This window comes from Eucyclogobius newberryi, unplaced genomic scaffold (assembly GCF_026437365.1).
Source record: "Eucyclogobius newberryi isolate DKJ021-1_F unplaced genomic scaffold, fEucNew1.0.hap1 SCAF_20, whole genome shotgun sequence".
NCBI lineage: Eukaryota > Metazoa > Chordata > Actinopteri > Gobiiformes > Gobiidae > Eucyclogobius > Eucyclogobius newberryi.
In genome coordinates this window covers 5,611,877-5,683,965 of record NW_027315835.1, presented here as the reverse complement: position 1 = coordinate 5,683,965, position 72,089 = coordinate 5,611,877, and the positions used below count along the sequence as shown (strand labels likewise).

Sequence of the window (72,089 nt, the reverse complement as noted above, 5' to 3'; positions counted from 1 at the left end):
CTGGTTCAGTCCTTAGTTTAGTCCTGGTTCAGTCCTAGGTTCAGTCCTAGTTCAGTCCTGGTTCAGTCCTGGTTCAGCCCTTAGTTCAGTCCTGAGTTCAGTCCTGGTTCAGTCCTGGTTCAGTCCTTAGTTCAGTCCTGAGTTCAGTCCTGGTTCAGTCCTGGTTCAGTCCTTAGTTCAGTCCTGAGTTTAGTCCTGATTCAGTCCTTGTTCGGTCCTTGTTCGGTCCTAGTTCAGTCCTGGTTCAGTCCTTAGTTTAGTCCTTGTTCAGTCCTGGTTCAGCCCTGGTTCAGTCCCGGTTCAGCTGTAACGTTCTCTTAGTTTTACAGAGACCGTCTCGTTATTTGCGTTTGTGTTTCAAGAATTCATTACGAGAAAAGCTTCATAGAACTTGCCCAGAGTGTTGTCGAGATGAAAGAAAAGGTGCACGTACGTTTGTAAAGTGTTGAGACAAAATACATTCATATTTGTCGATTTAAATGTAGAGTGTGAGACTTCTTTGTTATTGTCCTGGAAGTGTTGGACCTGGAGCCACAGACACAAGAACATAAACTCCACATAAACCTGTGACCATCATGTTTGCCACTCGCGATTCTTCTTCCGAGTAATCAATTTAAGAGAAGTTTCAGTGATGTCACAGATTTGTCATCAGAAACGCTAAATGTAACGTATTTTCCAGAGTATAAGTCGCACTGGAGTATAAGTCGCACTGGAGTATAAGTCGCACTGGAGTATAAGTCGCATCAGCAAAAAATGCATAATAGAGAAGAAAAAAGTCTCACTGGAGTATTAAATGCTGTTGCAAGTGTGAAAATAACAAATAATATCACATATAAGTCACTCCAGAGTATAAGTATATAAGTATAAACATAAGTATAAGTCGCACCCCGGCCAAAACTATGAAAAAAGGTGCGACTTATAGTTCGGAAAATATGGTATGTGTTTCATTTCAATCTTGCTTTGTTTGAGCTTCAAAGGGTCTTTCCGCAGCACATGTCATGTTTAAAAGAGAAAACAAATATTCTGTTAGTTTCATCTTTAAATTATACATATTTTACAAAGTCTTTACCCTTTTAACGTTGTTCCCTGATCCAAAAAATACCAAGAATCATGTTGCACTTAATTATCTTTTTTTTGATCCTGTTTAGTAAATCTTCTCGCCTTTTTGAGCCTCAGAAAACACTCGGTTTCACTCGGCAGAGATTCTGTGCTGTTTCTAAAGCAGAACCGAGTAACTCTGTGGATAGAGGGCCCCCTGCAGCTCCTTTGTGGAACTGCATTGTCAGGAAAAAGACGAAAAAGCATTGTTGTTCTCATAATAAATCAGTTTAATCACATACAAAACCATTTCGCGCTGCCAAACAAAAAGAGCCAGGGTTTCTCAGGAGAGTTTGTCTTCGGAAAATACACATTTAACCACCCCAGGGACTTAAAAAGACGTTCAGTCCGGTGAAAATGTTCCTTAATTCTGCTTTAAGTCCACAAATCATCCCCAGCCTCACGATCCTTACAACCGCGGGCTCATACAGCTTCTCAGCATGTTTTAAAAAGCCAATAAAAACACAAATAATGCATAGTTTTAAAAGCTCAAGAATGTCTCGTACGTGATCGTCTCTTTAAATCGAGTGCTAATTACGACGCCGCGCTAGCCGGGCCGAGTGCGCCAGCGTCGAGCAGGAGCTGCACCTGTCTGCGGCGCTTTAACGGCCGTTTACCGATTACAAAACGGCCCTAAATCACATCTGCGTCGTCTCGTAAACGGACTATACGGCGGCGACCTTCAGCATTCGCGAAAACGCCGAAGCGAAAACAAACACGTTTACTGGACTGGGCTAATTGTGACTTGGAAATGAACTGTACGCGGCGGCGGCGGTAAAAAGACGCCGTAAAATGGGACGTGCGGACGAGTAAAAAAGGGTTTCATTTAGGTTTTTATTTGTTTGGTTTTATCGCGCAAAACATAATTAATTGTCCACATATTTCCATGCAGCGCTGGGGCTCGGCGTTCCATCCATTGTTTGTTTTACCCGTGTTTTATTGCTCAAAAATAGCTCGAAAACACACGCCGCCTTTGTGCCCGTTGTTTAATGCCAAACTGTGTGACATTACGCCGAGAAATCCCCATGGAGACGAGAAGCTGGTGGCGGACGTGGGAAAGTTACGAAGTGCTCCTTTAAAGTAGAGGTATTAATGTTTGGTCCGGCATTTTTGTGTCAGTATCGTAATCCGACATTGGTCTTGGTGCTGTGGCCGCTCGCCGATATTCACCGATACCGATATTCACGGATTCCGATACCGCTATTTTTGCTTTTAAAATCCACAGCAAGGTCTACGATTTCAATTTTTACTCACTAGTTTGTTCAAAAACATAATGCCAAATATCGGAAGTTTTGTTCATCGTGAAAAGGGCCCATGATAAAAGGGCCCATGGTGAAAAGGGCCCATGGTGAAAAAGGGCCCATGGGGAAAAGGGCCCATGGCGAAAAGGGCCCATGGTGAAAAAGGGCCCATGGTGAAAAGGGCCCATGACAAAAAGGGCCCATGGTGAAAAGGGCTCATCGTGAAAAGGGCCCATGGTGAAAAGGGCCCATGGTAAAAAAGGTCCCATGGCAAAAAGGGCCCATGGCGAAAAGGGCCCATGGTGAAAAAGGGCCCATGTCGAAAAGGGCCCATGGTGAAAAGGACTCACGGTGAAAAAGGGCCCATGGCGAAAAAGGCCCATGGCAAAAAGGGCCCATGGTGAAAAAGGGCCCATGTCGAAAAAGGCCCCTTGGTGAAAAAGGACTCATGGTGAAAAAGGGCCCATGGCGAAAAGGGCCCATGGTAAAAAAGGTCCCATGGCAAAAAGGGCCCATGGTAAAAAAGGTCCCATGGCAAAAAGGTCCCATGGCAAAAAGGGCCCATGGTAAAAAGGGCCCATGGTGAAAAAGAACTCATGGTGAAAAAGGGCCCATGGCGAAAAAGGCCCATGGCAAAAAGGGCCCATAGTAAAAAAGGTGCCATGGTAAAAAGGTCCCATGGCAAAAAGGGCCCATGGTGAAAAAGAACTCATGGTGAAAAAGGGCCCATGGCGAAAAAGGCCCATGGCAAAAAGGGCCCATAGTAAAAAAGGTGCCATGGTAAAAAGGTCCCATGGCAAAAAGGGCCCATGGTGAAAAAGGACTCATGGTGAAAAAGGGCCCATGGCGAAAAAGGCCCATGGCGAAAAAGGCCCATGGCAAAAAGGGCCCATGGTGAAAAAGGGCCCATGTCGAAAAGGACTCATGGTGAAAAAGGCCCATGGCAAAAAGGGCCCATGGTGAAAAGGGCCCACGGTGAAAAAGGCCCACGGTGAAAAGGGCCCACGGTGAAAAGGGCCCATGTCGAAAAGGGCCCATGGTGAAAAAGGACTCATGTTGAAAAAGGCCCATGGCAAAAAGGGCCCATGGTGAAAAGGGCCCATGGTGAAAAGGGCCCACAGAACGAGGTGAAGCTGCATTTTAACCCGGGACGCCACCACCTGGAGGAACTTGAAAGGGAGTGATTTGTGAGGCTCAGAGTGTGTTTAAAGAGTGAACTGTTCTAACCTGCTTCAAAGCGTGAAACAAAGTACTTTTTGTGTCAAATCCGTCCGTTAAAACAAAAGTATTCTTACTTCGCACTTTCCGCTCGCGCACCGTCCCGATCACGCCGCTTCCTCCGCTTTACTCCGTCGTTACTCGAGTTAATCTCCTCATTGCTCCACTTGGTCCCGGCAAATCTCTCGTGACAGGTGAATTCTGACGACGGCGTTGGGCCTAATATCACGTTTCTATGGCGATCGCTCATCGTTCCGCCGCCAAATCGACTGTTTCTTCATAAGAGATGAGCCGTTCAGAGCTCATTTACATCCTTATTTTTTTCAATTTGCTGCCGCACTCGTCTAATTTATTCCATATCGTTTCTGAATCGGAGGAGGACATTCATCATTGCCCGTTCCCTTCAGTTCCGCCGGGATTTTTATTTCTTTTTTTTTTTTTAATCAATAAAATGGAGCTTGTTCCTAAACCGAATCTGCTAAAACATTTGGCGCAGAGCGGTGCCAAGAAGTCCTGCTCCTGCCTCTTCTTTCTGATTAATTTAGAGATTGAGGGTTCGTTTAGGGACATCCAAGATTATTGTTCAGGTCAAAGTACGTTTTTAAATCTCCAGGGAAACTAAAAAGTGACAATAGACAAACAATACAATCTTGGGGCCAAATCCTCTGCGCTGGTGAAAATCGTCATTTAGAGGACAAATATGATGCAGTATCTGTATTGTTATCAGTCTGTAAACATGTTTTAATACCTTAAGTTTGGCATTTCATGTTTTAGATGCTTTTTTTAATATCACTATTTTGGCGCCATCTACTGGCTGCAGGGGGAATTACAACATACTCTTCAACAGCAACCGGAAAGTTCTGTCGGGGATTTGGCGGGAGAAATGCTCGAGAACGAGTCTGGAGGTGTTTTGTGGAGTTAAAAACAGCAGAAGTATCTCAGAGTCACAGGTAGAATATGACATCACAGATCGAGGAGATTCAGAACGGAGTGTTTCTGAGGCTCGGAGGGGAGAGGACTTTATCACCAGGATTCATCAAACTGTGAATGAAGCTGAACGTGACTCCAGCTGAGTTTGTGACGACGAACAGGGTGAGAACAAGGTTAAAAACTAAAAGAAAAGAGTTCATTTCGCATAATATATGTCCTTTAATATATAACAATACAGCGTTTTCTCTGTGTTAAAGGTCCCATAACATGCAAAATCGACTTTTCAGAGCTTTTAACCTTCTTACATTGCTATTTGTGCTTCATATATGTACCCAGAGTGTTTTTTTGATTTATTCCTGCAGTTTTTAGCTATACTACAGACTATCTCCTTTCCTCGAATCTCCAAACTGATGGGGGGTGGATGCAAGACCGCGTCATAACCACAGGCACGCGTCATCATCCCCCCTCCCCCTCCCCCCTCTCCACCCCCCTCCCCTTGGAGGGGGGTGGAATGTTCCACAATATTGCATTAAACATGTCTATTAAAATACAGATGTAGCTCAATTAAAAATGGATAAATACACGTGTTCTTGGCATCGCTTGCTTTTCTCAATGGAAATGGATACGTTTAATGCCAAACTGTGGAACATTCTCATATCAATACCTCACAGAAAGGTTACACAGTGCCCCTTTAACCTCGCTGTCATGGCAACAGTTGACAAGAGACAGAGTTATTAAAACCAGTGATTCGACTTTCCGCTCTTTCACCGGATCCAGATTTTGTTTCTTTCAAAGCGTTTCAAAAGAAAGACTCGTCTTTACGTTTATTTATTCATTTCATTCCGTACTGTAATTCCCTCTGCTGCCAGGAGAGGGAGTTCTGACGCTCATCCGGATGGGTCAATGTGATTACTCGCTAATTTTCAGAGATAAATCACTAAAGGCTAAAGAATTGATTTAGAAGTGACACAGAGGAAGAAGAATTTAATGGATTTAGTGATTTGGGGTAAAACTGATGCTTTGCTAAACTTGTTAGCATGTTCTTTATGCTATAGTTATCTGAATAACTATTCATATGTTACGCTAACATACCAGACACTTACCACAGTTCTGTCTGTGCCTCATGTAGCTGAAGGTGTTAGCGTTAGCATACGTCATGTAGCTGAAGGTGTTAGCGTTAGCATACGTCATGTAGCTGAAGGTGTTAGCGTTAGCATACGTCATGTAGCTGAAGGTGTTAGCGTTAGCATACGTCATGTAGCTGAAGGAGTTAGCGTTAGCATTCTTGCACCTATTCACCATGTTCTCTCATCTGTTATTATTTTAAACTCCATTTCAAGATGAAAATTGTATCAAAAATTCCCCTAAAATGTGACTGATATGTGTTTTTTTCTTCTCTATTGTGCATTTTTTGGCTGATGCGACTTATACTCCGGAAAATACGGTATTAGTCTACATCTTTGTACGCGTGACCTTGAGAGTATGTAAAATGCTACAGTTATTCCTGCTTCTGTGCGGTTTCTTGTGTCGGTGCGTCTTAGAAAAAAAAAAACGCATCACAAATCTGAAAAAAAGATCCGCTTCATCACTGGACGTTGGCGGCGAAGGCGTCGGCAATGTCCCCTTTGTGAGCGTCCTGACGGTCCTGACGGTCCTGGCGGTCCTGACGGTCCTGGCGGTCCTGCCGGTGCTGGAGCTTGTTGAATGGTTTCATAATCCTGGTCGTGTGGCCTTCCTCACATCGTCTCCATAAGAGCTCATTTTTCCCTTTGGTTTTAATCGAAGCGGCGAGCGGCGATCTGTGACGGCGAGGGGGGCGGGGCATTATACAAGTTTAACTGTCCTGCACCAATGGATTCACAGCTCAGCGAGACACAAGGTCCAGAACATCACAGGAGGACATCACAGGTCCAGGACATCGCAGGAGGACACTGGGTTTAGCCCCAGTCCAACCAAAGCTTTAGAACCACTGTGTCCACGTCCTCACCGTGTCCCTCTAGAGTGTCCACATCCTCACCGTGTCCCTCCAGAGTGTCCACGTCCTCACCGTGTCCCTCTAGAGTGTCCACCTCCTCACCGTGTCACTCCAGAGTGTCCACGTCCTCACCGTGTCCCTCCAGAGTGTCCACGTCCTCACCGTGTCCCTCTAGAGTGTCCACGTCCTCACCGTGTCACTCCAGAGTGTCCACGTCCTCACCGTGTCCCTTCAGAGTGTCCACGTCCTCACCGTGTCCCTCTAGAGTGTCCACGTCCTCACCGTGTCCCTCTAGAGTGTCCACGTCCTCACCTTGTCACTCAGAGTGTCACTCAGAGTGTCCAGGTCCTCGCCATGTCACTCAGAGTGTCCACGTCCTCACCGTGTCACTCAGAGTGTCACTCAGAGTGTCCACGTCCTCACCGTGTCACTCAGAGTGTCACTCAGAGTGTCCAGGTCCTCGCCATGTCACTCAGAGTGTCCACGTCCTCACCGTGTCACTCAGAGTGTCACTCAGAGTGTCCACGTCCTCGCCATGTCACTCAGAGTGTCCACGTCCTCACCGTGTCACTCAGAGTGTCACTCAGAGTGTCCACGTCCTCGCCATGTCACTCAGAGTGTCCACGTCCTCACCGTGTCACTCCGGTGGCCTCTTTAATGTCCCGAACACGAGCGAATGAGTGATGAACGTCTCTGAACTTTAAAAGTGGAAAGTGAAGCTCTCATTGTCCCTCAAAGCCGAAGCGCTCGTTACGACGGGGCGTTAATCCACATCAAATCATTACGAAAACGCTCTTCCAAAAACAGTTTGTCAGCGTTTTAGCAGCGCGGCTAACGACGCCATTCTTCTGCTGTCATTAGAGATATTAAAAATGCATTAGGCGCAAACTACGGCAGTGGGACGGGACCGAACCGAGGAGGTGGAGGAGGTGGAGGAGGCGGAGACGGGGGCGCTGCTGCTGGTCAACGAGGACTTTTACGTCGTTCAAAAGATCCGGCGCCAACTTAAACCACGAACCAACTTTCAAATGTGTGTTTCTGAAGTTTTGAACTCTGTCTGCTCCAAGCTCGTCGTCTCATGAATGAGTTTGTGGGTTTCAGTGAGCGATTCGTGTAAACCAGGGCCGCAACAACTGTGAGGTGCAGAGAACATTTACAGAGACGTTAGTTAGAGCGGTATATTCTCTAGAGAAACCGTCACATGAATCTAGAGTCACGCAGGTCAAAACGCTGAAATCAAACAGAGAAAAGACCATTTTGACCCTCTGACTGGCCATTAAATAGGGCAATAATGTCAAAATGATATAAATGTACGAACAATTTGAACAACCAATCCACAAATTACGTTAAAAATAAGTGGGGAAGAGAGTGTGATTTTGTTTGGACGGATGAAGAATAGGAAAATATATGAACATCACAACGAAGAACCTCAAAATCACATGTTTGAAGGAGGTTCTGTTGGAAATATGTGTCAAAGTGCACAATATTCACAAGGAAACGCAAAACTGTTGCAGAAACTGTGGTTATAAGGAAGCAAAACTGTCATGGTGCATTCTGGGACTGTTATGTGGCTGGGAAATATTGGACCGAGACTGTTGGTCCATCATCATCCTCATCATCCTCATCATCACTATCATCAGCATCATCCTCATCATCATCCTCCTCATCCTCATCATCATCCTCATCATCATCATCACTATCATCATCATCATCATCATCCTCATCCTCCTCATCCTCATCATCCTCATCATCATCATCCTCATCATCCTCATCCTCATCATCCTCATCCTCCTCCTCATCATCCTCATCATCATCACTATCCTCCTCATCCTCATCATCCTCATCATCATCATCATCCTCCTCCTCATCATCCTCATCATCATCATCCTCATCATCATCATCCTCATCATCCTCATCCTCATCATCCTCCTCCTCATCATCCTCATCATCATCCTCATCATCATCACATCCTCATCATCCTCATCATCTTCATCCTCATCCTCATCGCACTGGACTTAAAAACAATGTATTTGGGCCTCAGAACTCCTGCCATGGACACAACAAATGGATACCTTTGAAATGTACTTCTGGAAGCAGGAAACAAAGAAATGGATCAAAGACTGGACCGATCGATCACATTTGGACTTGAAATTGGACACATTTGGATGTTTATTTTGGAGTTTGTGTGCCATAGTTTCATCTGTTTTTGTTTTATTGTGATTTTCTTTTGTCTGCCGTGTTCGCTCGGGTCTTGTTCTTGTCGTTAAGTGTTGCTGAGATCTAGTGCTGAGCGACAGCAGAAGCCTTGAATACAAGTGGTTGAAAAAGATGCAGATGGTTAAATAAAGGTAAATACTTTTAATAATCGCCTCAGACTTTAAACCCTCACACACACGATAAGGCTTCTTTTGTTTTAGTGTCTTTCCCAACCCAGAAGTGTTCTACATATTCATGCTCCAGTACGCTCCATGTCGTTGCTGCCTCTTCAAATAGACTTTGCAAGTTTCAACGGTCTTCCATTTTGCCGAGACGCATTCCGAACTCCACGCGTCGCCGCACGTTAAAAACACGCCGAGGGTCCCGCGGCACCGGCGATGGACGCGAGCAGCGCCGAGGCCTGACCGAGGCGGCGTTAAGTACAGAGATACAAACACATTACGGGCAGGTAAATAGCAGCGGGGGCGACGGGGGCGGCACCGCAATATGACACAACAGGGATTTATCGTTTTTCATAGAGGCCGAGAAACAGTGATGACATTAAGGGCGGGAGGAGGAGGAGGAGGGCTCAGCGACGCGCCTCCTGTAGCTCTCAGAATGGATGGCGGCGTTAAACTTTAGCCCTGTTCGCGACGGGATGAGTTTTATCATCTTCGGGCGAGTTGTCATAGTTACACGTGTTTCTAGTCCAGTGCGAAACGTCCACGTCCGTGAAAACGTCCCAGAATTCGCGCTGCGCACACCGTTTTGAAGCGGCACGACGACCGCAGAGTATGGCGATGGAAGTACTCAATTTTGTGGAGTAAAAGTACAGCTAATGACTCAGGTAAAAGTAAAAGGATCACTTTCAAACTTCTAGAGCAATACTTTTTCTCCTGCTGGACATTCGGACACGATTTAGTGCCTTGAGAAGGGAATTGTGTCGACAGTCGGACGCAGAAAGTGTTTATCCAGGAATGACGGACTTTTAAACTCACTGAAAAACCAAGAGAACCTGATTCCATTGCTTTATTTTTATTGTTAAAAGTCCTTATTCAACTAGTTTTGCCTCAAGACTCAAAAATTGTGACTAAACTGGGACAAACGGGGACAAAACAAGTCTACTTCAGGTCGGGCTGGTCAATACGGTGACAAAAACCCGAATCGTGATCTCGTTCTTGTGACATTCTGACCATGATTCAGTCATTTTCTCTTGAATGTGCAACAAATGTGTCAGTAAATGTCTTGGTTGAGGTTCAAGTGACGCGAGTCGACCATAAAATGAACCACAAAAGTGAAAAAATATCACTTAATAGTTTGATTTGGGAGATTATGCGACGTCTTTGTCTCTTTTTGAGCTCATTTTTAATTGTTTGAGTTTCAGGCAAACACTCGATCTTCTACTTTTGCACATTTATAAAACTGCTGATGATACATTTTTCAATTAAAAATCCCAAACTCATGTGTCGTGATCAAATCAAAATCGTGATCTGGCCCCCCAAAAATCTTGACTTTTTAAAAGTTTTTTTGACATATCAGGACTAAATTTGACACAAACTTGGCCCAAAGTGCGAAGGCTTCAAACCTCCAATCTCTGGGCCGCGCGGACGCCATTTTGTGCCTAAACTGCCGCCCCCATTATCCCCCTCGCCCCTCGATTACAGACTAATGCCTCGCCGCTGGACTTTTGTGGACAGAGGCCGGCTTAATGAGATCTTAGCGGGCCTGTCTGAATTAAAGAGCGCCCCCTGTGGTGACGACACTTAGGACAATCTCTCCCAGACACGCAATGAAAGCGCCACGTTCCCCGCCACTCGGGCTAATAAGGAAAACATTGGTCGGGGGTCGTTTTTACAACCAAAACATCTATCTATGCTTTTTGCTTAATGTTTATCTCGGGAGAATTGCACTCGAGCTGTTTAATTCTGTTGTGTTTTTGTCATTTCGGGAGGAAAAACGGGGGGGGAAGAGGAGGAGGAGGAGAGAGGGAGGTGGTCTTGTTTTCCCTAATGTTCCGAGGCCATTATTTTCAGATTGGAATTCTAATAAACAAATGATCCGTCCTAAAGTGAGGTTATGGAGCACATCGGGGGGGCCGAGAGATGGAAATGCGTTTGAACAAATGTTGCCGCGAGCGATGCCGGAACGTGTGGTTTGAGCCTTGTTTAAAAGGAGAAAATCGTTTGTAGGTTTTAGGAAATTCGCGCCGACACAAATGTAATCTGCTGTTTTCAGCCGCGGTGGGAAAAGTACTGCATTTGGTTAGTTTTATGTATCTATTTGGGACAGACGCGATCACAGCACTTTCTCTACGGATAATTCTAGAGCGTTTTATTCTCGAGAAGCGGGAGGTGCGCCGTTAGCATGCTAATGTTTGTTAGCTTTAACCGGCAAAACTTGAGACTTGTGAAAAGTCCTTATAAACTCGTTTCGGTGAATGTTTAGGACGCTCAGAATACATTTTGAGCTGTAAAGAGTTTAGAATTAGCTTGTTCTCATTTTTATTTTTCAAATACCGTATTTTCCGGACTATAAGTCGCACCTTCTTTCATAGTATTGGCCGGGGTGCAACTTATACTTATATTTATACTTTTATACTTATACTGCAGAGTGACTTATATGTGACATTAATTGTTATTTTCACACTTACAACTGCATTTCATACTCCAGTGTGACCTATATATGTTTTTTTCTTCCGTATTATGCATTTTTTGGGTGGTGCAACTTATACTCCTGAAAAAACGGTATGTAAAAAGCAAGAGTAATTAAGTACATTTTTTATGCTCTTGAGAGCATTTGAAATGCTCTCAAATGGCCAATGCTCTTCACACACATTTGAGAGCATTTTTTGTGTTCTGGTTGCTCTAAAGCCAGATTTTTCTCTGTTTTGTTTAAAAAAAACAAAACTATATATTCCCCTCTGGGGCATTTCTTGTGTAAAACTGGGACAAATCAATGGTTTTGTATTCTGCTGGGACAAGGGGACGCCTGGTCACCCTAGTTCTTCACATTGTAAAAGTACAGATACAGGACAAACATTATACTCAAGTGAAGGTGCTAAAAAGCCTTTCACACGGATTAAAAATTTCACTAATTATGTGTTAAATGTGATGATTTCGATAAATAATTGTGCAGCTTTTTGGTCAGTACATTTCTTATATCTTGCATTACATTTGTATATTTTTCAGAGCTGGGGCTTGAACTCGACACCATAAAAGTACTAAAAATAACAGCTCAAACCAAACGAAAAGCACTTTCTACTTTTCCGTCCGGTTAAAAAATGTAGCGCAGTAGAAAGTACAAATAACTGCTCACAAATGTAGTGAAGTGAAAGTAAAAACTATCCATTGTAAACCAAAACATTTACCGGTAACTTAAGTCATGTTTTTCTTTTGTACTTTGTTACTTTCACTGGTTATCAATTTAAAAAAAATGTATGCTTTCATCTTTATAAATACCAGAATTTGTGCTGTATTTAATATTTGTCAGATTACGTTCTCAAATGTCAAATCAACAGACTTTTACTCTTCAAAGCATAAAGGTCATTTACTCATTTAGAAAACAAAAAGTTAATTTTTTTCACATATTTAAGGCGACATTTTTGTGGCGTTACCTTTTCTTTACCTTAATAAATGAAGATGCTACACTTTATTTTTTGTCTTTTACAGCAAATGGCAGTGGAACAAATGTCTGTTATAAACTCTTAGGTCTCTTCTTCAGTTACCTCATTTGACATAGTATATTTTGAATAATTTATCAAATTTTTGGATACAATAACATTGATATTTTCCAAATTCGCTGTGGAAATGTTCACTTTTCTGGTTGGTGCCCCTAAACTCTATTGTTTTTCTTCATGTTCTTTTACGGCGCTTCCTTTTCTTCTCGTTGTGTGGCAGCTCGCAGCGGCGTCTCGGTTCCTTCTGGTCGGTCAAAGCCGCTCTCTGGACCCCCCCGAGCGCCCCCGCCCCGCCCCTATGAGAACAGGAAGACGTTATTATGCCCCGCCCTTTCCCCCTCTGATGTGGGCTGAGAGGGGAGGATACGGGTGAGCGGGTAAAGCCGGGAGACGAGGGTGAAACGCATTAGCGTTTTTTTTTGTTTCTTTTTGGGGCTTTTGGAGTTTTTACACGGCTTGTAAGTGTCTGAAACGTCCCCGTGTGACGTAATGGAGCTACGCTAAATATTAATGACGTCTTTGTGTGATTTTGAGCTTTGGTGAAGCTCTTTGCCAGTTCAAAGTCTTGTTCAAAAGCCTCGATATCTGCTCTGACACGTTCCAGGCGACGTTTTCTGAACCATTTTTCCGTTTACGAAAAGGAAAAGAAGAATGAGTTTACTGGAAAAATTGACAATGTTAAGCCAGCTCTGGTGTTAGAAAATGATTAAAGTCATATTTATCCCGGTTTGAGCTTATTGTTACTGTCTTAAAATGTCTTTTTCTAATAAAATAAGTAGGTTTTATATTATTTCAAGAGCAGGGGTATGTTTTTTTAATCATTTCAAATTAGAAAATTCTTGTTTTTTTCTTGTTTTTAGTAAAATAATACATTTTATCCTTGTTGCATTGGCACATTTTACTCAAAGACAGTCACAATAATACTCCAATCAAGAGGAATACTACGTAATTCAAGCACTTATTCACTTATTATGTTACTTTTCTTGTAACATTGGCATGAACCGATGAGTCAATTACCGAATTTGCGACAATCTTGCTAGTTTGTTAGTTTGTTAGATTGTTAGATTGTTTATTTTGTTAGTTAATTATTCTTGCACCGCAGAAACTGTTGATGTTGTTTTATATCATCAGTCGGCCTCAGTTTGCCGTTCGTGTAAAGTACATAAGTTAATTCAATATTGTCACCAAACACAGTAAATATGACACTAATTCATTCATGTTTGTGTTTACGTTTTGCTCATTTTTAACATAAACTATAACGCGTCTTATGTCAGATTCGTTTCCGACACAAACTGGGAAACAACAGTTATTGTAATAGTCATTTTTGAGCTCGCGGCGTCTCCTCGTGGACCAGGAGGGAAAAGAAGGGGCGGAGTCCGGGCGGTTTTCAGCCGGAGCGACAGCAGCGGCGGCGGCGGTCACAGATTAGAGCGAGAACTGGACCAAGAGGAGACTCTACGGGCGACTGAGCGGTCGGATAAGAAGGGCGGAGCCAGAGCAGAGACGTCGGGACCGGAAAACCAGGAAATCGATCGTCCCGTCCTTTGATTCTCGACATTTGTCCCATTTTCAGCACTTCTGGGTCGTTTAAAAGATCATACGTGCTCAGCTGGAATCTCGAAACAGCTGAATTCAAAGGTATCGCGACAGTAGCAGTTCTGGGATATTGAACCTGAGACCTTCTCGCTACAGGGCAGTAGGTAGTTTGTCGTTTTATCGGCCTTCGAACCTGCTTTTACTTTGGCGTCTTTAAATAATGTATTGAAAACCACGCATGGTCCGACATTGGCGCTCCATCTACTGGCAGCAGGGGGAATTACCGTGGGGGAAGTAAACAAAAGCTAGCTTGTCCCGACGTGCTACCATAACCGCGCAGTTGTAATGAACGCGATTTGACGTCAGAAACGCTCAGTCTGGACATGATTTACGGAGAACAAAGCCAAATGCAACTCAAGGTATGATTTAGTTAGAAAATAGTTAAAAGCTAAAAAAAAGCGCTTTAATTAGTCAATTCGATGAGACGTTTCGTTGTCCCGCTGCTCGGTCAAACACGTCTAGACTCCAGTTGGATTCAGACTTAATTCTCCGTAGATGAGCCGTAATAGTCTGGAGAAAAGTGTATTCTTAAGCCGGGCTCTGATCATTCACTGCTGTGCGCTCACTGTGGACTGAATAAAGAAGATTTCAATTACAGTCGGTGTCGTCCGCCGCCGCCGCCGTCGTGGATCTCCCAGGACCATAACGCAAGGACGAATCAAAGTGACCCGAGCCCTGTCTGACTGTCCACTCCACTGCACCTGGATTCTGAAGTGAGCCACGCGGGGGTTTAGCGGGGGAGAATTAGCCGGCGCGCGGAGCTCCAACGGCGCTGAAATAACCGCGGCGTTAACCTTTTTGTCCGACGCAAACGGCTGGAAAACGAACGTCGGCTGAAAATGTCATAATTGTCTTTTCCAGAGCAGTTCAAGAATGTAGACGGCGTTTAGAGTATTATTTTTTTTGCATTAATTCATTTCTAATGGGCGTGGCGCTTGCTGATTGCACAATTCTGTCTGAGTTTGGCTCCAGGCACGAGAAAAATGACCAAAATGTCAATCAACACTTGCACAATATTACTATTTATGGCTTTTTATCGTACTTTAAAGACATTCCGATGCCGTCGAACCTTAAACATGTATCGCACGTTTACGACGGTATGAAATAGGAAATCGTTTGAGCCTTGAACGCATTTTAACCATCGTCAGCCGATTATCGAAGGTGGTTATCGCCGCCGGCCCCACATAGCGGCTCTCAGCGTATTAAACGGAACGAACGGCCGGGAGCAAAGTGCACCGGCTACATATGTGCGCCATCTTTGAGCGGCCGAGTCAAAGCGCTTAACAAAAGGATTACATATTTGACACTCCACTCAAACATGGCCCCCGGGCTCCAGACCAAAAGGCCTCTGGGACCAGTTGTTTTCTCATAATACAATTCTAGGATTCCCCCACGGGACGTCCCCCCCCTCGCTCGCTCTCTCTCTCACCCCCCTGCAACCCCCCTCTCTCTCTCACCCCCCCTCATGACCCCCCCCCTCTCTCTCACCCCCCCGCGGCCCCCCCATCTGAGGAACACACGGTCCCAAGCTGCTCCTCTCAAAAGCCTTTCATGTCTGATCCCAGGGGCACTAAACTAAATGACTCTGTGACAAGTGATGGGGAGAGGCGGGGCTTCTGCGGACCACAGGGGGCGCTGTGCGTGTGCGGGACAGGCAGGTCGGTGTGCGTGTGCGGGACAGGCAGGTCGGTGGGCCGGCAGTGGGAGCGTTTGCCAACTCGAAGTGCCAGAGGGGCCGGAAGTACATTTTACAGTCATTTTTACCATAGATTTTTGGAATCTGTTGCTAAGAAAAAGAAGAAGAAAAGGTGAAAATAAAAATGTGTTTTTATTGAAAAACAATTCTGGGCGAGTTTGTGATTGTGCACGGACCCCCGACAAATGAAGGATCACACGGACCCCCGACAAATGAAGGATCACACGGACCCCCGACAAATGAAGGATCACACGGACCCCCGACAAATGAAGGATCACACGGACCCCCGACAAATGAAGCACTGTCACTCACACTGACCCTTTGATATTCCACTCTATGCCATAACATCTCTCTGGAGGATGTAAAGTCTGGGTTTAGCACTCTGTTTACATGGACTCAAGTAGGTCATGTACCACCTCCAGGGTTTTCAAAAGCTAAAAGTACATTTAAACTGGGAGAGGGCTCGCCGCTCCACAGATCTGACCTGTCACGTGGCATGGTGATGTCAACTGTTTGTCTCATAACCTGAAAAGTTCCATAGTGCACCTTTAAACCAAGTTTAAAAAGTACGTTTTAGTGTTTATTTTGGTAAAAAACACTCCTCCCTCTTTCTACCCTCTCCTCTCTCTCCCCCCTCTCCCCCCTCTCGTCTCTCTCTCCTCCCTCTCTCCTCCCTCTCTCCCCCCTCTCGTCTCTCTCTTCCCTCTCCTCTCTCTCTCCTCCCTCTCTCCTCTCTCTCCCCCCTCTCGTCTCTCTCTTCCCTCTCTCCTCTCTCTCTCCTCCCTCTCTCCTCTCTCTCCCCCCTCTCGTCTCTCTCTTCCCTCTCTTCTCTCTCTCTCCTCCCTCTCTCCTCCCTCTCTCCCCCCTCTCGTCGCTCTCTTTCGGTCAATAAAGTCCCGATAACTGCCCGGGCAGAACCACACTCTTATAATTGATGAGCTCCTTCAGTCTGAGCTCGAAGCAAATCATTTTCAATCTGCAGCTTAGCGTCTGAGCGCGGCGCTCCGGCCTGCTCCATCACGTCTCGCTCCTTAGGGTCAAACAAAACGCTTTCCCGCCGACGCAGCGGAGGAGAAAATGTGTCGTGTCCAGAACAAAATGCTTCATATATCCAGAGTTTATTTGTCATCGAGTTCTTTCACTGTAACAGAGGACTTCATGTATATGCAGCCAGTGCTTTATGGCCTTATGACTCCCACTCGAAGCAATAAGTGTTATGAAGATGTTATAGGGAATACAAATGTAGCTTCAAACGTTGTGTTGTATATATTGAATTATAGTCTAGGTCTGATGATATTAATGTACTTATTCAAATAACTTTTAATCTATTTACCCAGATCTAACGAAGCCTGTGACTGTGACTGAGGCCCAAACGTGTACAACTGCAACCTGAAAGAGCTTTGTCTAATTACTCTCATTTAAGACCTGATTTGGTCTCATTTTAGAGCTGGTGTAGTCTCATTTTAGACCTGGTTTTGTTTCATTTTAGACCCAGTTTAGTCTCATTTTAGGCCTGGTTTAGCCTCATTTAAGACCTGGTTTAGTCTAATTTTAGACCTGGTTTAGTCTAATTTTAGAGCTGGTTTAGTCTAATTTTAGACCTGGGTTAGTCTAATTTAAGACCTGGTTTAGTCTAATTTTAGACCTGGTTTAGTCTAATTTTAATCCTGGTTTAGCCTCATTTAAGACCTGGTTTAGTCTAATTTTAATCCTGGCTTATCTTAATTTTAGACCTGGTTTATCCTCATTTTAATCCTGGTTTAGTCTCATTTTAGACCTGGCATAGTCTCATTTTAGGCCCGGTTTTGTCTTATTTTAGACCTGATTTAGTCTTATTTTAGACCTGGTTTAGTCTCATTTTAGGCCCGGTTTTGTCTTATTTTAGACCTGTATTAGTCTCATTTTAGACCTGGATTAGCCTTATTTTAGACCCGGTTTAGTCTAATTTTTGACCTTATTTTAGTCTAATTTTAGTCCTGGTTTAGTCCCATTCAAGACCTGATTTAGTCTGATTTTAATCCTGGTTCAGCCTCAGTTTAAACCTGGTTTAGTTTCATTATTATTCAATGATGTCACCATTAGAACGATTAAAGAAAGTGCTGTTATTTTGTGTTGGCCTTTTATCCTTGCCGCGCATTTATTAGATTTATGTTTGTCATATTATTTATTTATTTATTTATTGTCCTGCTTTCTGGTTTCTTGTTTTTATTTGTACATATTTCAAAAACTGAAAAAAAGACCACCCAAAAAAAGAGACAAAAAAGAGACAAAAATTAACCTATTGACAATATATATATATTTTTTAAAGAATATTGTTGTCATTGTGTCATCAAAGTCTTTCCTAAGTATCTAAATGGAGTTCTAAACGGCGTCCTGGCGCTGACACTGCTCCCTGTTGTGCCTTCAGTGTAAACACTCTCGCTGCCTTCAGGGGCCCCTCCGTTTGGGACGTCCCGCTCCGTGTGTGGGACCCGGGCCTTCTGCTCCGCTCTCCAACAGCAAAACTCCCTGACCGGCCCAGAACGCAGGCCCCGTGTTCCCCTCATGTCCCCCATTACCACCACAATAGTCCCATATGGAGAGCAGACGGCTCCCAGAAGCCCCGACACAAACGCACGGTCACGAGGAGGTTAGCGCGTTTAGCATGACAAACACATGAAAAAGTGCAAGTGGCTTTAGCCCCGTTTAGCTCCATTATTGGCGCGACGTTAGGGGTAAGATTTATGACCGTCGGACAATGGGCCCCCGGCGAAAAGAGAGTCTGAAAATGGCCCCACGCGGTGTTCATCAAATCAGCATCATGTCGCGTCCAGCTGAAGTCGTTTGCGGAGTGTGTGTGCGGTTGTGTGAACGTTAGCATTGTTAGCGTGATTAGCTTTGTTATCGTTGTCCGCAGCTCGTAATTGCAGTGTACACACCGAGATGATGTGGTTAAAGGCAGCTCAGTGCAGAATAATGGGGTTGTACAGACTCTAAAACGCAATTACAGCGACATTTTCAAATACCCGTGTCCAAAAAGGATTAACTATTTCACATTTTCTGCGCTAACGCGCTTTAATCGCAAATATTCTCTAACTAGAAGCCTTCGGTAACCACAGCCTTTAGTTTACATGGTTGATAATGTCTTTAAAAACTCTCAATGTAACTAACGACTAAAAATGATGGTTAGCATTGTTAGTGTAATTAGCTTTGTTAGCTTTGTCCTCGCCTCGTAACTGTAATGTACACACAGAGATAATGATGTTAAAGGCAGAATAATGTGTTATACAGACTCTAAAACGCAATTGCAGCGGCATTTTCAACTCAACATGTCCAAAAAAGTATAAACTATTTCACATCGAAAATATTCTCTAACTAGAAGCCTTCAGTAAACAACATTTCAGCCTTTAGTTTACATGCTTGATAATGTGTTTAAAAACTCTCAATGTACACTAAAAGTCATAGTTTGTCAGCACTGTTAGCGTAATTAGCTTTGTTAGCTTTGTCCACGCCTCCTAACTGTAATGTACACACGGAGATAAACATGTTAAAGGCAGAATAATGTGTTATACAGACTCTAAAACACGTGCGAAAAGAGCTTTTATAACAATTACAGTGGCATTTTCAAATCAACATGTCCAAAAAAGTGTAATTTATTTCCAATTTTCCGCAAAAAAACACTTTAATTGTAAAAAATTTCGTAACTAGAAGCATTCCATCTCCACATTTCAACCTTTAGCCCACTTAGTTGATAATGTATTTTAATAATCGTGTCCAGCTGAAGTCAATGGCGCGGGGGCGTGGATGTAGCGGCTAGCATTGTTAGCGCGATTAGCGGCGTTAGCTTCGTCCGGCGCCTCGTAATTGCAGCGCACACACAGAGATAATGTCGTTAAAGGCAGCTCAGCGCAGAATAATGGGGTTAGCGCAAACGTCGCCGCACTACACTGACAGCACTAAAAAGATAGTTTGTCTTAATTTGAAATGTGAAAGGAAATGTTATTAGCGGCAATTTATAAACTGCTGACTCTGCGGATCTAAAAAAACAGGCTTTGTCAGCATTATTTCAGTCAAGATGAACGCGCAAAGGTCGGTACGTCTGTGAAGTAGCGTTGTCACAGTGCTAAAATGTCAAACTCTATCGGCTCTACTCTAGATGCCGTTTTCTATAGCAAATAATCAATATATTGTAATTATCAATGCTAAATAGTACTTTCGTTATGCTACTGTGTGGTGTTCTGCTAAAGCTAATGATCAAAACTGTTCAGGAAGATACATATTTTGTCCTTTTTATGTGATTTTTTAAAATAGTGTTTTTTTAAAGGCCTATTTCTAGTTGTTCAAATGAATATCTAGTTTGAATACTTGTTTTAGTATTGATTAGTATTTGATTTTTGATACTTTTGACCACCCTGAAGGCATTATCCAGTACTCGGATATTCAAAAATATACTTTGAAGTACAATTAAATAAGTTCACGGCCGACTCTTTTTAAGTTATATGCAAATGGGGACCTTGAAGAGAATATATTATTGGACATATAATTACTGTATTTTCCGGACTGTACTATACTCCAGAGAATTATATGTGATATTATTTGTTATTTTCACACTGACAACCACAAGAGGGCGCTCTAGGCTCTAAGCGACGCAGAAGAAGAATCTGCACTTCCTCTTCTTCTGGAGTTTGTGGAGTTGTTTAGAAGTGACACAGAGGAAGAAGAATTTAATGGATTTAGTGATCTGGGGTAAAACTGATGCTTTGTTAAACTTGTTAGCATGTTCTTTATGCTATAGTTATCTGAAGAACTGTTCATATGTTACGCTAACATACCAGACACTTACCACAGTTCTGTCTGTGCCTCATGTAGCTGAAGGTGTTAGCGTTAGCATACGTCATGTAGCTGAAGGTGTTAGCGTTAGCATACGTCATGTAGCTGAAGGTGTTAGCGTTAGCATACGTCATGTAGCTGAAGGTGTTAGCGTCAGCACACGTACATCTATTCACCATGTTCTCTCATCTGTTATTATATTAAATTGCATTTCAAAATAAAACTGTCTGTTCTTGGTCTTGGATTTTGTCAAATAAATGTTGCCTAAAAATGCGACTCATTCTCCAGTGCGACTTATATATGATTTTTCTTCTTTAATATGCATTTTTTGGCTTATAGTCTGGAAAATACGGTATAATAAATGCGGCACGAGTTGTCAAAATAAAATACACGTACTTTGGGCGGTTTAAAAAGCTTTTCAGACTGTGTTTTCTGTCTTCTGGATGACAACCAACCAAAAACATGAAGATAAATATAACCTTAATAAAGATATATATATAAATTTGTGCGGTAAAGGTGTACTGTGTAACTTTCCTGAGCAGGGTGACATCTCCAGGACGTCTCTGGCTGTAAAATCCTTCACAAAACCAATATAAATACAACAATAGTTTGCATATCCTTGTTATATTCCTCCAAACCGGCTTAACCCCGTTTCCCTGACGCGCGTCATTATCACCCGACCACTTCATGCGCTTCCGACAGATTATGACAGAATTGCGCTAATCTCCGCCCAAAATGGCTTTATTTTATCTCGACACTATATAAATGTTAATCCGTGCGGCGACAGGCGTTTTTCCCCGACACGCGGTGGGCGACCCATTTACGGGGAAACAGATAAAAATAATGGAAGACACAGGTATTTGAAGAGGCCATTTATCTTGTTGACAAATTCAGAAGTGAAAAATGCAAAGGAAATTGTGGCGAGGAAATGACATTATAAAGGAAATAGTATGAGGATGAAGCCATCGGGCCAAACAATCTCTAAACGCATGAAACATCGAGGTATTCGTCAGGATGGGGGTCTTAAAGGACATGTTCTGCATTACTGTCCTTTAAACTCGCTCTTGTACCTTTCATTTAGCATTTTACGTTATGAAACTTACTAATACTGTATTGAAAACTACATATACTTCCTGTCAGTCAGGCGTTCCCACATCAGGATTAGGTGTACGCGCTCCATCTGCTGGCAGCAGAGGGGATTACCATGAGGAAATAAACAAAAGTCATATTTCCAATAACAATGTATTGATTTAAAAACAGCACTGTACAAATATGGGACATTTGAAACCAAGTGATTTGTGAGGCTCAAAAGGAACAAAAAGAGTGAAGTCTCAAGAATAAAGTCAATGAATAAAGGTATTGTAACACTTGGATACCAGCCGCCATAAAACACAGAAGAAGAAATAAGAAGGAGAAAGGAAGAAGGAGGAAGGAGGAAGAAGGAAGAAGAAGGAGGAAGGAATAAGGAGGAAGGATGAAGGAAGATGGAAGAAGGAGGAAAGAGGAAGAAGGAGGAAGGAAGGAGGAGGAAGGAGGAGGGAGGAAGAAGGAGGAAGAAAGAAGGAGTAAGGAGGAGGAAAGAAGAAGGAGGAAGAAGGAAGAAGAAGGAGGAAGGAATAAGGAGGAAGGATGAAGGAAGATGGAAGAAGGAGGAAAGAGGAAGAAGGAGGAAGGAAGGAGGAGGAAGGAGGAGGGAGGAAGAAGGAGGAAGAAAGAAGGAGTAAGGAGGAGGAAAGAAGAAGGAGGAAGAAGGAAGAAGAAGGAGGAAGGAATAAGGAGGAAGGATGAAGGAAGATGGAAGAAGGAGGAAAGAGGAAGAAGGAGGAAGGAAGGAGGAGGAAGGAGGAGGGAGGAAGAAGGAGGAAGAAAGAAGGAGTAAGGAGGAGGAAAGAAGAAGGAGGGAGGAGGGAAGAAGGAGGAAGAAGAAGAAGGAAGGAAGGAAGGAGGAGGAAGGAAGAAAGAATATCCCCGAAACTAGATCTGTTTCATAAAGATAATATAACTCCTGCGATATTAGACTTTTGAGGAAAATAAAATATATAAAGTTTTACCACAGACTTCCGCAGACGTAGACCAGGACTAAACCAGGACTAAACCAGAGCTGATCCAGAATCAAACCAGGACTAAACAAAGACTAAAGATAAACGATCCACATAAATGACACAATATTTATGATTCGACAAATAAGTATTACACGATAACAACTTTATTTTGTTAAATGAGTGTTTAAACTGTCTGAACATTGTGTCAAGTTAAGTGTAAATTGTTTTGCATGTTTGGTGTTTGGCTGTCGCTCATTGATGACATCACAGAGGGATTCCGTTTCATAACTCGGCTCTACTTCCCGTCATTTTAAACTTTCCTCTTTCATTTTTCTTGACAAATTGCAACTTGACTAAGATAAATACTAAATACCAACGAAAATAATAATTCACAAAAACACAAAAAAAAACTTTAAACTGAAAAGGCCTTGTGTAGCGCCACCTGCTGGTCTCCTTAGATTACTGTTATTGATGATCTATCAAGCAGGTGACACACCCGGCCAAATCCCAGCTCAGATCTGTGGAACGGCGAGTCCCTTTGCAGTAAGAATGCATGTTTTTCAATGTATCATCTTTTTATTTTTTTTTGTGCAATAAAACACCTTAAATTCACTACAAACTCGATCGATCTGTTTAATACCACGACTAAACCCGTTCTAAACCTGCCTAAAATAACCCCCATCAATCCAAACTTGTACGACGCTCCCGTTTGGAAAATAAACTAATATATTAAGCTCACGTCGTCCGTGGCGACGCACAGGTATTTCCACGATCAATTTATCTTGTTGACAAATTCATTGGAGGGAGGTGCACGCCCGCTGCCAGGAAACGAGATTATAAACGTGCGAACAGTTGCGCGGGGACTGGAGCGGCGCGCGGCTTCCCGATGCTACGCTAGGCTAGCCGCTAATACCGACCCAACATGGCCGCCGTCACACACAGGCGCTAAAGCGGGGAGAGTCGTCTGGGAAACACACGGCCGGGAGACGGTTCTGTACCGGCAAATGTGTTTAAGTATGTGTGCGGTTCCTCCGGAGAATATCTGAATGAATTAACGGCGATATATTTGCATTTATTAAAAGGACGAGCGGGAATTTTGATGAGGGAGGAAAGCGAGCAGAGCAGGGCAGGGGTTGGGAGCGGTGAAAAAGACATGATTCCCAAGAGGAAGTTACTTTTCATGACCAAAATTGTATGAACTTCGACCGAAACACATTAAAATCGTCACGGCAAAGACTCTGAAGCCTTAAAGTTCACTCTGGATCTGGAACATGCTTTTCGACTACAAAACAAGACCAAAAGCTTCTCCGACAAACAATAAATCGCTCTGATTGGGTTGTTCTCCTTATTTCATATTTAACAAATTAAATAAAGTCATGAAACAATCAGCAAATGTATTCTAAAGCACTGTTTTTGTGGTTTTGTTGTGGTTGTATTCATTTATATTTCGCTTTATGTGCACTTTTACCCACTTTTACTAAAAATGTCGCATAATACATACATGAGCAACAAGATGACATGTTTTATAGGAAATACGAGGCGTCCAAAACATTAGATTAGAAGAGGAAATTGGAAACAAGAGACAGGAAGAACTGGTTACAATATAAGTAAAGGTGCGTTTGTAGCACGCTAACATTTTAGCCGTTTGTCCGATTCGTAGGACAAACGTCTGTGGACGTGCACACGCCCTCAAAGCTTTGAGTCTGATCCTGAAATGTAACACCCGGACAGTTGGAAATGAGGCTCCTTAAAACTGTCTGCGAGTAGGCTGACGTTTATTAGCATAGCCGCTAGCATTAGCCAGCCGCTAACGACCAGAAGCGAACAGCTCAGTCTGAAGTGACCTCTGTAAGTCCACCTCCTGACCACAGTCACACATTTCAGGACAAACAGGGTCTTTGGGGGCGTGACAGAAGAGAAAGAACCCTTTGTTTTCAGACTTTTCCTCGGCACTGCCCACAGTGAAAATGCAGCGTTCCTCCACTAGATGGCAGTGTGTGGTGTCACGTTGGACACATGATTTGCTGACGACACATTTTAGCAATTAAAACAGAGGAAATTCCTGATTTCAAGAGTGCAAAAAAGTATTTAGAGTTTAATCAGTTTGGCTTGTAGGATAATTTAGAAAAATATCACAATATATTTAAGCGTTTTAACCATAAACACGCTAAACAAATGTGCAAATTCTACCTCAGAGTTCTGACCTGTTTTAAACTACACGGTGGACCAGACAAAAAGTCAACCGGCCATGACTTGTGGATGCTGGTTCAATTCTTTCCTCCGTCAGAAACCATTTGCTGTCGTGTCCTTTGGCAAGACACCTCCACGTCTTTTTCCGCCATTGAATAAACGGGTGAACGGTTCCTTTGACGCTAATATCGTTGAGTGAGGAAACGCCTCCGAACGTGACTTCTTTAATAGCCTAAACAGCCCCTTCAGCGTTCGCCCGACGACTGGCGTGTCGCTGTCTGTACTCCCTCTGTCAGGGCCTCATTATAAGGGCCCGTCATTTGCATAATGCTGATCAGATTTGCATAATTCTCTGATGACTGCTGTTATTAAACCGAGTGACATTGATTTACAAAACGGCCTGATAAAAGGTTAATTTGAGCTGTCACCTTCCTCCGCCGCGGCCCCCGGATCCATTATCGCGGGACCGTGCGCCGCTTGGGACCGTCCTGGCGATTGTGTCTTTGACGTCAACAAAGTGTAAACAAGGTAAACAAGAGGAAAAGTCTAGTGTTTTGCCGTGTTGTCGATTTAGAGCCGCGTGTCATTTCCCTTTGACCTTTAGCGCTGGGATAACGAACTCGCGCTTCTCCAGAACTTTACGAAGAGTCTGGACGCTTTTTTCGTCGTCCCGAGTTCAGGTGGGGCGTGATTGACAGGTGGGTTAGCCAATCAGGGCCGTCCATATTAAAACAGCTTTAACTAAAAGGGAGAAAACATACCATGAGCGAAATGATAAAAGGCTTTTAATCTGAGGTGAGAGAGGTTCAAGGTTCAAGAAGGTCGAAGGTCGATGTGGTGTTTGCATGTTCTCCCCATGTCTGCCCCCGCCCACTAAAAACATGTGCGACAGGCTACTCCCCTCCTGAAAAAGAGGCGCTACATCTTTGCTAAGTCTTTTCTCTCTGCAGCGACCAAAATGTACCACATGGCAGTACTTTTATACAACAGTAACGCAGCTAAACTGTACTTTTATAAACAAACTAGTTAAAAAGTACATGGGCTCACATCAGTGGACAGAGCAGACTGGATTATTAGAGGTTTTGGTCAAACGGGGGGAATTAAATTTGGATTTCCGCGAGGCGACAGTGAAGCTGAGCTAACGGCAGCGCATCGTCGACACAGATGAAAGAGACTGATGCAGAGCTGTCACTAATCAGTGTAAAACGAGTGAGAAGATGTTTTTTGAATGAAATATAGACACGGATTCTACAAACAAGTCCTCAAAAAAAACAAAAAAAAACAGTCAAATGGCTCATTCTTAAACATGTGTGAGTGTAACTGCATCCAAACTAGTTGTACAGGCCTAAACCAGGACTAAACCAATCCTAAACCTGGGCTAAACCAAGCTTAAACCAGGTCTAAACCAGGACTAAACCGGGGCTCAATCAGGACTAAACCAGGACTAAACCAGGACTAAACCAGGACTAAACCAGGGCTAAACCTGTACTTAACCAATCCTAAACCAATCCTAAACGGGGCTAAACCAGGACTAAACCAGGGCTAAAGCTCAACAATTCACTGTCTTCATTTATATTTTACTTTCCATCTCCATCAATTCCTCCTCAACTAATGCCCAGTGTTTTATGACCTCGTCAGATCCTTTAAGAACGGCCCATTACGGTGAGATGTGGCCATTCACTTGTAAAACATTATCAGTAAAATGACATTACAATATTTAAATTCTTCTTCTGGGACCGTCCCCGGCTCGCCCTCCCCCCCTCTGCACTCATTATATAAGTCATTTAAAGGGGCAGAGGCGTAACGCTGGCGGTCCGGCCCCCGCCTCACCCGCCTCACCCGCCTCACCCTTCCTTAAGCACATCCGCGTCGGCCATCGCAGACAGATGGCTCCGAGTCATCCGTCAAACGAGGGGGAATTGACAGCAGACGAAGACGCTCAGAAGTGACGGCCAATCGCGGGTCATTTTACAGTCGAAAAGGAGGAGAAACGAGTCAGGACACTGCCCGTCCGGTTCAGGGTGGCACAGGGGAGTGTGGTAAATGTTGTTTTGACGTAATATGCGGATGAGACTTACGTTTGGAGGACATTTTGGACACTTTTTAACTTCGAAATCCTGCTCTGAACTTTAACGATGTACAGCGCCTCTTAAAATCTGTCCTACTCACAAACCCTTTGCACAATGTTAATAATCACAAGCTTTCATTTCTGTGCAGAGCTTTAAAGCGGCTTTTTTCAGATGGCAAACTGAAACTGGGGTGGACCACCAAAGCACAGCCAATCAGAGCACTGCTTTCTGCTCCTACATCCGAGTTGACAGAGGAAAAAAAACAATATTTAAGCAGTGGTCAAACAGCAGAGACTCACGTCCCACCGATCATATACTTATACAGTATATGATTGGTCTCGCTGGTACTTCCTCATATACTTAAGATAAGATAAGATAAGATAAGATATTCCTTTATTGTCCCACATGGGGAAATTTCATTGGTGCAACGCAGGTAGATACAGAGGTAGATACAGAAGAACAGAACAGATCACTTATAGGAAGTCTGAAAAACACTTTCAGTAGAAGATCTCCTATAAATAAATAAAAACTCCCATAGACAAATAAATAAATACATAAATACCATTGCATGTGATCACGACAGTAATTGCACATGAATATGTGTCACGACAGCACATAGATTGCACATGAATTTCATAGTAATTGCACATGGATTGCACATGAATTCCAACAGCAATTGCACGTATGACAGAATTGCACATCAGTATTAGGTTAGGTCAGTATTGCGAGTGTTCAGTACTAACAGTTTTTGTTATAAAGTCTGACAGCAGCAGGAAGGAAAGACCTACGGAACCTTTCCTTCACACATCGAGGGTGGATCAGTCTCTCACTGAAGCTGCTCTCCAGAGCGGAGAGAGTGTCCTGCAGGGGGTGACACTCATGGTCCAGCATAGATGTGAATCTAGCCAGGACCCTCCTGTCCCCCACCTCCTGCACCGAGTCCAGAGCACAGCCCAGGACCGAGCTGGACTTCTTGATGACTCTGTCCAGCCTCTTCCTCTCCCTCTCTGTGATGCTGCTGCTCCAGCAGGCCACACCGTACAGGGGGGCTGATGCCACCACAGAGTCGTAGAAGGTCTTCAGGAGTGGCCCTGTCACTCCAAAAGACCTGAGTCTCCTCAGGAGGTAGAACCCACTCTGGCTCTTCCTGTACAGTGCGTCTGTGTTATGAGTCCAGTCCAGTTTGTGGTTCAGATGAACACCCAGGTACTTGTATGAGTCCACTCTCTCAATGTCCCGTCCCTGGATGTTCACTGGTGAGGGGGCAGTGGGGTGGCGTCTGCGGAAGTCCACCACCATCTCCTTGGTCTTCCCCGCATTGATGAGGAGGTGGTTCCGCTGACACCAGTCCACAAAGTCCTGCTCCAGTCCTCTGTACTCCGCATCATCGTCGTCCGTGATGAGTCCGATGATGGCAGAGTCGTCAGAGAACTTCTGCAGGACACAGCTGTCCGTGTCATGTCTGAAGTCTGCAGTGTAAAGAGTGAAGAGAAAGGGCGCGAGGACAGTGCCCTGGGGCGCCCCCACACTGCAGGTCCGAGTGTCAGACACACAGTTCCGGGCTCTCACAAACTGGGGTCGGTCTGTGAGGTAGTCCAGGATCCACTCTGCCAGGTCATACTCCACACCAGCCGTCTCCAGCTTGTCCCTCAGGAGCAGCGGCTGGATGGTGTTGAAGGCGCTGGAAAGATCGAAGAACAGAATCCTCACAGAGCTGCCAGGCTTTTCCAGGTGAGAGAGAGAGCGGTGCAGCAGGGAGATGACGGCGTCCTCCACTCCGATGCCAGACCGATATGCAAACTGCAGCGGGTCCATGGCTGAGCTCACGGTGGAGCGGAGGTGGTCCAGGACTAGCCGCTCCAGTGTCTTCATCAGGTGGGACGTGAGAGCCACTGGCCTGAAGCTGTTGAGGTCTTTGGGGCGCGGTGTCTTAGGCACAGGTACCAGACAGGAGGTCTTCCAGACCTGTGGTACCACCCTCAGCTTCAGGCTCATGTTGAAGACATGCTCCATAACTCCACACAGTTCATCTGCGCAGGACTTAAGGAGCCTGGGGCTGATGCCATCAGGTCCTGCTGCCTTCCTCACTTTAATCCTCTTTAGCTCACTCCTCACCTGTGCTGCTGTGACAGTCAGTGGTTGGCAGGGGGACCGTGTGCTGGGGGGATGGGTGAGTTATACAGTATATGATCGGTCTCGCTGGTACTTCCTCATATACTTATACAGTATATGATCGGTCTCGCTGGTACTTCCTCATATACTTATACAGTATATGATCGGTCTCGCTGGTACTTCCTCATATACTTATACAGTATATGATTGGTACACATTTAAATAACAGCATAAAAACTGCACTATGTTATACAGCCCGGTAAAAACAGAATACTTATACTGCATAACTAATACCAAAAGGTTCATTCTTTCTAATATTCTAAACTGTGAAGTAACTGTGGTGGTGTAGTGATGTTTCAGACACCACGCCCCCTGGTGTCCGACGCGTCCCACGTGTGTGACAAAGCGTAGGCTCCCTCGTCTCGATTCATGCTCCTCGGACCCTGCTTTGGGATCTCGAGGTGGTATTTGTCTCCGTGACGTGGTTTTTGTCCCTTGCGACGCTCTGACTCGGCTGATCAAACCTGCAGTAGTCACTTCTCCTATAACTACTACTACTACTGCTACTACTACTACTGCTACTACTACAACTACTACTACCGCTGTTAACGATACATCCGCTGCCATTCCTGCCGCCGTAACCCACGTTTGACGCTATAAAATCATGTACCTCTTTGGTCTGTAATACAAATAGCTGTGGGCGACTGAACCGGCGGAATCCTGAGAGGTTTCACTCTCTTTTCCATTCGACTCCGACGCGCGGCGCTTTTATTACCGCAGAGATAAAGTTTACGGCTGTTTCCCGGTGTAATGTGTGATTGGGTTAAAGCAATGATCAGTGTGGGGTGGATGCCGCCGTTGTCGGGCCCCATTATGCCGCCGGCACATTACTCCATGATGGCTGCTCTTTAGTGGGAGATTGGCTGTGTGACCGCGCTCCAGCTCCTAAATTGCAGATTGGCTCATTGACTTCAATGATAAAATGTAAAAATGGCGGCTAAAGGAGCAGGTTCCGCCGCGCAGCTGTTTGTCAACCGCCCGTGTGTCTCTCCGATGCTAAATGCTTCTATCCATTCGGCAGTGGTTTATGGCTCGGGAGGCTAACGCTAGCTCATCCCATCTCTGTCATACTACGCTGCCCTTGTCTCGCTCGCATATGCGCGGCCATAAAGCGCAATGTTTCGCCAAACGCAATAAACGGAGCACACAAAAAGAAACCCACGCTACGATGGAGGGGTATTGGTTTTATCGGGGAAAACCTTTTGCGGAACGGAAACGGCGAGCCCGAACTGAAGGACTAGCTAGATGGACGCTGGGTTTTTGTTTTAACATTCCTAATCTGTCATCGTCATGAAGTTGGCTGCCCGATTACGGCCGATTCATAACCGCGATTATTTGTTTCACGGTTCACCTGATGTGTTCCATGTGTAATGTTTTGTAACGCCTTTGACGGTAGGTAAGACTTTGCTCTAGGTTTCGCGTGGCAGAACGAGCGCACGCAACATTCGTGTCATTGAATACAGCAGCCAGTAATTGAAATCATGATTATAATTTGAATTAAACGGGCCGATTGCAAGAAGCGCCCTTGAACGACCACGTGGTTTTCGAGTCCTTCTGACCAAGATCCTGGCTTTAGATCGTAACCAGTCCTGACAAGTAGTTTTTTTGGTAGCCGCGTAATACAATACAAGCAGATATCCTTCCTGATTGTGTACTTACGCCCCATTTGCTTCTCTGCAGTTCTGGAAGGCGTGGCCTGAACTGCGAGTCTCGTAGGCGATCATTTGTGGTGTCCCTCGTCATGTCCGTAAGGGTCAGTGTGATTCTGTCGCTATTTGTCGGTCGCAGCTCGCAAACCTCAAATCGAGAGCTTCCGACAGCTTTCCTCACGGCCAATCAGAGCAGCCCGACAGTGCCGGACGAACCGAACCGAACTTTTGTCATTCTTCATCGCCGCTACCGTGATCGAAACAGGCGCGTCCAGTGAACACAGCGCCCTCCTGTGGCCTTTAAGAGCAGGTTTGAAACACACACGTTTCTTCTGTTAGTGTTATTTTCTCTTTACGGCTCGTTCCATCACGTGACACTTGCGCTTGTAACAAATCTTTCGCCAAATCTGTCCGTGTCTGCGCTTCATGTGAACGCGAGACAAACAATCGCTGCAAAATGTCCTTGTGTTTGTGGTCTTTGAGTCACGTCTGAAAATGGCAGACGCACTGGGGGATTCAGCATATACAGTAAGTTGTAACTTAGTTTTAGAAAGGTTGGAAGATGTGTAAACATACATCCACACAGACAGCTTATCCGTGTTTTACAGATTATTTTGGCGTTGGTCGTCGCGTCGCTAACGTTTTTGCGCCGTCATCGTTCCTCAACAGGTTCAGAAAATAAATACTACAGCGATAAGGCTTTAATTTAAAGGGAACTGTGAACAGCCCCCAATAAGAATCCCTTAAAGATTCTCATATTTCTACATTTTTGCACTTTGGCTGCGAGCGACCGCGGTTTTTGCGTTGAAAAAAAAACAAAAAACGTCACGTTAAAAACTAGTGGCGACAAATGTGAGAAGCAAAAAATCTATTTAAATTTCCTTGATGAATACAAAAAACAAAGGTACATTTTCTGCACCTTTTATGATAATTATGATTTTTTTTGTATTTTTTTTTTTGACCAGGCAATTTTTTTAATAAAACTAAATATTACGTGTTGTAAATTTCCGTTGCTACAAGTCTCTGTCGCCTAATGCACCGACTCATTTAGGCCGAACACAAAGCCTATTATAATTAACCTCTCTTGCATTAGGTATTTCATGGTTAATTAATGCAATAATTCCGCGGCCGCCGAGAGATCCTACGCCTTTTCCCCGCTGTCCCCGTTATGCCGAATCTAGAACAAACTGAATCCACATTATTGCCGTTATTAGGCCGAGCAGGTTAGCGCGAAAACCTCCACACTGCTAATGTTATCCTGCACGGCCGCCGAGTAACGCATTAATCCACGATAATTACCACAACGGAAGCAAATAAAGACAAAGTAATGGCCGGCATCATCATCAATTCCCGCGCTGGCCTACATTTATATATGCAGGAGGGTTGGGGAATGCCTTTTTAAGTGTATATTGTGCTGCCCTTGATGACGAGCGCTCGGGAAAAAAAAAAAGGTCGTTAAAGCAAATTAGACCGTTAACATCCTAAGCAGCCTCCGTCCCGTGATCGATTCGGAGGCGTCGGGTTTAGAAGGCCCATAGGAGTCCTGGAGTCATTATGGCACATCATGGACACACTATTTGTTATATGCAGATAGACCGATAATTATTGACCTCTGCTGGTGGTAATAAGAATAAAGGGCGCCGGGGGTTTTCGGACAGTTTCAGTATTAAAGGATTCGACCTGGTTTATGGGTCATGGTTTACTGGGCCCGTCCGCGTGAAGCAAAAACATGCACAACATCTTGAGGAAATGAGGAAACGCTTTTTAAATCACTTAAAATATTGAAGTTAATCAGCTCCAACGTTGACAGTTGAAATGACTTTAAACCGGGAGATCAGTGTCGCAGGTTTGTGGAGCCGATCCCGAACAAATACGGATGATGTTCAATATTTGTCGCTCGTTTACACAACGGGACAAGACACGCAAACGAGCGCTAAAACACGGAGGCCGAGTACAGATGCACCAGTTGAGGAAACGCCGCCAGGAGCAGAGCACACACAAACTGAGACAACAAATAGTCAAATTTGATTGAAAATATACGGATACTGGAGTTGATATGTTGCCCATCCTTATACTACACGTACTAATTACAGTTTTTGTGAAGTGAATATAAAGTTTTGACCATCCTCTAAACTAACATTTCTGCGCTTGAAATTCTGAATTGTTGACTTGATTTGACGTAAAATCATTAGTATTTCGCCCTCTTTCTGTGTCTGCTGGAACCATATACTTATACATTACTATTTATCATACATTTTTCATAGTTTCATTGCGACAAAACAAAAAGAAACTCTGCAGAACCACAAGAGAACAAGATCTTGTGTCAGTTAAACATGGAAAAGCTTATGGTCTCAGTCATTTCCAACTTCCTGATGACGTAGCGTTCTAAAGGATCAACAGAATCACCACTATTTCTGACGATTTTAAATGTTTTGCCTGGTAATCTGCCCCATAAAAACCATCTTCCCACCGTACCACAAAGTCGCCCTACGCAGTCGTTTTCGGTGTCTCGGCTCCTTCCCTCCTCTGTGGACTAGCGCGCCGCACAAAGCTAATTGACCCTCTCCTCTGCATCCCACTTCACGTAGACAAATGCCCCCGGGGCCTCCTCCGCCACTTCGTCCCCTCCACATACACCATTTATCATTCAAAGACGCTCGCCAGACAACTTGATTAATATTTCCGTCTCCGATTTGAGGACGGGCAGAGGAAGAGGAAACCGATAAAGAATCTCGCGCCGTTTCGTTTAGCAAGCGCGGGGGAGGCCGTCGATGTTTTTTGGGTTTTTTTGAAAAGTGGCGTTGGAGGTGACAGGAAAACAGATGAGGCCAATCTCCGGGCCGATGTCCGCGCTGATGTGTCAATAAAGGACCACAGGGGCAGAGCGGAGCGGGGCGGGAGGGGGGACGATGGATTTCTGCCGCGATCGCCGGAGTTGGGTCGGCGAAGAGAGAGAGAATCAACAGACGAGACAGAACGACCGGGAGGAAATACGCTTTTTTTCTTTCTTTTCCCCCCCGAGTTGATTTGTTTTTCGTAGAGCGCCGCGTCACTACGGCAGCCGCGCGCCACAAAGTCGTTAATTTGACGAAAGCGGTTGGAGAAATCAAAACGATGAAATAGTAATGGCGAGAAGATCGGGCAGCGTTCTCGGGAGTCGTTTCCGGGTTCGACTTTGCAGGTACAACGGCGCCAATCGCTCGTGACAGGTTGCCCCGGCGATATTAAAGGATGGTCCAACCGCAGAGGACACATTTCCCCCGTCGGGATAATAACGTGCGCTCAACCGAAACGTGCTTATTACTCTAAAGTACTATTAATGCTGCTTTATATGAGATGTCGGGTTACTAAAGGTGCATCTGTGACCACCATCACCTCTATTACTACAAGCGAAGTGCGTGTTCTCTATTCATGAGGTTCAGTCACGGAACCAAACTGTGGGTCACATGTCGAAGGCATCACTCGTGCTGTCGTCTCTCGCTGTTGGAGAGTCAGGAAAAACAGAGCATAAAACTGAAAATGAAACGTTTTGATAGTTGAAGAAGACAGAAGTTCTCGGCTTTTGTGGACATTTCTATTTCTCTTCCTCGTCCACACGACCTCAAAGCTTTGTGTCTGATCCTGAACTATAACACCCAGTCAGTTGGAAATGAAACTTCCTAAAACTTTCTGCGAGTAGGCTAACGTGTATTAGCATAGCCACTAGCATTAGCTGCTAACGACCTGAAACCAACAGCTCAGTCAGGAGTGACCGCTGTAAGTCCACTGGTCCCTCTTGACCACAGTCACACATTCCTGGACAAACGGGGTCTTTGGGGGCGTGACAGAGTGAACATGCGGCTTTCGTCCTCAAGATGGCAGTAGCAATGAGTGTGTCACGTCCCTTTGGAGCCATGACTAGCCACATTTGGCCCGGCCCTGGCCCCAGACCGGTTCGCCAAGCTCTTCGGCTCCGCGGCGAGGGACATTTGTCTGCAACGTGACCAACACACCAATAAAACAAACGTATTCTTGATAAATAAAACCATTCTCCGCTCGGTGGTTGAGTGGCAGCAGCACATGTGCAAGGCTCCACGTGCAGCCGGCTTCAGCGTCAAGAGTTTGAATCAGACGCTTAGCATGTCCCTCGCTCATCCCCACGTCACGCTACAATGTCCAGAACAATAAAGACCAAAGAAAACTTGCGTGGGAGATCACTTAAGACGGTAGAAAATCTTTTGGACTCTATAGACCTGTTTCAACGCCAACCGTGAAGCCCTGCATGTAGGAAAATGCGAGTAAACCCGCCCAGACACGAGGAGAACAAGCAGAACCTGCACGGAAACACCTTCCGGAGTCGAACCTGCGCTCTTCTCACCGCGAGGCTCGAGTGTCGGCGCCCATCCACGTGCGAGTCGAGCGTCTGAATCTCCGGAGATGCGGCGCGCAGACAAAGCCGCGATTCAGATTCCCCGAGTGCGTCTCCCGTCGGGCCCCGTATCGGAGACGAGATCGGAGCCAATGCATTTGGAATCGTGTTTGACTTTGGCGACGACCGACGGAGCGGACGTGTTTGGGGGCCTCAAGTCGAACGGAGCGCGCCGCTGTTTTTGTTTGGACGCTAAAGCTAAAGCTAAAGCTAATCCCCCCCGCCGCGTCATGCAGATACGTCAGGATTTATGTGTTTCATTATTCGATACAAGACACGTGTTGCGGTCGCTCAACCAAAAACGACGTATCAATGCGGGGAGAGTACGATCGAAGATGGGGACACGCTCCGACGCCGCCGCTGACTTTGTTTTCATTTGTTTAGCGTCTAAAGATGATTGGTCAGTGCTGATCTTGTTGACCCGTTTGCCTCGGTGAAACTGCGGGGACCAACGACGAGCCGGACATTTACATAAACGTCCTGGAGATCGTCACGCCCTCAAAGAGTCGGTCATTTGTTGCTGTTTCGTTTGTTTTCAGCGTAGATATTGTTGCATTATTGATTCGTTCTTCTGTTAAAGTGGTCGGACTCATACTGTAAAACGTAGATAAGATATAATGACATTTCAGGTGAAACTCCTCTATGAAGGGTGCACCGTAATTTGCCTTAACTAAGCATGAACAAAGACTTAATAATAATGAATATATTCACATTGTTTTACATTCAGAATGATTCAGATTCAGTTAAATTTAGCGTTAGGAATTAGGATCATTTTATTAGTTAAGTAGTTACTAAACCTGAATCATTCTTAATAAACTATTTGTTCAAAATGAATGAAGTCTTTGTTCATGCTTTACTATAAAGTGTTACTGTTTTACACCAACTAAACTTAAAAGTGCACGATGGAACATTTCAGTCCTGAAATGTTCCAGGTAATATTAAAGTCAATGAAATAATATAGCAACAAATGTGTAAAATCACTACTTTTGTACTTTTTGAAAATTGGAATATCGAGTATATCGCCTGTAATCAAACTGTTAAAAATTAAATAAAAAAGAAAGTATGTTGTGAGTATAAAGTGATATTTGTGCTGTTTTGTTGTTAATTTTATCATTTACATTTGCAGACACAATTTAGCTCATCCCTGATGCTCGACATATTGAGATATTCACTTTTTGTCAATACGGCAAACTTCTGTCATCACAAAAATGTTGACTTTGCAGAATCTTAAGTTTTATAATGAGATCTGTGGAGCGGCGTCGCCAAGACGCTAAAAAATTAAATGAAACACTTTTAATTTGTATCTGGACTATTTTTTACTGCTAATATACTCTCATCCTCTTTTTTTCCAGGCCAAATGGTTTTACTCTGATATTGTGACTGTATTGGGGTCATACGCCTGTTAGAATAGTGACAGGAGCTAAAAAAGTAATGCAAAATAAACGTAAATACGAAAAAAAACAGACGGACGCAAAAAAACAACCATGAAAAAACTAACCATTTTGACATTAAAGACATGTTTATTGGGGAAACATTGCTCTCGATATGTGTATAAGTGTATAAAATCATCAAAAAGTACCAAAAAATGCTAACCGCTAGTGTTTTTTATTCCTACTTTTGATTGAACCGTCTGCACTTCTTCTCAACAGCTGAAGTGCCACTCTCGTTCCTCTCGTTTTGACAAACTCTAATCCACCACAAACACTTATCGCCGCTGTCTCTGGAGTAAATATTTCAAATCATATCCAGCGCCGTGAGAAATCCATTCCCCAAACAAACGCTCGCTCATCCCCTCATTGGCTCAGAGGAACGATGGCGGCGCCGCGCGGAGGAGCCGACAGCCATCGCCGAGTCGTTACCGCAGAATTACATCCTCATCCGCCTCGTCCGTCCCGCCTCCAGCTCCTCGTTAAGTACGCCGCTCATAAACCCCGACGCCTCGCTGTAAATATCCCCGCAAACGAGCGCACGGGTGCTCACGGCGACTGCGCAGACACACAACGCTCAACATGCGTTCAGGTGCGAGGGCGATTATTGCCCCGATATGGCAAAGAAGACGGTCCGCTTTGCCCCGAGCTGGTCATTCAAAGCGAAATGAGCGCTGCGTAACTTTGGAAAGGGTATTTTGGGGAGTGTCTACAGAGCCGCGGCGCACGGATGGGCTATTTGACCGCGCCGGGTTAGGGTCAGGGTTTGGGTCAGGGTTAGGGTCAGGGGACGGGTTAGGGTCAGGGTTCGGGTCAGGGGACGGGTTAGGGTCAGGGGACGGGTTAGGGGACGGGTTAGGGTCAGGGGACGGGTTAGGGTCAGGGGACGGGTCAGGGGACGGGTTAGGGTCAGGGGACGGGTTAGGGTCAGGGGACGGGTCTGGGGACGGGTCAGGGGACGGGCTAGGGTTAGTGTTAGGCTCAGGGTTAGGGGACGGGTTAGGGTCAGGGGACGGGTTAGGGTCATGGGACGGGTTATTGTTAGGGTCAGGGGACGGGTTAGGGTCAGGGGACGGGTTAGGGTCAGGTGACGGGTTAGGGTCAGGGGACGGGTTAGGGTCAGGGGACGGGTTAGGGTCAGGGGACGGGTTAGGGTTAGGGTCAGGAGACGGGTTAGGGTTAGCCATGAGACTATTTGACCGCGCCGCGGCTCTGTAGCCTCGGCCTACTTTTTGCGCAAAAGTGGGAGGGACGTTCATATGTAAAAGTCATTGATTTCCCTTGGTGTTCCCATTCGTCCAACAAACTGCGCAGTACTGCCTGTCACCTGTAGAGGGAGTGGTGTGCCTGTGTGTTGAATAGAAGCGAGATGTTACACTTTTGGCAGAAGCGAAAAAGGCAGGAACAAAGAAATGGACGACGGGACCTGAACCTGTGAAGGACTGAGATGACGCTTAAAAAAAAAAAAAAAAAAACTTTTGAACTTAATCATGGACAGATTTTACAAACACTGCGATGGGTGGGACGATGCAGGACGGGACATTTTATTTATTATTTCCTTTGGATTTTGCTGTACTCTCTCTGACCGTGTCCTGTTTGACCACTTTCTTTTCTAAATAAAACATTTAAAAAAAATTATAATAATGTTTTTCGTTCTTTAAATATTTAAAGCAGAACTAACTGTTTTTTCCTGTTTTTTCATTATCACAATAAGATACTCGGGTCACATTCAAAAACATTTCACGCAGCCAAATATAAAAAAGAGTCAGGGTTTCTCAGGAGAGTTTGTCGCCGGGTCGGTGTCGGCAAACGTTACAAGGCTGGTTTTCCGTCCAGAGACAGCAGGGGGCGACGACGGGCACTTCAAACGCCCAGAATACACATTATTTAACCATCACAGGGACTTTTCAAAGACGTTTATAAAGGTAAAAAATTTACTTAGTTCCGCTTTAATGAACTGTAAAGTTTCAGTGATTGAACACAAATAAATTAATTCAAAGTCAAACTGACATATAACTTTCTATAAATGCATTTCGGTGAGTTTTCGTCTCCTCTGCTCGTAGGTGCGCATTTAAAATGTTGTGTTTTTAAGCCATTTCTCAGCAACATCTGGCTCAAACTGCAAGAATAGCAACTGTTTTTCCTTCATAAACGCTTAATTGTCACATTCACCACATCAAAACTGAGGCCAAAACTAGAATAAACACATAAAAGACATCATCAGTGACACACAGTTAAGCATATGAAAGAAAAGTGAATGAAAAGATGCGCAATATTTGGTTATCCGCCCCTTTTTTCAACTTAAAACACGACACTAAACATTTACATTTAATTTAACGTACAAAAATACCATGCTTTACATAATACCATTGCTTTTATTCTTGTTCTCTTTCGAATCTTTTGTCAGGATCATTCCATAAACGAACTCTAGCGCAAAAACAAAACCTCCCCTTGACCGTGACTAAACGTGGACTAGAACCGGACCAAACAAAGTCCCCGATCAGGACAAAAATGCTCGTCTTACGGTCTGAGGTTACGGTCTTTGGTCATCTTTTCCATGACATGAGTTTGCGTCAATCGGATCAGAAGTGCGAACACGCCGGACGATACGGGCTCGGATCGATCGCTTTAGCGGACGCATAAATCAGCTCAGCATCTGGTCCCGGCGTCATCCCCTTTGTTAACACGTCATATACGGCGCATTATGGGCCGCCGGTGGCTCACATTGAAGCCAACAAACGGCTCGTTACAAGCGCCCGACGGAATAACGAGTTTGACTGTCGTTTAACTCGATTCTGGAGCCAACGGAGCCGTGTCCACTGCGCTGGTTTACGGCGGGAGACGGAGGAGTCGTTTTATGAGGCGTTCCTGGCGCTTCTGAACACCCGGACGATGATGGCCCGTGGTTAAATACCGGGCCACGGACTCGAGGATTGATGGTTCAATCCCAGTTCGCGCCAGGACTGTTGCCGTCGAGCGGTTGGATTGCGGTCGTTTTAGAGTTTGGACGAGATTTAGTTCTTACAAAACGACATACGAGACGAGATTGACGAGAACGAGGGGAGATTTTGACATAATCTTAAAGTTCGGCTCCTAATTTTGTCGTTTTAGCTGCGTATTTTCAACTGCAGCTTCTCAAGACGTTTAACTCGGCAACTTTTTTATATCTGAACAATCTTATGAGATAATTTTCCACTAATAAGAACAATCTTGGCAATTTGATCTCACAAAGTCTTATCTTTATTGCTTGAAATGTAATTACTGCAAAAATTGACAGGTATTATCTTAAATTACCGTATTAACTATATCCCGATTGTACTGTTTACTCTGTAAGACGAGCTTTAACTGAACTAATAGTATTACGTTTTTGAAAACAGGAGAATAAACATGACTAAAACTGGCGTGAATCACTATACGTCATAATGTGGTTGAAAGCTCAGGTTTGGCTTCCATCTAAACGTCTAAACTAAAGAATCATCATCAGTTGAAGAGTTTTTGAAAACATTGATGTGCAACACTGTAAATTGTACAGTTTTTTTTGGCATACTTTTCCGTAAAATGCTCGTTTTATCTCTGAAAACCGGATTTCTTCAGCGTCTTTAGAGAACGGAGCCGAGGTTATTGGGGCAGAGAACGACACAAACACCAGCAGTGGGTTAACCGAGACGAGGGGGCATTCTTGCTTTCTCGCACTTTGGATGTCAAGATTTACAACAACAGAGAAAAGAACACTGGAAATAGAGATATCTACAGCTAAAGAAGACCAAATACGTCTTCAATTCAACCAAGTTTGTCTTTTGCATCGTGGTTGTAGACTCTTCATGTACAGATCTGATCCGGTTTGACCTACAAAATCTCCTTTTTCTTGGCCGAGCGTTTCAAACTGGGCAAAAACCTCCTCCACATTTCCCCCCAGACGCTGGTAAATTCGCACCGCAGAGTCCATTCCCCGCGACCGGCACATTAGCATCACCTGTGGGTCCTCTTCGGTCGCAAACGGCTCGCTCAGCACACACTGTTTACTCCTTTATGGTCGCATTGTCCCAGGTTCCCGCCGATATCGCCGTTTAGTGCTGCGTTTTAGCACCTCGGCGCTAATGGAGAACTTGGTCTGGTCCAAACGGCTCTTTAGACCGGTTAGAATCCAGTTCAAGGACGATCTGAGCGAGGCTGAGGGGAGGGGGACCTTGGGATGTACGACGGGGTTGATGGTGTTGAAGTCCGTTAGCTCATGAATACCACAGCCAACTTCACACAAGCCACAACGACTTTACATTGCGCATTATATATGGTTTCATAGTTATCTGAACAGTGTTTTTTAGTGTCGTTTCTCTTCAGATCAGTGCATTCAGATTGAAAATAACTTCTGGATGGTGGTCGGAAACGTCTTGACTTCAATAACAACGTCTGCATGAATATTAAAACCTCCAGCACAAATTAGGGATAACGTCAACATCCTACAGCGCAACGTACTGCTTTATGTTTTCTATATTCATCGTGTTGGTGCATATTTTTTAGACGTGTTATAATGATGTAATAAAGGATTTCACTTTTCTTTTTCCTTTTCTTTTTTCCAGAGGGAATATCAAAATAATAACACAAGTAGACATGGACTAAACATCAAAAGAAACTATATCACGGCTTATCTGAATTAAATTAAAAGTCTAATTTGGTTCTGTCAAAACTAGTTCTATTATTATTATCATTATTAGAATTTACTTTATTTTTATTTACTCATTTATTTAAAATTTTATATATTTTTTTAATTTTCTTTTGTTAATTGTATTTTATTTATTTTATTTATTTTATTTATTTTATTTATTTTATTTATTTTATTTATTTTATTTATTTTATTTATTTTATTTATTTATTTTATTTATTTTATTTATTTTATTTATTTTATTTATTTTATTTATTTTATTTATTTTATTTATTTTATTTATTTTATTTATTTTATTTATTTTATTTATGTTATTTATTTTATTTATTTTATTTTTTTTATTTATTTTTTTACTAAAAGATAAAACAACAAAAACAAACAAGACAAGACCAGAGCGAATCAAATCCTATAAAATAATAATTAGGTGTGGCATCTAATGAAATAGAAAGTTTTCCATTTGTCTGATGTCTGTTCCAATGTCAGTCCAGCCTTTGATCGTCGGTGACATTTGCGTCGCCCCTTTCTTTTTTTCCAGCCGCCAAAAGTACATTCCAAAGCTGTATCCACGTATGTGTCCGTGGCAGGAGTTCTGAGGCTTCAGAAGCTTTTTGTTTCTAATTTTCTAAACCGCCTTTTCTCCAATTAAGCACCAGTTTTTGATTTAAAAAAAAAAATGTATTCAAACATTTTCGACACATGCATCCACTTTATTTACAACCTTCAAGTGCGTGACCTCTTTAACCACTTAATCACCTTTATTTACTATGATTACTCAAATTAACTGCAGAAAATATATTAATTATAGGTGTTTGTTACCTATATTTACGGACCTGCTAACGTCCCATTGACTGCGCTCGTGATTGACCGTTCTGAAGACGCCACATTATATTTTACTCACAGAATATGTCATCTCAGCTCATACTTTTATGTTCTTATCGTTAACACTTACGGCTTCATCCCATTTTCAGATCTCCACATTCTTCTATTGACTTACTCGCTCAAAAACAATCCTTTTCTCTTGTTTAACGCCCGCATTCTCCTGACATTATTTGCTCAGTTCCCCTCCAGACGTCGCGCACGCTTAACCCTCGTCTACATAAGCAACCGGAGCAATTCCCGCCACAATTTCCTCACGCCAAAAAGAAAATCGACTAAAAGTGGGCGAAAACCAACCCCGAGCGGCCTGGATTCTCCTCGTTCCTCGTGTATATTTGTCCGTCCCGCCGTCCGTACGTGACCCCCTCGAATGCAGATGGTGAAAGCGTTTGTTTACCCCGGCTGTCGCGGCGTCGTCATTAGCCGCTCGCCGCCATTACCGTTGCTATCAGGCGCCGCAGCGGGGCTCGCGCGGGACTATAAATACTGCAGCGGACCGCATAGGGCTAACACATCATCGCTTAATGACAGAAAACACATCTAATGTCTTCTTGTTTTCGCTGCTTTCGCTTCGCCGTGGAAAAGAGGGGGAAAGGGGAGGGCCGGGGTGAAAAAAAGTAAATTTATATTGAAAGAGGTAGACAAAGAATGCGAAGCTAACTTTTTTCCGGCACAGAATAGTAGCATTATTGAAAGGTTAAACTGCGCATTTCATTAAAACGCAGCGAACACGGTTGTATTTCAGATTCTACTCGACATTTTGCCCGTTTGTTCCCAGTTTTTCCGTTTTTGTGAAGTTTATAGTTGTACTTCCTGGTTGGTCGTAGGTAGAGGTGATTCCACAGCCGTTACCATAGCAACCAGACTGTAAACAAGAGCCACACGCCACATAAATGACACAACAGTTCTGATCTGACACAATAACACCATAAAACACCTTTATTTAGTCCAACCATGGTTTAAACTGTCTCTGTGTCGCACACTGATGACATCACAGAGGGATTCAGCTCCACTTCCTGTCATTTTAAATTCTTACTTTTCAAAATGTCTTCACAAACAGCAATTTAACGGATGTAAAACTATGATAAATATTGAGCACAGGTTCTACACCGTTAAACTAAGTCAGAATTAGAAAAACAGCAGAACCTTTAATATGGACTTTAATGTTTCTATGTGATCTGTTCAGGTTCACGTTTGAGCTGTTTTGCAAAGAAGAATTGGCAACATTCTCAGTCTGAAGTTGAGCAAAGTCGGTAGAGACTTACCTCAAAAGAGTTTCAGCTGTAATTTCCTTCCACTTCATAATTATGTGTCGTTGTGTGGTGTGTGGTGTGGTTGTGACGTGAGTGAATATGTAAAAGTTCCAGAAGTATGAATACTAATGCAAACCTCCAATAAAACCAGGGATGATCCAATATGGGGGTTTTGAGCCAATATCGATCACTCATGTTTGTCTTGCTGCTCTGGGAGATTATCGATATTAGCCGATACGGATTATTAAGACTTTAAAATCCACAGCAAGATCACTGTTGTTTGTATTTTATTTGTATTTTATTTGTATTTTATTTTATTTATTTTATTTATTTTATTTATTTTATTTATTTTATTTATTTTATTTATTTTATTTATTTTATTTATTTTATTTATTTTATTTATTTTATTTATTTTATTGTTTACCCCGCCTAAGGCCCGAAGTCACTGGGATAAGCTCCAGTCACCCGCGACCCCGAAAAGGGAACAAGTGGTAGAAAATGGATGGATGGATTTATTTTATTTATTTTATTGTATTTATTTTATTTATTTCATTCTGTGCTTGTTGGTTTTTATTTTATTTTGAAAAATAAAAAATATAGATAAAGAAAACAAATTAACGTTTAGCTTTTGATTTTTTTTTAACAACATTTATTCATCTGGATATAAAATAATTGCGCTTGAATACATTTATAGCCACATTTTTAACTTAATTGATCTTCTATTTCCATTTTTACTCATGAGTCACAAACTGGGGTTCACGCACGAGCACACAGCCTGGGACAGTGCGGATAAAAGATAAATAGAGCCAAACATCGGCTAAATATCCACCATCGGACCGATACCGATATCAAAGAAACACTCCAAAATCACTGATATTTGTGTATATATATTTGTACATGTGACTGATCCTTAAATAAAACCACATGATTGTATATAAACCCCATAAAACCATTATTCTTCCCGATATTACACTTTAGTCCCTTTAAATGACCGTCAGAGCTGTTCAGCTGTGACTCGCGGCATTTGTCATATTGTTCATTTAAAACTTTATGCAAATGATAAACCGGGAGATGAAATTATGACAAAAAGCTCGATTTCAGGTTCGTCGATTTGCTCCGGGAACAAAACACATTTGCGGGACATTTTTCTTTCTTTGGGCGGAGAAAAAAAATGAGGTGTCAGCGTTTAATGATAGATATTTGCATCGAGTTACAAATGGTGTCCTTGGCCTGAGCAGCGGATATAGATCCTACGTAATGAATTCAGATGAAGCGCCGCGTCTGCATCCAGCCTAATGGCACTGAGACGCAGACACTGACCTGCCAAACCTGAGCGGCGAGCGGGAGACACGTGAGCGGCGAGCGGGAGACACGTGAGCGGCGAGCGGGAGACACGTGAGCGGCGAGCGGGAGACACGTGAGCGGCGAGCGGGAGACACGTGAGCGGCGAGCGGGAGAAACGTCAGCGGCGAGCGGCGAGCGGGAGACACGTGAGCGGCGAGCGGGAGAAACGTCAGCGGCGAGCGGGAGAAACGTCAGCGGCGAGCAGGAGACATGTGAGCGGCGAGCGGGAGACACGTGAGCGGCGAGCGGGAGAAACGTCAGCGGCGAGCAGGAGACATGTGAGCGGCGAGCGGGAGACATGTGAACGGCGAGCGGGAGACATGTGAGCGGCGAGCGGGAGACATGTGAGCGGCGAGCGGGAGAAACGTCAGCGGCGAGCGGGAAAAGCGTGAGCGGCGAGCGGGAGACACGTGAGCGGCGAGCGGGAGACACGTGAGCGGCGAGCGGGAGAAACGTCAGCGGCGAGCGGGAGACATGTGAGCGGCGAGCGGGAGACACGTGAGCGGGAGAAATGCGAGCGGCGAGTTTCAGATTGAAACTTAAAGTTGGGTGGGTAGATTCTATCAGAAATACATTCCCTGTGTTTTTGTCGAGCCATGTTTCAGTTTCAAAACATCAAATCAAGATTATAAGAAGAAATAAAATGATTCATTAAGAGTGACATTTAGGATCTGACATTTAGCAGAGCGAGTTTCAGACAAGTTTCAGTGGGACAGGGCTTTATCTTTTCACAGAGAATATGAATCACATTTCTCAGATTGGGCCTGACTCGCATTTTGTTTTCCCATCTGTGTGATGTGACTACAGGTGGCTGTTAATGTTGTTGTTATAACATCAAAATGCTGCAGGACCTGCAGTGACAGGACCTGCAGTGACAGGACCTGCAGTGACAGGAGCTGCAGTGAGCTGACCTCTGACTGACAGGAGCTGCAGTGAGCTGACCTCTGACTGACAGGAGCAGCAGTGACCTCTGACTGACAGGAGCTGCAGTGAGCTGACCTCTGACCTGTGACTGACAGGAGCTGCAGTGACAGGAGCTGCAGTGAGCTGACCTCTGACCTCTGACTGACAGGAGCTGCAGTGAGCTGACCTCTGACCTGTGACTGACAGGAGCTGCAGTGACAGGAGCTGCAGTGAGCTGACCTCTGACCTCTGACTGACAGGAGCTGCAGTGAGCTCAGCAGTTTGATCCAAAGTGAGGAGATGTTTTCCTGAAGTGCTGACGAGGGAAAAGATGAGGAGCTGTCAGAGTCTGTGGGAAACTCGGGCTCATTAATCGTGCGACGCTAAAGTAAAGCAGTCAAAGTCGTGTGAACACAATTAGCTGCTTCATAACCACCTGACATGGCTCGAGCCGCGGCACTTTATTATTCACATACGAGAACATACGCCCCGATAATCACGCTTAAGACCTCTAAATCCTGCACAAATTACATGTTTGTAGAGTTTTAGTGCCGTAATCCTGCATTTGAACTCTTCCGAACATTCAACCGACTTTAACATCAGCAGCTGTTTTCACCTACCCCCTATCCCCGCCCACAGCTGTGAAAGAAACCAGACTTTTGGTCACACGTGCAGGCCTCAAAAAGAAACACGTGAATGACAATCCGCTGCTGAAATGTCACCACGTGTTTCTGTTATGAAGCCGTTTTATAACATTTACAACGTTTACAATGACCAAAATGTCAAATAATAATGTTCACAACGTTATAGCTTAAGACGAAACTTAATTCATCCTTTCTGACGCTTCAGTTGATACAGAAAAGCGTCCGATCGTGGCACATTTTTATCCCGTTTGAGACTCACGGCGGGTTAACGGAGAGCCGCCCCCCGCAGAGCCGCTCCGACACGCGCGCCCGCCCTCCGCAGAGCCGCTCCGACACGCGCGCCCGCCCTCCGCAGAGCCGCTCCGACACGCGCGCCCGCCCTCCGCAGAGCCGCTCCGACACGCGCGCCCGCCCTCCGCAGAGCCGCTCCGACACGCGCGCCGCTGCAGAGAAAGTAGTAAAAATTGACATTGGTCGCTCGGGTAGATTCTGCTGAGCTCATCCGCAGTAAATGCAGCGCTGCGGGACGCCGTGTAATTAGATCCGAGCCGTGCGCGGGCCAGCGTGAGGGAAGCGTGAGGAGCGACGAACGTGCTCTGTGCTCGGGGCAGGGTCAAAATGAGACCGCCGTGTGTCGCCCGCAACCGGTTATAACGCCGTTTTATTGGCCGCGAACCAGGAAGTAAGGTTGTTAGCGAGTTTGACGTTTAAACTGAGCTCGACTTCGGACGGAACGTCGACTTCGTGCACACGTTTTAAAAGAGTTACACGAGACAAAGTTTAAAGGGGCGTGTGACAGGTGTTTACGATTTTCTAATTGTCGTACATATAAATGATAGTTTTACACCAATCGAGCAGATATTTGTGGAGAAAACGTTGAAAAATCTGTGGGAAATGACAGGAAGTGACATCACATTAGGGATGTCGGGATTAATTTACACAAATAAACTACTCTTTTTGACTCTCTAAATATGAATTCAACAAAATAAAGTCGCTCTCATATATTTTTATTCGTCAAATTTTTTAAAAAGTGACATTAGATGAGTTTTGGCCCAGTGTTTGCTGGGTAATTTCCTAGTGTGATATTTTTTACATTTTTTAGCTCGAAATATATTTCTCTTAACTGCATTTTAGTTCAATGAGTCGTCCGATCGTACTCAGTGATTTGTTGATTTTATATTTCTAATTTATGAAAGTTTTTACTTCATAAATGAGGGGAAAGTCTAGTTTACGCACAAACTAAACACAATATCTACAGAAAATATTTGTATATCTTAATATGTCAACATAAAGAAGTAATACATTTAAATCTGGCTCCGTCACAAATATCTGCATTTTTTTTGTCATTTTTTACACTTAAAATGCCAGATTTATTACACATTTTTCTCACATTTTTAATTAAACTGCAAAAGTGTCAAATTGATTTCTCTAAATGAAACATATTTTCCATTTCCTCTTTTGTCCTTGTCGCGGCGTGACTGTAAAAGCCGCCGAATCGGGCGACGGGCAGAGTTCTTTGGCCACACTTCTGCCGAGTCGCCCCGGGGCAGACATGGCCACGGCTCTCGCTCACCTCGACCGGCGCCGCGACCGTTTTGCGCTCCTCTCTGTGACCTCCCCCCCCCAAACACAAACAGCCCCCAAACACACTCCACTCGCTCCTCTCTAAGTGGCACAAAAAACATAATTTATTTTGTACTTCCCCGATAATTTACTTTTTCTTTTTTTTTGGCGGGAACTCTTCATTTCCCTTTAAAATGGAAATTACCTCTTATGTCATCGTTATGTTTATTAAGCGTGGATGATGTATGCGGAGGCGCGGGCGTGGCGCGGGGGGCTTAATGGCGCGTAAGATTAAGCCGTGCCTCCCGACTCTCCCCTCTGCTCTCCCGCCGCCAGCAAAGGATCATGGGAAAAACGGCCCCGCTCCAGACGGCGGCGGCGGCGGCGAGGGCGAGGAGGAGTCGTGGGAGAACGCGGGCTCGGGGCGGCCATCGGGCTTTGTGTCTGTGAGGAAGAGGAGGAAGAGGAGGAGGAGGAGGAAGAAGAGGAGGAGGAGGAAGAAGAGGAAGAGGAGGAGGAAGAAGAGGAAGAAGAGGAGGAGGAAGAGGAAGAGGAGTAGGAAGAAGAGGAGGAGGAGGAAGAAGAGGAAGAGGAGGAGGAAGAAGAGGAAGAAGAGGAGGAGGAAGAGGAAGAGGAGTAGGAAGAAGAGGAGGAAGAGGAGGAGGAGGAAGAAGAGGAGGAGGAGGAGGAAGAAGAGGAAGAGGAGGAGGAAGAAGAGGAAGAAGAGGAGGAGGAAGAGGAGGAAGAAGAGGAAGAAGATGAGGAAGAGGAGGAGGAGGAAGAAGAGGAGGAGGAGGAAGAAGAGGAAGAGGAGGAGGAAGAAGAGGAAGAGGAGGAGGAAGAAGAGGAAGAAGCGGAGGAAGAGGAGGAGGAGGAAGAAGAGGAGGAGGAGGAAGAAGAGGAAGAGGAGGAGGAAGAAGAGGAAGAAGAGGAGGAGGAAGAGGAAGAGGAGTAGGAAGAAGAGGAGGAGGAGGAAGAAGAGGAAGAGGAGGAGGAAGAAGAGGAAGAAGAGGAGGAGGAAGAGGAAGAGGAGTAGGAAGAAGAGGAGGAAGAGGAGGAGGAGGAAGAAGAGGAGGAGGAGGAGGAAGAAGAGGAAGAGGAGGAGGAAGAAGAGGAAGAAGAGGAGGAGGAAGAGGAGGAAGAAGAGGAAGAAGATGAGGAAGAGGAGGAGGAGGAAGAAGAGGAGGAGGAGGAAGAAGAGGAAGAGGAGGAGGAAGAGGAGGAGGACGAAGAAGAGGAGGAAGAGGAAGAAGAGGAGGAAGAGGAAGAGGAGGAAGAAGAGGAGGAGGATAAGGAGGAGGAGGAGGAGGAAGTGGAATAGGAAGAGGAGGAGGAAGATGAGGAAGATGAAGAGGAGGAGCAGGAAGAGGAGGAGGAGGAGGAGGAAGATGAAGAGGAGGAGTAGGAAGAGGAGAAGCAGGAAGAGGAGGAGGATGAGGTGAAGAGGAGGAGGAGGAGGAAGGGGAAGTTGAAGAAGAGGAGGAGGTGAAGCTCGGACACTTTCACCAAATCGCTTGAGGACGAGTATATTTCGGTCACAGGTTTATTCATTATGATTCGTTACGTTATTCCAGAAGCGTTAAAGCGCCCCCTACAGGCCGGACCACTCACTGAACTAAAATGCACTTAAGATATATATAATATATATATATAATTTTGAATAGCAAATTGTTCATAATTTCACTTCCTGTTTGTAACTGATGACATCACACCAGGAAATGATTATTTATTTTGTTAAATTCATGTTTAAAGAGTGAAAAAAAGTTGTTTCTTTTGTGTAAATTCTGCATAAACTTTGACTGGAATGAGTGTGATGTCACTTCCTGTATGAGTGTCTCTGGTGTGATGTCACTTCCTGTCATTTCCCCTCTCTCCTCTTCTCAGTCTTTACCTCTCTCCTCCTCTCTCTCAATATTTCCATCTTTCTCCCATCCTCCTTCCTCCCTCTCTCTATCCTCTTCCCCTCCTCTAAATATTTCCCCCTCTCTACCTTCCTCCTCTCTCCTCCTTTCCTCCTCCTCTCTCCTCCTTTTCCATCTCCTACTCCTTCTTCTTCTTCTTCTTCTTCTTCTTCTTCTTCTTCTTCTTCTTCTTCTTCTTCTTCTTCTTCTTCTTCTTCTTCTTCTTCTTCTTCTTCTTCTTCTTCTTCTTCTTCTCCTTCTTCTTCTTCTTCTTCTTCTTCTTCTTCTTCTTCATCTATTTATATTCTCTCCGCACGACATTAGCTCTGCTCCTGTGTCCTGCTGTTTCTTATTTCTGCCCTCGTCTCACACTCTTCACTCCTCTCTCCCTCTTTCACTCCCTCTCTCTCTCCCTCTCTCTCCCTCTGCTCCCCTGCTTTCCTCCCTCTCGTCCTCCTCCCTTCTCTCTCTCCCTCTCTCGCTCGCTGACAAAAACATTATCCTTCTGCTGCTAAACAATCCAATAAAACTCACCGCAGGGAGGAACTTAACCTCTGGCCTTCCATCTCTCCATCTCTCCATCTCTCCATCTCTCCATCTCTCTCACTTCCTCCCTTCCCTCCCTCCCTCCCTCCCTCCCCTCCTCTACTGTTCTCTCGCTCTCTAAACAAGTCGGTTCAGTCTGTAAAATCTACTACTTCAAACTGTCAAACACAAACTGACAAAGGTCCCGCTCCATCCTTTCTTCCTTCTCTCTCTCCCGCTCCATAATTTCTTCCTTCTCTTTCTCCCGCTCCATCCTTTCTTCTTTCTCTCTCTCCCGCTCCATCCTTTCTTCCTTCTCTTTCTCCTGCTTCATCCTTTCTTCCTTCTCTTTCTCCTGCTCCATCCTTTCTTCCTTCTCTCTCTCCCGCTCCATCTTTTCATCCTTCTCTCTCCCGCTCCATCCTTTCATCCTTCTCTCTCTCCCGCTCCATCCTTTCTTCTTTCTCTCTCTCCCGCTCCATCCTTTCTTCCTTCTCTCTCTCCCGCTCCATCCTTTCTTCCTTCTCTCTCTCCCGCTCCATCCTATCTTCCTTCTCTCTCTCCCGCTCCATCCTTTCTTCCTTCTCTCTCTCCCGCTCCATCCTTTCTTCCTTCTCTCTCTCCCGCTCCATCCTTTCTTCCGTCTCTTTCTCCCGCTCCATCCTATCTTCCTTCTCTCTCTCCCGCTCCATCCTTTCTTCCTTCTCTCTCTCCCGCTCCATCCTTTCTTCCTTCTCTCTCTCCCGCTCCATCCTTTCTTCCGTCTCTTTCTCTCCCGCTCCATCCTTTCTTCCTTCTCTCTCTCCCGCTCAATCCTTTCTTCTTTCTCTCTCTCCCGCTCCATCCTTTCTTCCTTCTCTCTCTCCCGCTCAATCCTTTCTTCCTTCTCTCTCTCCCGCTCCATCCTTTCTTCCTTCTCTCTCTCCCGCTCAATCCTTTCTTCCTTCTCTCTCTCCCGCTCCATCCTTTCTTCCTTCTCTCTCTCCCGCTCCATCCTTTCCTTCTCTCTCTCCCGCTCCATCCTTTCTTCCTTCTCTCTCTCCCGCTCCATCCTTTCTTCCTTCTCTCTCTCCCGCTCCATCCTTTCTTCTTTCTCTTTCTCCCGCTCCATCCTTTCTTCTTTCTCTTTCTCCCGCTCCATCCTTTCTTCCTTCTCTCTCTCCCGCTCCATCCTTTCTTCCGTCTCTTTCTCTCCCGCTCCATCCTTTCTTCTTTCTCTCTCTCCCGCTCAATCCTTTCTTCTTTCTCTCTCTCCCGCTCCATCGTTTCTTCCTTCTCTCTCTCCCGCTCCATCCTTTCTTCCGTCTCTTTCTCTCCCGCTCCATCCTTTCTTCTTTCTCTCTCTCCCGCTCAATCCTTTCTTCTTTCTCTCTCTCCCGCTCCATCCTTTCTTCCTTCTCTCTCTCCCGCTCCATCCTTTCTTCTTTCTCTCTCTCCCGCTCAATCCTTTCTTCTTTCTCTCTCTCCCGCTCCATCCTTTCTTCCTTCTCTCTCTCCCGCTCCATCCTTTCTTCCTTCTCTCTCTCCCGCTCCATCCTTTCTTCCGTCTCTTTCTCTCCCGCTCCATCCTTTCTTCTTTCTCTCTCTCCCGCTCAATCCTTTCTTCTTTCTCTCTCTCCCGCTCCATCGTTTCTTCCTTCTCTCTCTCCCGCTCCATCCTTTCTTCCTTCTCTTTTTCCTGCTCCATCCTTTCTTCCGTCTCTTTCTCTCCCGCTCCATCCTTTCTTCCTTCTCTCTCTCCCGCTCCATCCTTTCTTCCGTCTCTTTCTCCCGCTCTCTCCGTTCTCCTTTCCTCAAATTGAAAACTAAAAACGATGTTGGGACCGACGTACGAAACAGCGAAAGCAAAAGTCGAACACAAAAACATAAAGGGCAAACACGGTGAGACTTTTTCTGGGACTTTGACTGAACTCCCGCCCTTCTCTCCCTCCTTTCTCCCTCTCTCTCCATCTCTTGCCTCTCCTCCTCTCTAGCACCTCTCTGTTTATCCCTCCCCTTTCCTCCTTCCCTCCTTCTCTCCTTCTCAACTCTCTCATATTTGCTTGAAACTTTCTCCTCTTTTTGCCTCCCCCTTCTCTCCCCCACTCTTCTCTTTTCTTCACCTTCGTCCCAAACAGTCTCTCTCTCCCCTTTATTCACTCTATCTCTCGCCTCCTCTCCTCTCTCCTCCTTTCCTCCTCTCCTCCTCAACTCTCTCATATTCGCTCGATCCGTAACTTACGGTGTGCCACAGTGGTCAGTACTGGGTCCAGTTCTGTTTACTCTTCATACGCTGCCTTTAGGTCACATGATCACATTTATCAATGAAATCCGATCAGAGCGATCAAGTCGACAGACTTAGTACTTGTGTGAAGGAGATAAAAACCTGGATGACACTTGATTATGTGCTTCTTAACCCTGAACAAACCGAGGTCATTGTGCTGGTCCTAAACATGTACGAGACGCTCTATCTGAGCAGATAGTCACACTGGACACTGTCAGTGTCGCCTCCAGTTCTACTGTTCTACTTTTTCCCAAAGAGGTTTTGTTTTTCCAGGCCGAGAAGGAGGGTCTAAGGACAAGGGACCCTGGGACTGTCGCCCTGTCACGCCCTGTCACTGTCGCCCTCCGAGACCACCGCTGTTGTGATTTTGGGTGTTACAAAAATAAATTGAATTGAATTGAATCTTCTCCCACATTCTTCTCCATTATTCATCTTCCTCCCAAACAGTCACTCTCTCCCCTTTATTCCCTCTATCCCTCCTTCTCTCTTTCTCCACACCTCCTATCTGCCCCTTTCTCCCAATCGTTCCCATCCCCTTCCCTGTCGTTTCCCTCGATCTCTCCCCTCCATCCTCCCTCTCTCCCCCTCTTCCTCTCTCCCACCTGTCTCCCCCTCTTCCTCTCTCCCCCCCTTCTTCCTGACAGCGTTCCAGCGGTTTGACAAATGCGCCGCGGCCAAAGGAAGGAAACGCGTAAAACACAGAGACGCGTTCCGCCGTCGCCTCGTCAGGAGCGCATCGATTTCCCCGCGCACACATCCAGCTCGTTGGGTTAGCGTAGCGCAGTGTGGCGAATCAGGCGGGCGGATCAGGCAGGGGGGGCCCTTGGATCGACGCCGCGGCTCGTTTCGACGATTCGATGCTTCTGCGGCGGCATAATGTCGTTTGTTTGTCGTTGTTTGTTCAATCAGGTGTCGAACTCAAAGTGTGTGACTTCTGAACGGATTCCAGCGGGTTTTTTGGAACAAGTTTGGGTTTTTCTGTTATTTGACTTCGGAGAACGCGGGTCGGGACGAATGCGTTGACAAGTTACGTAAATCTGGAAACAAAAGCGTGAAAAATCAAACTGACTTTGAAGAGAAATGAGAAAACAAACTAAATAATTGAATTGCAGTCGTAAAAAAGTCCGATCTCTAGAATCTAAGCCCAGAAGTGGTGGAAAATTACAGATACATGAGCAAAAAAGTAAATGTAGCACTTAAAAACTTTTTTTTTTTTTTAAACTGCATATTTGACCGACTATTTTTTTTTTATCTTTGGTGAACAGAAGCTAATTTAATCAGTGTTCTTGTTTTTCTTGTAGTTTTATTTGTTTTATTTGTTTGTTTGCTTGAACTCCAACTTAAAAACTGTTGTGGAGAAGAAAGCACAGATGTAAAAAGTGTCCAGAAGTGTGTGAAGAAGAAGAAGAAGAAGAAGAAGAAGAAGAAGAAGAAGAAGAAGAAGAAGAAGAAGAAGAAGAAGAAGAAGAAGAAGAAGAAGAAGAAGAAGAAGAAGAAGAAGAAGAAGAAGAAGAAGAAGAAGAAGAGCAGGAGACAGAAGTGTGTGAAGAAGAAGAGCTAGAGACAGAAGTGTGTGAAGAAGAAGAGCTGGAGACAGAAGTGTGTGAAGAAGAAGAGCTGGAGACAGAAGTGTGTGAAGAAGAAGAGCTGGAGACAGAAGTGTGTGAAGAAGAAGAGCTGGAGACAGAAGTGTGTGAAGAAGAAGAGCTGGAGACAGAAGTGTGTGAAGAAGAAGAGCTGGAGACAGAAGTGTGTGAAGAAGAAGAGCTGGAGACAGAAGTGTGTGAAGAAGAAGAGCTGGAGACAGAAGTGTGTGAAGAAGAAGAGCTGGAGACAGAAGTGTGTGAAGAAGAAGAGCTGGAGACAGAAGTGTGTGAAGAAGAAGAGCTGGGGACAGAAGTGTGTGAAGAAGAAGAGCTGGAGACAGAAGTGTGTGAAGAAGAAGAGCTGGAGACAGAAGTGTGTGAAGAAGAAGAGCTGGAGACAGAAGTGTGTGAAGAAGAAGAGCTGGAGACAGAAGTGTGTGAAGAAGAAGAAGAGAAGAGAAGAAGAAGAAGAAGAAGAAGAAGAAGAAGAAGAAGAAGAAGAAGAAGAAGAAGAAGAAGAAGAAGAAGAAGAAGAAGAAGAAGAAGAAGAAGAAGAAGAAGAAGAAGAAGAAGAAGAAGAAGAAGAAGAAGAAGAAGAAGAAGAAGAAGAAGAAGAAGAAGAGACAGAAGTGTGAAGAAGAAGAGCTGATTTCGCTGAAGGTCGCTCCCGACTCCTCGTTAATCCGAGTCTTAATTTCTTTAACGAGCTGGTGTTAATTGTCCAGACTTTACGGCTGTTTGTCCACTCTGTTGTCTTTGCTTTATGGCTGTTCCTTCGCTCGGCGTCAAAGTCAAACTGAAATGATGAGGTATGATTACTATTGCTCCGCCCCAAAAGGGGTCAAGGTCGGGTCACGGCGGGACGGTCTCCGCCCCCAGACTCCCCCTTGGTCCCCCCCTTTACCTCAACGTGCCTTATAATCGACATATTATGCATTCGTTCAGCTTTAATTGCCTTTTAAAACATGTTTTTTCACATTTTACGACATAAAATAGCATCTACTGTGAACTATTAAAAAAAACAATGAATGAAGCCCTTTGGCAATGTGACGGCTGCCGCAGACTAAGCCGTGCGATCGTTTTGAGCGCAGTTTGACCTCATGACGCGGAGTTCGGCGAAGGTTTATGGACTTAAAAAAACGTCACGGGAGGAGTCCGATCTTTACCCGCGACGCAACGATCTCGAGAAACACGATCGGCGAAACGAGCGCGAACGAAGCTGTTTTTGATGACGGGACAGCGATGAAACACGGGTAAACGCTCGCCTCTCCAGGACCAGGGCCTCATTTACGAAGATTTACGTGGAATCCGTTACGGGACCCTTCGCGTCTTCCCCGAGCACCGTCTTCTTCGTCCGCGAAAGACCCCGGAGTTGTCGGACCGCCCCGGGTCGATCCCAAGCGACGTCGTCTTTTTCATCGATCGCAAACGTATCGCGGAAGGTCGTGGAATGTTTGAACGTTGCTTTATAAATGAGACTCCCGACCTTTTTGGCGCAGGCTGTCAAAATGTAAGTAGAATAATCAGATCTCGCAGTAATTACTGTATATTCTGTAGTATAAGTCGCACTGGAGTATAAGTCGCACTGTAGTATAAGTCGCACTGGAGTATAAGTCGCACCGGCCAAAAAATGCATAATTGAGAAGAAAAAAACATATATAAGTCGCACTGGAGTTTAAGTCGCACTGTAGTATAAGTCGCACCGGCCAAAAAATGCATAATTGAGAAGAAAAAAACATATATAAGTCGCACTGGAGTATAAGTCGCACTGGAGTACAAGTCGCACTGTAGTATAAGTCGCACCGGCCAAAAAATGCATAATTGAGAAGAAAAAAACATATATAAGTCGCACTGGAGTATAAGTCGCACTGGAGTACAAGTCGCACTGTAGTATAAGTCGCACCGGCCAAAAAATGCATAATTGAGAAGAAAAAAACATATATAAGTTGCACTGTAGTATAAGTCGCACCGACCAGAAAATGCATAATTGAGAAGAAAAAAACATATATAAGTCTCACTGGAGTATGAAATGCGGTTGCAAGTGTGAAAATAACAAATAATATCACATATAAGTCGCTCTGGAGTATAAGTATATAAGTGTAAATATAAGTCGCACCCCAGCCAAAACTATGAAAAAGGGTGTGACTTATAGTCCAGAAAATACGGTAGATAAATCTGACCGTCAAAAACATCTGGTGACGTGTCAGTTTCAGGCGGTTTTGTCTTTACGCTTTATTTTTTGCGCAATTTTCGGGCGATTTTTTCGGCAATCGCAGAGAAATCAGTTCACGCGCATCAGACAACATCGGGACACTCCGGAAATCAGACGACGGTCCCGATTTTCATTAAAACGTTGCCACAGTTTCAACCGAAACAGACACGTTCGGACCCGATAGCGCCCGAACTTTCAACCCGGAGAAGCTCTGCCGACGCCCGCTCTCGCCCGCTGGAGTCAATGGGACGGACCGGACCGGGACGGCTCCATAAAACGTCTGCATTATGGATAGAAATGACACTTGTGAGAAAGGATGAGGCATGGACTGTCAGGCGGGCGGGCGAGGAGACGGGGGAGGTCTTTATATATGGGCTCCCGGGCTAAAGTAAGGACACGGACAATGAAGATGACTGCGCTGTCACGGGGGGAGATGGATGCTGAAGAGCCGGGACTGACCCAGGACAGGGGGGGAGGGTGTCAAGGGGAACGGCGACGTGTGGTCTTTGGTGGGCGTGTCTCCAATAGACGATATTGTGCAGTTTTTTCTCCGTTTTGTTAATTTAATAACTCTTTTGGACGTCTTTGTGTGTCACAGTGGTTAAAGGTGAACTACATCACTTTTCTGCTGCTTGTCTCCTGCTTGTGCTACTGTTGTGCTACTGTCGTGCTACTGTCGTGCTTATATTGTGCTAATGTTGTACTAATGTTGTGCTAATGTTGTGCTACTGTTGTGCTATTGTTGTGCTGCTGTTGTGCTAATGTTGTGCTAATGTTGTGCTACTGTTGTGCTATTGTTGTGCTAATGTTGTACTAATGTTGTGCAAATGTTGTGCTACTGTTGTGCTATTGTTGTGCTAATGTAATAATGTTGTGCTAATGTTGTGCTACTGTTGTGCTAATGTTGTACTAATGTTGTGCTACTGTTGTGCTAATGTTGTACTAATGTTGTGCTAATGTTGTGCAACTGTTGAGCTAATGTTGTGCTACTGTTGTGCTACTATTGTGCTATTGTTGTTCTACTGTTGTGCTAATGTCGTGCTAATGACGTACTAATGTTGTGCTAAGGTTGTGCTACTGTTGTGCCAATGTCGTGCTACTGTCGTGCTACTGTCGTACTACTGTTGTGCAAATGTTGTGCTAATGTTGTACTAATGTTCTGCTTATGTTGTGCTACTGTTGTGCTACTGTCATGCTAATGTTGTGCTACTGTTGTGCCAATGTCGTGCTACTGTCGTGCTACTGTCGTGCTACTGTCGTGCTACTTTTGTACAAATGTTGTGCTAATGTTGTACTAATGTTCTGCTTATGTTGTGCTACTGTTGTGCTACTGTCATGCTAATGTTGTGCTACTGTTGTACTACTGTCGTGCTAATGTTGTGCTACTGTCGTGCTAATGTTGTGCTACTGTCGTGCTAATGTTGTGCTGATGTTGGGCTAATGTCGTGCTACTGTCGTGCTTAGGGTGTCACAGTGGTTAAAGGTTGAACTGCGTCACTTTTCTGCTGCTTGTCTCGTGCTTGTCTTTTATCCTCGTTAGTTGTTTCCTCTGTTATCGGGACGTGCTGGGCCCAAACGCATTAGCGCATATTTCATGTTAATAGTCCTGCTCTAATGAAGGATTTTTAATGTTCTAAACGGGCAAAGTGTCTTTTGTCTTTGGGAATATTGAGCGCACATGACGGAGAAGAAGGAGCACTGTTTTCTCGTTTTTGATCATATTTCAAATCTATTTTCTCAGAAACATATATATAGCGCTTCTTATCCGTTTTGTTCTGTAAACAATTGTCATTGCGTTGATTTTGTTGTGCATTGGATTTCGACGGCCTGCGACGTGCTCCGACCTCCCGTGCCATCGGGTGGCGCTATAGTCGTTTGATCTAATGTCCGTAAACGTAAACGTTGTTTGGCGTTCGAGGCGCTCTCTCGGTTTGTGTCGACGCCGGCCTGTTTACAATGACGTGGCACTACTTTCTTTGGTGGATTTGGCCCTTTTTGAGCCCTCGAGGTTGATCTTCCCACAAAGAACTCATGAACTGTGATGATTTTACTGCTCAATATAGAACAATTTAATTTGATAAATGAAATGATAAAGAATTTGTAGACTTTTTGAGATTTAAAAAAAAAAAATGGGTTGTCCAGGGGTTTTCTTGGTTAATTGGTCGTGTTGGATATAAAGTAATACAAAACATTGCTCGTTACACTCGGGACGCTCCGCAGTACGGCATTACAAGCACATCTTTCTCCAGACATTCAGGCACAACATTCTTTCAATAAATAAAAACATCTAAGGCCTCACCCCGGACCGATAATGACAAACCAATCAGGATTAAAGAGCCGGCTCGTCGTCATGGAGACCAGATAATGGTTCGAATGCTTGTGTTTATGCTGCAGAAGAAAGAAAATTACATCACATCACTTTACACCAATAGTAGTACATTTCAGGCGCTTTTCTCCACCTAGTTTCGCCCGGAAAGTTCCTCATTATGGCATTATTCACGCCGATTGTGTCTTTTTATTTGTTTGGTTTGTTCCGTTTGACTTTTTCCGCGCTATATTTGTACGAGACTTTCCGCTGCGAGTCTCCGCGACAGCTCCATTTATCGCTCGACCTCCAGAACGGCGACACGCGTCGTTCTCCCCGAAGATCCGCCGGTCGACGTTTGGAAGCGACAACGAAACGGTCTCTTCGGTGAAAATGTGTAGGATGAAAAAAAATAGAATAAAAAAATCCAGAGCCCCTCCCACAGGACTCGGACTGAGAGAGATTGATCTACCCGGAGCCTCTCTCGCCGCTGCGCTCGACAGTAAATCACATGACCTTGTGAAGAGATGGAGAGAACGGGGAAGTGAAGAATATGACAACGATAAGACGGGATATACACGACGCGCTTTAACTACAGGAAGCGTGTGCGCGCGCGACATAGCGACGACGCCGAGCTTTCCACCATGTTTGAATAGTTTCCGATGTTTGCGGGACCCAAACCGCCTCGATCCGGGTCCTTCTCTCCTGCAGTTTGGAAGGAAATGATAAAAAAGGAGACCGGCCAATGATATCAGTGGGATTCAGTCACGTGACTCATCGGTTGTCGCCATTTTGAAGGCGTTAACTCCGCTGTTGCATAGTCACGAGAAACAACCTCTGTAGTTAGATATGCTTTGTGCTAATATTGTGCTAATTTTGTGCTAATGCTGTGGTAATGTTGTGCTACTGTTGTGCTAATGTTGTGCTAATGTTGTGCTACTGTTGTGCTAATGTTATCCTAATGTTGTGCTAATGTTGTGCTAATGTTGTGCTAATGTTGTGCTAATGTTTTGCTAATGTTGCACTAATGGTGCTAACTTCTACACAGCGCTAATGACGACAAACGAAAAAGTTCAGGTTCAAATGTTGATTCATAACTTAAAGATGTAATAACACTTTCCAGGTTGATAAATTAACTTTACTGGATCAATATTTTTGTTTGATTTGGGCACATTTTATTGTTTTATTGTATTGGTTTTATTGTTTGTTTTGAGTCGTTACAGTCCGTTATGTTTGTCTCTCCGAGGTCCGACCTCCGAGAACGCCGCACAACACCCGGACAGTTGGAAATGAGGCTCGTTAAAACTGTCTGCGGGTATGCTAACGTTTATTAGCATAGCCACGCAACACTATGTAAACTAGCATTAGCATTAGCTGCTTACGACCTGACACAAACAGCTCGGCCTCAGTCTGCGTTTACGTCCACACCGCGGTTCGAATCAGACCGTTTTGCCCGTTCACTCTTTTCACGTCACAATCACAACATTTTGCCGACTTGACTAAAATAACACGACACTATTTTCCCTCAAAGTTGACACAAACATTCAAAAACTGTCGCTGACTAAAGACAAAAGCGGCGCGAACGCAAAGCGCCCGGGCCCCGCTGCCGTACGCCGTGAATTAATCTTCTCATTTGCATACATACCGTTTGAGTGGCAGATCTCAGCGGGACGTAATGAACGCGGCTGTAATTGAACCGACAACCTGACCCTGTGCTGCTGCCGCCTGTTACAGCGCCACGCTTTGTTTCATCTGACACGCAATTATTTTTCCCATTAAATACTCCGCCGCGGAACAACTACTTCTTCTTTTTTTTTTTTTTGGCGTTCTTCCTGCGCGAAATTTCAATCAAGGGCCATTACGAGCTGGCGGGAAAGTGTTCCTCTCCTCGCCGCGCTCGCTTCCTCGTGTCTCTTCGCTCTCTTCCCTACATTTCTCTCTCCCTCTCACTCTTTTTTACCCCGCCGTATTTCCAGCGATGATAGCTTTATTTCGATGAGCCGACAGACTTGGCGAAACAAAGCTAGCCCAGCGTTAGCGTTAGCCGTTTCCCCCGCGCACGTTTCAAAATATGGCTTTTCCCGCCCAAAATGCGTCGCGCGAAGAGACGTTGATTGCGTTGTAGAGACGTGAAATGAACGCGGAAACAGCGGAGGATGAAACAGAAGTACTTCCTCGTTTACACTGGAGGATGAAACGGAAGTACTTCCTCGTTTACACTGGAGGATGAAACGGAAGTACTTCCTCGTTTACACTGGAGGATGAAACGGAAGTACTTCCTCGTTTACACTGGAGGATAAACCAGAAGTACTTCCTTGTTTACACTGGAGGATGAAACAGAAGTACTTCCTCGTTTAAGATAAGATAAGATAATCCTTATGAGGGATTATACCGACATAATCCTTTAATATCCACACAAGGGGAAATTTCATTGTTACAATGTAGTAGAACAGGAGGAAAGTTTACACTGGAGGATGAACCAGAAGTACTTCCTCGTTTAGACTGGAGGATAAACCAGAAGTACTTCCTCATTTACACTGGAGGATAAACCAGAAGTACTTCCTCGTTTACACTGGAGGATAAACCAGAAGTACTTCCTCGTTCACACTGGAGGATAAACCAGAAGTACTTCCTCGTTTACACTGGAGGATAAACCAGAAGTACTTCCTCGTTCACACTGGAGGATAAACCAGAAGTACTTCCTCGTTTACACTGGAGGATAAACCAGAAGTACTTCCTCGTTCACACTGGAGGATAAACCAGAAGTACTTCCTCGTTTACACTGGAGGATAAACCAGAAGTACTTCCTCGTTCACACTGGAGGATAAACCAGAAGTACTTCCTCGTTTACACTGGAGGATAAACCAGAAGTACTTCCTCGTTTACACTGGAGGATAAACCAGAAGTACTTCCTCGTTTACACTGGAGGATGAAACAGAAGCAAACTGAGCAGGGTCAGTACAAACGTGGCTTATTTGCCTTTCTTTCTCTCTGTTCTCTTTTTGCTTATTCTCTCCCTTTCAGCACTTTAAACACTTCTCTCTCTCCCTCTTTCCATCTTTTTACTCCATTTCTCTCCCTTCCTTCCTTCTCTTACTAATGGATAATCATCTCTATCTCTCTTTCACTTTTTCTTTCTTTCTTTCTTTCTCCCTCTCTTTCAATGTCCCTCCCTCTCTCTCTTTCTTCTTCCTCTTTCTCTCTTTCTTCTCACTCACTGTCTGTATCACTCTCATTCTCTCTCTTCTCTGTCTCTTAACTCCCTTGTTCTCTTGTTCCCCTCTTTCTTTTCTCTCTTCTCTCTCTCTTCTCTCTCACCCCCTCTCTCTTTCTCGCTCTCTTCCCTTTTGCTCTTTCTTCTCTCTCCTCTCCCTCCCTCTTTCTCTTCTCGTTTGATCTCCCTCTCTTCTCTTTCTCTCCCGCTGTTTTCTTTCTCTCTCTCTTCTCCCTTCCGCTCTCTCTCTCCCTCTCTCTCTCTCTTCCCATTAAATAACCCACAATGCATCACACACTTTTCTCTCCCTTGAAATTTCAATCAGGGCCCATTACGATCTCGCAGACAGGAACAAAAAAAACACACACACAAAAAAAAAAAAAAAAGGAGGGAAAGAAAGTTTAGAAAAATAACAAGGCGCTAAAATGGGTAAATAATCACGTTTGGAATCATTTGCGGGCGGCGGCTGATGCATATGTTTAAGTGTCAGAAAAATTAATAGCTTTCTGCCATAAGCGCGGCCTGATAAATAGATTACATTTGCATACTTCATTCTGCGCCTGATCTTTGGTCGAGGCGAAAAGGGAAATCAGTTTTTTCATTACGGCAAAACAAGGAAACTATTTGAGGCTCATTAGGGACTTTTTTTTCCAAACTGACAAAAGACAGAATAGTTTACACCATGTCGACACGGCGACGCGCAATCAGCACCAGGCGCGTTAAGCAAACTGCAGTTCCACTTTGCTTTCTCCCGTGTGAAGCGCTCGCTGCGTCACGTTCTGCCCGTGAATATCGCAGGGGCAAAGTCACAAGCCTGTGGAGCACCAACAGTGGCTCGTTTTAACTGTTTTTCATGGTATATTTGAGCTTTCTGTTATTGAATAAATGGGTTTTGATTTGTTTTTTTGGTTGAAATGTCGACGGGTTTGTCAATACAAAAATGGCAAAAATTCCCTCACTTTCAAACACTTTTTAAAATCCCGAAATTGTTAAAATTGTAACGTGAGCAATTGTGATTTGTTCATTTTCGCTTCTGCGTTTGACCCATTTTGACCCATTTTTGCTGGAGTCCTGCTCTGTTATGTGATGTTGATGTTTCTTTAATAAATGAATAAATAAATAAATAATACAAAATCGTACCTGAATTGTACGTCATAAAGCTGATCAAATCTATACAAATAAAGTCACCTTAACAATAAAGTCCATATTAAAGGTTCTGCTGTTTTTATAATTCTGACTTAGTTTAATGGTGTAGAACCTGTGGTCAATATTTATCATAGTTTTTCTTCTGTTAAGTTGCAGTTTGTGATCACATTTTGAAAAATACAAGTTTGAAATGACAGGAAGTGGATCTGAAGCCCTCTGTGATGTCATCAGTGTGCGACACAGAGACAGTTTAAACCATGGTTGGACTAAATAAACGTGTTTTATGGTGTTATTGTGTCAGATCAGAACTGTTGTGTCATTTATGTGGAGTTTGGCTCTTGTTTACAGTCTGGTTGCTATGGTAACAGCTGTGGAATCACCTCTACTTATGTCCAACCAGGAAGTACAAAGTTTATAACAACAGTTATAAACTTTACAGAAACGGTCAAACTGGGGACAAACAAATGTTTAGTCAAATCTGAAATATAATCGTGTTTTAGTGAAATGTGAAGTTTAAACTGTCGGATGGACTTTAACTGGATCATAGTGTGGATTATTCTAGCCTGATCTTATGTTTCGGGTGAAGAAGACGGCGCGGTTAAACAAAATACCGACGTAAACCACATCGTTCGGGAGACAAACACTCGCTTTATTTGAAATGTTGGAAAACTTTGGCGTCGCTGCTTCGGATCGGGACAAATGGAGGACGAGGTTCGATGGTGGTTTATCGATGAGTTAATGAGCCAAAGCTCCAAATGTGCAGAACCCATCGACTTCACATTAGGCTCCGCCCGGTGTTTACAAGAGGCACTGCAGCCACCACGGACAAGGTTACGGACAAGGTCACGGAGAAGGTCACGAGGACTTCAACATTCACTCTGAAGGACTTTTGCTATTTTCATTTTTGTATGGCTTATTTTTTTTAATTAGACTGTTTATTCACGCTGTACGTATATATTTTTTGATGTAAGAGTGAAAAGTGAAAAAGTAAAAGAGTTGAGACTTGAAGAAGACAGAGGTTCTGGACTTTTGTGGACATTTCCATCTGCTCTGCACTTGAAATGTTTGATATTTTGCCCCAAAAAGTTTCCTGTTGATGCAGAGAGACAATAAAAGCAATAAATATGAGTCAAATGATTGTTTCAGTTTTCATTTATTGAACAAAAAGTTCGACAGGGTATATACGGCACAGCTTTAACCTGCTCTCTGGAAGCTCCCTCTCTCCCTCTCTCCCTCCTTCCCTCTCTCTCTCTCCCTCTCCTCCTCTCTCTCTCTCTCTCTCTCTCTCTCCTTCTCCTCCTCTCTCTCCCTCCTCTCTCTCTCTCCCCTCCTCTCCCTCCCTTTCTCTCCCCCCTCTCTCTCCCCCTCCCTCTCTCTCCCTCTCTCTCTAACTCTCTCTCCCTCTCTCTAACTCTCTCTCTCTCTCTCCTTCTCTCTCTCCCCCTCTCTCTCTCTCTCCCTCTCTCTCTCCCCCTCTCTCTCTCTCCCTCTCCTCCTCTCTCTCTCCCTCCTCTCTCCCCCTCTCTCCTCTCTCTCTCTCTCTCTCTCCCCCTCTCTCCTCTCTTTCTCCCCTCTCTCTCCCTCTCTCTCTCCCTCCCTCTCTCTCTCTCTCTCTCCCTCCGTCCCTCACCCTCTCTCTCTAACTCTCTCTCTAACTCTCTCCCTCTCTCTCCCTCTCTCTCTCTCCCTCTCTCCTCCTCTCTCCCCCTCTCCTCCCCTCCTCTTCCTCCATTTCTCTCCCCTCTCTCTCTCTCTCTCTCTCCCTCCCTCCCTCCCTCTCTCTCTCTCTCCCTCTCCTCCTCGATCTCTCCCTCTCCTCCTCTCTCTCTCCCTCCCCCTCCTCCTCTCTCTCTCCCTCCCTCTCCTCTCTCTCTCTCCCTCCCCCTCTCTCCTCGCTCTCTCACCCCTCCTCTCCCTCCCTTTCTCTCCCCCATCTCCCTCCCTCTCTCTCTCTCCCCCTCCCCCTCTCTCTCTCTCCCTCTCCCTCCCTCTCTCTCTCCCCTCTCTCTCTCTCCCTCTCCTCCTCTCTCTCTCCCTCCTCTCTCCCCCTCTCTCCTCTCTCTCTCTCCTCCTCCTCCTCTCTCTCCCTCTCTCCCTCCCTCCCTCTCTCTCTCTCTCTCTCTCCCTCCGTCCCTCACCCTCTCTCTCTAACTCTCTCTCTAACTCTCTCCCTCTCTCTCTCTCCCCCTCTCCTCCTCTCTCTCTCCCTCTCCTCCCCTCCTCTCCCTCCCTTTCTCTCCCCTCTCTCTCTCTCTCTCCCTCCCTCCCTCTCTCCCTCGCTCTCTCTCCCTCTCCTCCTCTCTCCCTCCCTCTCTCTCTCTCCCCCTCTCTCTCTCTCCCTCTCCTCCTCTCTCTCTCCCTCCTCTCTCCCCCTCTCTCTCCTCCTCCTCTCTCTCTCTCCTTCCCCCTCTCTCCTCTCTCTCTCCCTCTCCTCCTCGATCTCTCCCTCTCCTCCTCTCTCTCTCCCTCCCCCTCCTCCTCTCTCTCTCCCTCCCTCTCCTCTCTCTCTCACCCCTCCTCTCCCTCCCTTTCTCTCCCCCATCTCCCTCTCTCTCTCTCCCCCTCCCTCTCTCTCTCTCTCTCTCTTCCTCCCTCTCTCTCTCTCCCCCCTCTCTCTCTCTCCCTTCCTCGCTCTCTCCCTCCCTCTCTCTCTCTCTTGTTTCATATCTATAAGCTTTGCTCAGGTCATTCATCACCTCGGTCCATGTGGGAGTGGATTCTGTCCCCGTTCTGTCCCAGGACCGCCTCGGCCTCTTCAGGGGCCTCAGAACTGTGCGCTCTCTGCATTTCCGAGGCCCCTGGAGGTCTCAAAGTGCTGAAGTCCTCACTGCTGCTCCGGCTGATGGATTTACTCCTGTGTCTGCAGGTCGTGTCAAACAAACAAATATAGTTCTACCGAGAAATCATCTATTTTTACTTCTAATATAATAAAGAATCAGCCAAGACCCAGACGGGCACTAAACCAGGACTAAACCAGGTCTAAACCAGGACTAAACCATGTCTAAACCAGGACTAAACCATGTCTAAACCAGGACTAAACCAGGTCTAAACCAGGACTAAACCATGTCTAAACCAGGACTAAACCAGGTCTAAACCAGGACTAAACCATGTCTAAACCAGGACTAAACCATGTCTAAACCAGGACTAAACCAGGTCTAAACCAGGTCTAAACTAGGTCTAAACCAGGACTAAACCAGGTCTAAACCAGGACTAAACCGGGTCTAAACCAGGACTAAACCATGTCTAAACCAGGACTAAACCAGGTCTAAACCAGGTCTAAACCAGGACTAAACCAGGACTAAACCAGGTCTAAACAAAGGTTTAAACCAGGACTAAACCAGGTCTAAACCAGGACTAAACCAGGTCTAAACCAGGTCTAAACCAGGACTAAACCAGGTCTAAACCAGGACTAAACCAGGTCCAAACCAGGTCTGAACCAGGTCTAAACCAGGACTAAACCAGGTCTAAACCAGGTCCAAACCAGGTCCAAACCAGGTCTGAACCAGGTCTAAACCAGGACTAAACCAGGTCTAAACCAGGTCTAAACCAGGACTAAACCAGGTCTAAACCAGGACTAAACCATGTCTAAACCAGGACTAAACCAGGACTAAACCAGGTCTAAACCAGGTCTAAACCAGGACTAAACCAGGTCTAAACCAGGACTAAACCATATCTAAACCAGGACTAAACCAGGTCTAAACCAGGTCTAAACCAGGACTAAACCAGGACTAAACCAGGTCTAAACCAGGTCTAAACCAGGACTAAACCAGGTCTAAACCAGGACTAAACCATGTCTAAACCAGGACTAAACCATGTCTAAACCAGGACTAAACCAGGACTAAACCAGGTCTAAACCAGGTCTAAACCAGGACTAAACCAGGTCTAAACCAGGACTAAACCATGTCTAAACCAGGACTAAACCAGGTCTAAACCAGGTCTAAACCAGGACTAAACCAGGACTAAACCAGGTCTAAACAAAGGTTTAAACCAGGACTAAACCAGGTCTAAACCAGGACTAAACCAGGTCTAAACCAGGACTAAACCAGGTCTAAACCAGGACTAAACCAGGTCCAAACCAGGTCTGAACCAGGTCTAAACCAGGACTAAACCAGGTCTAAACAGAGGTTTAAACCAGGACTAAACCAGGTCTAAACCAGGCCTAAACCAGGTCTAAACAGAGGTTTAAACCAGGACTAAACCAGGTCTAAACCAGGACTAAACCAGGTCTAAACCGGGTCTAAACCAGGTCTAAACCAGGACTAAACCAGGTCTAAACCAGATCTAAACCAGGACTAAACCAGGTCTAAACCAGGACTAAACCAGGTCCAAACCAGGTCTGAACCAGGTCTAAACCAGGACTAAACCAGGTCTGAACCAGGTCTAAACCAGGACTAAACCAGGTCTAAACCAGGTCTAAACAGAGGTTTAAACCAGGACTAAACCAGGTCTAAACCAGGCCTAAACCAGGTCTAAACAGAGGTTTAAACCAGGACTAAACCAGGTCTAAACCAGGACTAAACCAGGTCTAAACCAGGTCTAAACCAGGTCTAAACCAGGACTAAACCAGGTCTAAACCAGGACTAAACCATGTCTAAACCAGGACTAAACCAGGTCTAAACCAGGACTAAACCATGTCTAAACCAGGACTAAACCATGTCTAAACCAGGACTAAACCAGGTCTAAACCAGGACTAAACCAGGTCTAAACCAGGACTAAACCATGTCTAAACCAGGACTAAACCATGTCTAAACCAGGTCTAAACCAGGACTAAACCAGGACTAAACCAGGTCTAAACAAAGGTTTAAACCAGGACTAAACCAGGTCTAAACCAGGACTAAACCAGGTCTAAACCAGGTCTAAACCAGGACTAAACCAGGTCTAAACCAGGACTAAACCAGGTCTAAACCAGGACTAAACCAGGTCCAAACCAGGTCTGAACCAGGACTAAACCAGGTCTAAACAGAGGTTTAAACCAGGACTAAACCAGGTCTAAACCAGGACTAAACCAGGTCTAAACCAGGTCTAAACCAGGACTAAACCAGGTCTAAACCAGATCTAAACCAGGACTAAACCAGGTCTAAACCAGGACTAAACCAGTTCCAAACCAGGTCTGAACCAGGTCTAAACCAGGACTAAACCAGGTCTAAACCAGGTCTAAACCAGGACTAAACCAGGTCTAAACAGAGGTTTAAACCAGGACTAAACCAGGTCTAAACAGATGTTTAAACCAGGACTAAACCAGGTCTAAACCAGGACTAAACCAGGTCTAAACCAGGTCTAAACCAGGACTAAACCAGGTCTAAACCAGATCTAAACCAGATATAAACCAGATCTAAACCAGGACTAAACCAGATCTAAACGTTATATTAATGTTACTCTTTGTGCAATGCAGAGTGGGAAACTGTGGATCAAATCAAATGGATGTTACTACCGTATTTTCCGGACTATAAGTCGCACCTTTTTTCATAGTTTTGGCCGGGGTGCAATTTATACTACATACTTATACTTATATACTTATACTTATACTCCAGTGCGACTTATATATGTTTTTTTCTTCTCTATTATGCATTTTTGGCTGGTGCGACTTAGAGTCCGTAAAATAGGGTAAATGATGAATACATAACTTTGTCCCTCTTGCAAATACACGATGTGTTTATCTGTTCCTCAAGGCCGGGGCTTGTTCTCCTGAGGACCTCCTCCGAGATGAAGACGGATCCTCTTCTTCCCCCGATCGTCTCGAAGCCCGACCCAAAAGCCCCGGCGACCGCACGTCTCCGCTACGGTGGCTCTGAGCGGACACACAAGGTCAGAGAGTGATGGAGAGAGTGTTGGAGAGAGCGAGGCTGAAGCTGACGCACGGGAGGCCAAACGGGTCAAACTGAAGTCAGACTGAAGGCGCGACAAAGTATGCTAACCAACTGGACTAGCTTATTGTTTATGCTAGCTTTAGCCACGTCTCACAGCCGCACAAACGTGGAACGACTAAATGTCTTTTTGTAAATCGCTGAGATCGAACTAATGATTAAAAGTTGAATTTACACAAAGGTCAGACTGTGGAACTTGAACTGTTCAGGTTCAAAATCCCTCAGTTTTATTAACAACAGTTTTTTTATATTTATTTTTGACTTGCTCTGCTTTGCTCTGGCGGCTCTTATGTGGCACATGAGCTCCTCACGCCCATGTGGCAGAAGAACGTTACTGCACATGTTCAGTGGACTTAGAACCAGTGGATGTAGCTAGCACACTAAAGGCTAAACTGGTGTCATGCGCTAATGAGTGCGCCCATTGACCTCAAAGGCGTCTTGCTTCCTGGAGGCTCGATGGAAACACATGCCATGAAAAGAACTGTTTGATTTGGCGGGGCCAGTCGAAACGTGGCTTATGTTTTTGTCTGTAACTCTGCCGGACCCTCGCTGTGACCCGAGCTACGGCTCCCGGACCTGAGCTTTGGCTCCCAGACCCAAGCTACGGCTCCCGGACTTGAGCTACGGCTCCCGGACCTGAGCTACGACCCTGAATCCTCAGAGTTTATTTACTGTGTTATTGACGAGGCCGGATCAATGGCCCCGGGGCTCATAACAATACATTGATTTTTCTAATTGTTCATAAAATCACAGTAATGTTTGTTTTTCCATTTTTAGCTCCAAAACAATCTCTCTGTATTTTAATGAGAGCGATTGGGTTGATTTGTTATGTTTAGACAAGTCATTAACACGTTCATCTGTTATCGTTAGGAGAGCCTTATATGGGCCTGTGCTCTGGACAGGAAGAAGGCGGAGAAAGGATCTGTTCTTCTGTATCTACCTCTGTATCTACCTGCGTTGCACCAATGAAATTTCCCCATGTGGGACAATAAAGGATTATCTTATCTTATCTTATCATTCATGCGTTAGACTCACATGCTAACATGCTCACATGCTAACATGCTCACACGCTAACATGCTCACATGCTAACATGCTCACACGGTAACATGCTCACACGCTAACATGCTCACACGCTAACATACTCACAGGCTAAAATGCTAACATGCTAACATGCTCACACGCTAACATGCAAACACGCTAACTTGCTCACACTCTAACATGCTAACATTCTAAAACGCTAACATGCTCACACACTAACATGCTCACACTCTAACATGCTAACACTCTAAAACGCTAACATGCTCACACACTAACATGCTCACACTCTAACATGCTAACACTCTAAAACGCTAACATGCTCACACACTAACATGCTCACACGCTAACATGCTCACACGCTAACATGCTCACACGCTAGCACGCTAGCACGCTAACACGCTCACATCACGCGCTAACACGCTCACGTGCTAACAACGCGCTCACGCGCTAACAACACGCTCATACGCTAACATGCTCACGCTATGGACACATCCAAGTCCGCGGAGCAACTTTTTTACAACTTTGTAATGGACTAATTTCCATTGGACTTAATTTGACTCCATAATTGTATTAAAAATATGTTCATCTCATTAGCAACACGCAATGTTCATTTGCTGTTTGTTTTTTTACAATGGAGAGGAATTCAGAATATTAATCTTAATTTGGTTTAAAATTATTTATTTTAAGGTATCAGCCCCATTGGTCAGAAATATTTCCTCTCGGTTAATAAAGGAAAACATTGCAACAGTTTCCACAGAATTTGAGCAATTCCGAAATCAGCTGCATTTTTACATTTTGTGTAATTATTTTTATTGCTTTGGTGAAATCAACAATCTTCATTTAATTAACTTCTGTGTATTATTGTTAATAAATGTTAATGACTACATTGAATCCAATGTAAAACCATTAATTAATGTAATTATTTTGTAAAACATAGAAGATAAATTAAGAAAATCAATTGCATAACGTTTTTTACCCCTCATTAATAACTTTAGAACCTACAGCGGGTTTGTTTTCATATGGTCAATATTTTTGCAAAATTTGAAAAAAATTATAGAAAAAAACAGACAGAAAGAGATGCAAATATGTAAATACAGGTATATTTTGACTTGAAATCAGAAGATATTAATTGAAACGAGTTAAATAATCTTAACTGATTAAAACTACAAACAGTAAGTAATAAAAATATCCAGAATTGAAGAGTTTGAAGTTGATATTTTGCAGTGAGTGAAACACGAATTCAGCCGCGCAATTATGACTTATTTAGACGTTCCTTTCTGATGCCTCGGATAAAGTCATTGGCTAATTACAAAGTTTGCGTTTTTCCCGAATAAATAAGGTTGATTAATGGCGGCGTGGCGGCGCGCGGAGCCGGCGTGCCCACCGTTTATCACTGTCACAAACGTGCAGCGCTCGCTTCAACCGCCGCACACGGCTTTTCCAAGTACGCAGCGGCCGATTCAAATGGAGGAATAATGCGGGAAAGGCCAGAGGTTTAATGGAAAATGAGCTGGAAAAGAAAAATACACCGCATTCATCAAACAGAGCGCTTAATGATAACAAACAGCCGCTTTACAGCAAGTTTGGAGAAGATATTACGGCTGTTTGAGTGTCATTTTGTGTAATTATTGTACACGCCTACTTTATGACAACTACACCTTATTTAACCTCAATAAAGCATAAAAAGATCTATAAATACTGAATAAACACTTGATTTAGAATGATTCAGGCTTAGTAACTACTTAATTTAGATACTTAAAGTGAGATCATTAATTACGTTGTTATTACACCTTAATCATTGTTAATAAACTATTTGTTCACATGAATTAAGTCCTTATTCAACCTTAATAAAGCATGAAATACGCTTAATTCCAAATGAATATATAGTTTATTAAGAATGATTCAGGCTCAGTAACTACTCAATTTAGATACTTTAAGTGAGATAATTAATTAAGTTGTTATTACACCTTGATCATTGTTAATAAACCATTTGTTCATATAAATTAATTTCTTATTTAACCTCAATAAAGCATAAACAGAACCATAAATAATGAATAAACACTTAATTAAGAATGATTCAGGCTTAGTGATTACCTAATTTATATACTTAAAGTGAGATAATTAATTAAGTTGTTATTACACCTTGATCATTGTTAATAAACCATTTGTTCATATGAATTAAGTCCTTATTCAACCTTTCTAAAACTGAAAAACACTTAATTCCTAATGAATTAATATTTTTTTAAGACTGATTCAGGCTTAATAAATACTTAATTTACTCACTTATGGTTAGTGACTTAATTAAGTTATTACGCCTTAATCACTGTTAATAAACCATTTGTTCATGATGAATTAAGTCCTTGTTCATGCTTTATTAAGGCTTATTAAGGTGTAGTTAT

The 72,089-nt window shown here is 44.5% G+C and overlaps 1 pseudogene; it reads right to left on the bottom strand.

Moving 5' to 3' along the window:
• Positions 1-38,157: 38,157 nt before the first annotated feature.
• On the bottom strand, positions 38,158-65,574 carry LOC140369462 (uncharacterized; annotated as a pseudogene).
• Positions 65,575-72,089: the final 6,515 nt, after the last annotated feature.